The sequence below is a fragment of the Aythya marila genome, assembly GCF_965140915.1.
Source record: "Aythya marila genome assembly, chromosome: 2".
Lineage (NCBI taxonomy): Eukaryota > Metazoa > Chordata > Aves > Anseriformes > Anatidae > Aythya > Aythya marila.
In genome coordinates, this window is record NC_139043.1 from 92,475,762 (window position 1) to 92,547,251 (window position 71,490).

Consider the following 71,490-nt stretch of genomic DNA (forward strand, 5'->3'; position numbering starts at 1 on the left):
TTGAGTAGCATTATGGAGTGAAAGATAAGCCTAAATAAAGAACAGGAAATACAAATATACTGAGCAAATTACTCATCTATTATCTAATCAATAACTCTGACTCCTCTTGGTTTTGTAGTTATAAATTCATAACTGCATTAAAATATCAGCAAGCTCTCAAAATAGATTACATATTATACGTAACCAGATTAGATGTAGAAATTTTGGAATGTACTTGTGCTCTCCAAAGCCTAAAATCTCTAATCTGTACATCTTGCTAGGCACTGCCATAAAATGCACTTGCCCTGTGCCAATAAGTGTCTTTCAGGACACAGAACAACTGGGATGAGGAACAAGGTGGGATATGTTGAAGATTACTACAAAATAAAGGTACTGGAGACAAGCATGAATTTTGCAACTATCCAGACAGTTTATTATAAAATAGTCTGCAACACAGCAGCAAAGAACAGTTCTTCAGGAACAATACTCAATAAACAAAGTCAATCTGTTTTTACAGACAACTTAAAGATATCTTCATCAAAAAGATGGAAATTACTGAAGGAAACCAAGACGCATTCACAGGCTGTACTTCAACCAGCCTATGAGCTTACAGGAAAACCCAAACACGAAGAAATTAGCAAAATAATCTACTCTTTTAAAGCTGTTGTCTGGTATCTGAGAAAAACACAAAGTTTCCCAGTAAACTTGCTTTCGGTCCACTCTACCAAAATAAACTACAGCAAAGTCATCTAAAAACACAGCATTTACTTTTAAACCTGGAAGGATTATGAAATAAACCTTTATCAGTCCAGGATAGATTTGAAATCTTGACAAATAGATGGTTCTGCCACTGTCTTCAGTAGTGCCTTAGTATCCTTTGGGATCTTCCGCAATAGCTGCGTCATACCTACGAGAAGGGCAGAAATAATACATTACTAATGCAGGTAACTAACAGTTTTTTTCTTAGGCAAAATGTTAGTAAGTCATGAAATGAATATTAACTCAATCCAATAGAAAAGTTGGAATACAAGGATAAAAAGGCCATAGTAAAATGTGCTCTTCTTCTTCTGCCCTTAAACAAGGCAGATAACTGCTAGTAAATAAAAAGGTTAAAAATCATTCATTAAAACATTAACAAACTATGGAAAACCAAGGAGTAAATTCCTCCTAGTATGTCCTTAGAAAACTTGCTTGTATCTAATAATTTTATTTTATTTATTTATTTATTTATTTTGAAAAGTACAAGACCAATTACTCAACAACTATATCCACAAAAAATATCTTTCATCAAAGAAGTGTTAGTCTGAAAGACCCTATTTTAAACAATGCTCATGTCAAAGGACAGGTCATTATCTAGCTGTTAATGTGTATCTACAGGAGGAAGATATTCCCAAACTGTTTGCTGTTTTTTTTTTTCCCTGTACTTTCAGATACAGCATGAAAGTAGCCTATGTTTTGAACTAACATATATAAAAAGAGGAAAAAAACAAATAAAATCATGGAGAAAGCACCTGTTCCTCTAACAGTGACCACAGAGATTCTCCCCCTACGTTCCCTTGTAAGACCAGATATGTTAACTGGGAAGCCGCACTTAAGGTGGAAGATTTTGGAGACTAAACAAGGCTTTTAAATCAGGAACAAATTTTTTACAACAGTACATAGCAGTTTTGAAATAGAGAAGATCATTGAAGTCTACAGTCAATAGAAGTAAAGACAATAAAAAAAGACTTTTTAAAGATTAGAAAGAACATACAAAATCCTAGCAACCTAGCAATCCTGGTTTAGGTCCGTTACCTAAACGGTTGGTGAAATTGTCAATGGTGCAGAAAGGCAGAAGTGCTCAATAAACATTTGCTCTGTATTTAGAAAGGAGATAGATTACGTATTCCTATCTTATCATGAAAAGAAAAGACTCTTGCTCCTTTCCCAACTGGTAATAATAGGAGGGATGTTAAACAGTAACTATGTTTTAAGTGCTTAACTCTGAAGAATGACGACAACTTGTACTGATAAGTCACTGATGTTGATATTTAACAGGTTTTGGAACCCGGGGAAGAACCTCCTCCCAAAAACCCGTAAGCTCAATATTGATTGCCAAGGAGAATAATGGAAATGCATGTGCAGGGACACAAGTAAAAAATTAAGTGTATATCAATTTCCATCAATTGACACGGTCTCACAGGTGCTGTATGTTTTATAAGGCTGATACAACTCCAAAAATGTCATCAAAATGTGTAGTTGTTCAGTCAACACAGGTGCTATTACCAGCCTTAGTTATCTCCGTGCTGAGATCTGTGCCAAACAGAGATACTGAGCTAGCTTCACCTTAGAGGAAGGCACCTGAGAACCAGTGATTGTGCTGTCACGGCTCCTCTGAAATCCACACATGCTGCCTGCTTTCCAGAAGTAAGACAAAACTTTAAAACATGGTGTTTAAAATTAGCTCTAGTATTTCTATACTATGCTCGGCTCCAAATGTCATTACAGCCTGGTGTTCTGATCACAATTACAATGTTATGCAGAAATAAGTCTGATGTAGGCAAAACAAAACTAACCTGTGAGACTGGAGCAGAAAGCTACCTATCAATGTCTTTTCAAGTGTTTTTTTAGTGGGTTCCAGGACATTCAGTATCTTAATAAACTCATTTGGAAGAGTATAGAAATATAAACAACATGTACACTCAGGTGAGTGAAAAATAAGCCTTTAACCTATGATCAGAGTTCTCAGAGACAAAGAGATAAAGATGTACATTCACATCAAGATTAAGCTATGCCTTATCACCACAGATCACAAGGCATCTTTGTACACCTTTGCAGTACCAACACGCTGATGCCTCACCTACTGCTCATCATCAGGTGCCTTCTCAATTATTTAAAAAAAAAAAAAAAAAAAAAAGTTTGAAACCTCAACCAGCTCTTCAAGAACGGGAGAAGGAAGGTGGGAAGCAAATAAATACCTGGTCAAAGCACCACTCAATTTGCAGTCACTGGTACGGAAGTATTCAAGCTGCACGACAAGCTGACCCCCAAACAGTAGCCCTCCTGCCCAGTTACCTGGTAGCTCTTCTGGGGGCTTTTCAAATAAACAGCAACTACAGAAGTGTTTCACCAAGCAGTGTACGAACCCTTGCTGCTTAGAAGGTGGAACAGGGCTACTGGAAGAACAGGCAAGACCCCAGGGGGCTATAAGCAAAGGGAGACTTCTCAGAGTTGGCAGACAAGTTACCTGGGCCCCAGTGATCTGCTGACTGATCACAGCAAGTTTCCATCTTACAAGTTTCATAGTAAAACCAGCTCACAACCCACTATCTGTTTAGGTAGCTATTTGGAAAAAATCTCTGAACCCTTTCAGCACAGTCTTTCAGCAGCATACTTAAAGTCTGATATTTCCAAAATTCACAGAATTTTTCTAGGTTGGAAGAGACCTCAAGGTCATCGAGTCCAACCTCCAACCTAACGCTAACAGCCCTCCACTAAACCATATCCCTAAGCTCTACATCTAAACGTCTTTTGAAGACTTCCAGGGATGGTGACTCCACCACTTCCCTGGGCAGCCTGTTCCAATGCCTCACAACCCTTTCAGTGAAGAAGTTCTTCCTAACATCTAACCTAAAACTCCCCTGGCTCAACTTAAGCCCATTCCCCCTCATCCTGTCACCAGGCACGTGGGAGAACAGGCCAACCCCCACCTCGCTACAGCCTCCTTTAAGGTATCTGTAGAGAGCAATAAGGTCACCCCTGAGCCTCCTCTTCTCCAGGCTGAACAAGCCCAGCTCCCTCAGCCGCTCCTCGTAGGACTTGTTCTCCAGGCCCCTCACCAGCTTTGTCGCCCTTCTCTGCACCCGCTCAAGCACCTCCATGTCCTTCTTGTAGCGAGGGGCCCAAGACTGAACACAGTACTCGAGGTGCGGCCTCACCAGAGCTGAGTACAGGGGGACGATCACCTCCCTAGCCCTGATGGTCACACTGTTCCTGATACAAGCCAGGATGCCGTTGGCCTTCTTGGCCACCTGAGCACACTGCTGGCTCATATTCAGCCGACTATCCACCATCACTCCCAGGTCCTTCTCTGCCTGGCAGAGAAGAAACTGTGCCTTGTAGCTACAGAGTTGTTTTGACATTAAGGATGTGAAAAACAGGTTCAGCCTTGGAGAACGTCAGGTTTATGGAAGAACAGGTGGAAATTACTCTTAAGAATGCCACCCCTAGCTTTCCACTTGCCTTTGAACCTTTCCTGCTCCGCCTCCACAACACTCAGCAAGTGCATTAAACAGCTCTCTCCAGGAATTTAAGAAACAAGGTCATTCAATTTCTGCAAGGGCAATTCTCACTGCCAGAGGACTGATGGTGATAGATGGTGAGCTTTCCCTTCTTAGGTTAGAACTGCTCCAAACAGAGTGCAGAGGACACATCGATAGCTGCCAGGAACATGCCAGGTACAGTCCCAGCCATCAGCTCGTTTCCTGTGAATGATCCAGTTTCTTTGTCACACTGTTCCACCAAAACCAAGCCTGTGTGCATTCAGGCTTTCCCACAGGCCTTTGGTATAGGAAGGAAATGCCTAAGCAATGTCTCAGAGTGAGAATTATAGTCAGTGCTGAGATGGTCTGTAGCAGTGGCTATACCTGCAGTACTGACCGCTTCACAAAAAGCTTCTGATGTTCACTTTTAATATCTTAGAATTGAAAGTCGCATTATTTCTGTGGCTCACCTGGGTACAGGCTACAGAACTAGTCAAGGAGATGGAGTTGCTCAGAGGCCAGGCACACAGACAACTTCTTTCACCATGTAAAAGGGTCAGAGATTTGCCAGTGCTATGACCATGTGACAGCAAGTGCTTCTGTTTTAAAGCATCCCCAGTGACCTTTTTAGGGGTAAGAGTTTACATCATGAGAGTAAATTTTGTTGGAGTTAATCTACATTTAAAAAAAAATAAATCTGAACCTTTTTATTTCATTTAATTAAGCCTGCTGAGAATAAGATCTACCCAGTAGTATTAAGGTTTTTGAACTGTACAAACTCGATGGACACCAAGTAACAGCAGCTGCCCCTTAAGGCTCTAGAACATCATAACAAAAACATACCAAAATAACTTGCCTATTTAAATGTAACAGATTTCATTAAGATCAGCAAGCTTGTTACTTGTGCATTTTAGAACAACATTTCGCTATAAGAAAACTTAGAAATCCATTAGATCACAAGTTTTAGTACAATTAACCAACCACATTTAAACTGTAAAAGCAACTGAATACTTACAGAACTTCAGGGGCTTAAGCAAGCATTTGTAAACAACTTTGTGGTTTGACAGTTTGACAGTGAAGGCATGATAGCAGAGCCACTCTGCTGCCTCAGAAGGGAACATGCCAGATGCACCTCTGTTACCTAAAGTAAACCCTAGAGACAGAACAGGAAGATACTGAAAATTATGTGTATTCAGAAATATGTCTGACCCTCCCCTTCTTTCTATAAAAAGAAAGTTTTGTTGTTGTTGTTGTTTGTTTATTTACTAAAAGCCTATGCAGTCAATGAAGTGTGCTAGGTCAGCAGAGGACTAAAAACTGAAAGAATTTAGTATCTTTAGAAAATGGAGTTAAAAAAAAAAAATGTTTTGTGATCCCTATTATGCACTATATATTTTTCACTATTGATCTTTATCTCAGAATGAAATGATCAGGATACACATTCAAGGCTATCTATTTATCTTTAAAAAAAAAAAAAAAAGCTACTTCACTGCAATTAACATACTGTACCTGGATTTTTAGCTTTTAGCATAGAATAGCAGCACGATGCATTCTCAGCGATGACTCTGAGGAAGAAATCAGGATTGTTCCTAACTTTCTGGTTGAATGGAAGTTGAATAACACAGGCATGGAACCTGTTTGCAAAAACAGCCTGTTTAATCACAAGTCATTTCCAATTTCAAATGAAATTATGACCATGTACCTTAGGCACTATACAACATTTAAAAGCACCAAATGGCCTTTAGCCAAATCAACATTGTAAGCATATGGAACATCTCCTATATACAAATCCCTGGAGTGTCACATACTTAAGATGTTTGTTTGTAAATTCTGTGCTGAAACAAGAGGTTAAGTCACCTCTTTCAGTAACAGAATTATCTTCTCAACACAACAATTGTCTTATGTGGAGGAAAAGTTAAACGCACATCCTCACCAGTTCCATTACCACAAACCACTCTGCCAGAGAACACACATACAATTTGAGAGAGGAAGGGGAGGAAGGAAAAACAAAACCACCACCACCAAATCCTGTTCTTCAGGAAAACAGACTTCCAAATGATTTAGTGTACCACAGATCAGGATACTCATGCTTGTCTATTTTGAAACTAATTCTAGGGAAATTAATTGTATTGTATGCTCCCTCACACCTTAGTTTGGACATATTTTAAAAACTGTTGGCTTTACATGGATTATTTTGAATAAATACAACACCTTTTTTTTGTAATTACTCAATGTATATACTCAGGTAATTTATTAAATTAACACAGCAAAAGCATAACTACTTCAAGAAATCTTAAAATGCTTAGGATTTGAAGTGTTTACTTATAAATATTTAAAGGATGAACTGCACTGTGCCACACTGTTAGAATGGCAGATGGTTTTGTAAACATATACTAAGGTAAAGACCTTTGTTAGTGTGTCACTGTAACAGCAAACAGAATTAACTTTAATTAATCATGTGCAACAACTTAGAAAATCTTAAATCAGTCAAAACAGAAGTGTTAAGAAGATTTTAAGGTGTCGCTGCTGCGCTAGATAAGCCCACTTCTTGGACATAGGAATGATACAGATGGGGTGATGCAGACCAAGCTGACTTTAAGAACAAAACTAAAGTGTCACTTCCTAACAAGTACAAGCCTAGCAAAAGAGCAACATGATGTTTGTGAAGAGGGAAACAGCTCTTCTTTTTTTTTGGTGTGCTAAAACAATGAACAATAATTCTTAATGGACTAACTCTTCAGTCACAAATCAGAGGAAACAAGAAACTGACTTTTTCATTGTTTGTCATTCAGAAGCTGATAACAGGCTTAAACTCAATCAGAAAACAGTACAAACACAAGCCTATTACCTCCTGTTGTCACCAACATGGTTGTGTTTAAGCAGAAAAAAAAAAAAAAAAAAAAAAAGACTTAGAGCATAACAATCCCATGGCAACAACATAAGCATCCACCAGAAAGAGTCTAAATAAAGGGATTTAAGACCTGTGAAGCAGGGCACTACTTGATCTTTATGCTACTTTTTAGTCCAGGGATTCTCCTATCTCAGTTGAAGCAGCCACTGAAAAGTTCTTGACACACAGAGATGTCTGTTTTCTCCCAACCTGCTTATGAATTGTGATTTCTTTCCCTTCATCCTAGTTCAAAGCATTCATTTCCTCTGCCAGTCAAGAAAAGCTCACAAAAACCAACAACATTTTTATCAGCTAAGAAGTAATTAAGGCATTATCAACATCTAAGAAACTGCAATTAACTTGTAAGGACGAAACTTCACTTAAGGCAGAGCTATATAGGTCGAAGTTCAGCATGATTTTCACAGATAAGAAGTTCTAAATATAAATTGATTTATAAGTAATATGGCTTCTTATCATCTTCCTGGGGCAAAACAAACTGTTCTTCTTGAGATCAGCTGTAAATATCCTGGGACACTGAAAACTCATTTAGTGAAATGTCACTTAAACACGCATACAAATATAATCCTCTACCTGAATCTTATATTATGTAAGAACAGTCCTGAGACAAGAATAATGTGACTTACTACTAAATTTACCACAGCACATTTTGATGGCATACATTTTGCTAGTCCATAGCTCCTCTATGTGTCAGGAGGGTGTCAAGAAACATTCACAAAACACAGCCACCTACCTGTAAGCCTGAAGTAAAAATATCTTGTAGACGTTAATGAAAACTGTTTTAAGGCTATTGATCTAGAACAGAACAGAAATAGAGCCATGGAAATATTTTTGTGTTACTGTATTATTTGTTCAATAGCAAAAGATGACAGAAATCTAGAGGAAAACATTTTATGCAATACACTTCCATAACGTTTATGATATACCTAAGCAACAACAGCCTCAGAACAGAGGCCTCAGTTCTGGAAAGTGTTGAGACCCCATATGTTAGTTGATTCCAAGACTTCAAAATTACGTGTATAATGTTTTAAAATCAACTCTTGGGTCAGAACTCAAAGCACTTTAATGGTCTTTATCACTGATGAAAATATTTCCAAACATTCACTTCCATAGTCCCACCTGTAAATCGAGAAACAAGCCATGGCATTTCAGTTTAAGGACTGCAAGCAATTTGTGTTTCATGTTTTTCCCAGCTGTTCTGTTTGAATTGAAGGAAAGACTTGATCTGATAGAAGTACAGGAATAGCTAGAAACAAAAGAAAATAATTAGACTCCATAGGCTAACAGACTAAATTAAATTCTGTAAAATGAGGCTCATTTAACTTTTCATCTTACAGAAATTGTCGGGTAATCAATGAGCCAACTGCAAAAGGATGACTATAACAAAATCCAAACTAGAAACAGACTGGACATTGTGGCATTAAGTCTATTATCTAGGGAATTACTTCAGTGAAGAAAAAATCGCCTTGTTATTTAAAATAAAAATCAATTAAGGTTCATGGGTTGTTTGTTAAACTGGTTTTATTTCCAAAAGATGTGGTCTAGCCAGACCATTATTACTGACTACAGCAATAACCAGGTAATACTCGGTGATCCATGAAATACCAGAGTTTAGGCTGGAAGCTGGCTCAGTTTACCTTTGCCCAACAACCTGTGTTCCGTTTACTTATGTTGAGCTTATCAAAACCAAGGAGACCTTTCTAAGAAACAGCTTCAGTATCCTGTTAAACTTTTTGGAAGACTACTGAAGAACTTCACGACTTGGGCAATGAAAAACGTCCTCTTAATTCCTCACTTAAGCATATTCATGAGCTCTTTATATTAAAAATGGTCAACATCATAACAATATTATCGTTCAGTTTAAACAGCTCTTTACTACTGTCCATCTTTAAGAAATGTCTAACACCAGCAGTCTGTGAAAATGGTCTACAGAGCTCTTCAGCAGAAAACATTCTCCCATCCTGAGTTTTAGGCTGGTTCAGTCAGACTTCTTCGTGTAGATACTCAAGGTTGCCAGTTTAAAGAAGGTTACTTCTCCCTTACACTAACATCCGAAATACATCAGAGGAAAAAACCTTCTGGTGCTGAAAGGATTACTCATCCCTCTGGTGTATAAAAAATTAGTCACAACCATGCAGTTCATGTAATACTTACTACTATTTTTAGTAAGGTACATAAAATAACACAAGTTCAGAACACTAAGTGTGCTTGTGCATAGTGGTGAAAGAAGCTGAACTGAGGTGATCAAACAATTTCTCAGAAACCATGTAGTCACCATACGGTATATGACTACTGTCCACTAGAGACCTGCATCACATTTGATAAGGTTACTTTTTATGTGCATTCCACCAGGATGGAATGAAGAAAATGACAGGCTGTACAGCAAAATAAAACACTTAAGCTGTTGTATAAGAAACAGAATTGTAAAATTTATTTTGCAGTGAATTCAACTACACTACTCACAAGACACTCCCGTATTTCTTGCACTGTGTGTAAGACACCGATACTGGAATATACAACTATTTACCTGGAGTAATCGCAGTAAACCTCAAGTGTCTGCGTATCCAATAATAAGCCACACCATGGGATCAAACGACAGTTTGGCAGCTGTTTAAATTCGGAACATTCTGGGATATCGTCAACAGAAAAATTCACCACTGTCTTTTTGGGGTTTATCAAAAATCCATACTCAGGAACGCCCATTGCTAGAGTCCTAAAACAAACACAAACAGTTAGCCTAAGCCCCGACAAAGAAAAAAACAACAAACAAAACCAAAAAAATCCAAACAACCCCCCCAGCATGACGCAAACAATCTTGCATGAAAGGACAGAAAGCCAGGAATAAAGAGAAACATGACCAGCTCTTTAGGTTACTGAACATGGCTAGAAATATTTACCTCCAGTAACTTCAGTTTTGTATAAGTAAACAAAGAGCTTAAGAATATGGGTATAATGGAGAATAAAAGCTTGTATAGGTTAATGCAGATGAAAAACTTAAGCTGTTACATATTTGGGACAACCACACTCACAGAAACCATTGACGTTAAAACTATTAGAATACATGTAAAGACAGATAAAGAGTTAATTGCTTCTGAAAGTACACAAAACCAAGGAGAATCCAGATAACTGGAACCTCATCTGATGAAAAAATCTTGATATTTCTCCACAAGGTTTTGCCCAAGTATCTCTATTGCCAGGAGGCCTGCTGATCACCTATCATATCTTGGGTCAGCAGTATCATCTCATGGACAAGCAGCAGTTTGTCTTACTTGGTGATTTATTCATGTGCAGGCTTTATGCTTTTAAAAGGGGAGAGGAAGAGGTGGGCTCTTATGGTTGCGGAGTAATGGATTTCCCCAGTTCTAACACTACATTAGAAAAACTGCTATTATTTCCTTTGTGGCAGAGAGCTCATAGGACCTGTGAGCAGCTCCAGGAAGAGGTTCTCTCACAGAAGAGGCTGCTTGTCCACAGAAAACCAACAAAGTTGCTGCAGGAGCTGACACAGAACAAAGACACTGATAACTTCAAAGGGCAAGGCAGAGAACATCTGCAATGCTAATGTGAGTTGCATTATGTTGAAAAGCCGTTCTAGAGATTAATAGCGTGAGGCATTCCCCGTGTATTAGTTCTATTATTTCCAGGACTGTAGATCCACACATACCTAGAAATTTCCGTTTGTTCTGAAGAGGAACAAAGGACAAATGAAGTCTTCAAAGCACACTGTTTCACTGTTTAATGCTATTAGTGCTTCAAATCATACTTGATTGATTTCCCCATCGCCTTACAGGTGATCACAAAGCTGCATCCTTCCGACTATGAAAAGCAGGAAGCAACTGACTGCACTGCAGATGCTAAGATTTTCTGAAGTGTCTTCAGTCAGCAGCTAGGTCCAGAATTAAAATCCCAGTAGAAATCTCCAACCATTTGAACTGCAATAGGTTTTTAGTTAAATCAAAAAAAAAAAAGACCAAAAATATACCTATATGTACAGGCATGTATAAAGGAGATCAAAGTGAACGACCCATAAGATGTTAGTGCTTATTACTTTAAAGAATGTCATTAATAGCAAACCTTAGAAAAGTTCTTGCATGCGTTAAATGTGGTGTAACCAGCAAAAAGTCATCAATGAGACGGATCAGGACTCTGTAATCAAGAAGAAAATGACATTAAAGTTTTGGATATGTAATCCTTCCAAATCTGTCATACTCTTCAGAGAAATTATTTGCCCATTTTAATTCATACGAACATAGAGGCTAATATGATTTCCAAAAGCAGACCTTATAAAGAAATTCTCAGTTTTGCTCCTTCCCTAAAAAAATAATATATATATATATATAAAAAAAAAAGAAAGCAAAGGGGCAAGCTACATGAAACATGACAGGAATTTCCAGCACACAGACTGGATTGGATGTACTAAGAGCCACACAGGGGCTTCTAACAAGGTGCCTTTACACCATTCCTAAATGCTGTGCTCTTTTTAAGTCTCCCACCCACAGATCTAGGAAAACTTTTTTCACTTCTTTCCTTTCCAATCGTATGAATAAACACAGAAATCCCCCCACAAAACAGCGGCAGTTACACTGAAGCAGCACAGATCTTTATGTGCACCACACTCCTGATGGAGCTGGAAATCCTTGAAATTCAAAATTAAACTTGAGAGAAAATGTCTAGCATATATACACACACTGTACATTATGCACTACTATAAAAGAGCATACAGAGAGCATCCAAATCTTCCTACCCATCCTTCTGTACCCCACTGAATAATTTGTTTTCCATGTCTCCATAGCACAAGCTGCAAAGCAAGGTTGACAAAAGGGAGCCTTGTGGAATTCCAGAGCACTGTAAGTAGTAACTACAAAAGAATAAAAGAAAAAAAAAAAAAAAAAAAAGCAATAAGAACATGCAACAAGAAGATTTCAATAGCCATTAAACATTATTTTTTTTTCAAGTATAACGTATATTTCAATAATAAATATGCTGAAAGCTTGCTAGTTAACCTGACCTAAATTTTTTTTTCTTTCCCCTAAGAATCTAGATATGGCTCTAAAAGTTAAGTTTAGCAGTAGGAAAACAAACAAAAAAAACAACTAAAACACATTTTTCTTTCTTATTAACAAAGTCCAGTAGACAACTGTCATTAAATAAAAGGAATTTACAACTGATCTCAAACCACAAAGCCTTTTCTCCTTTATAAAAAGAAGCTGTGGTGGCACACCTCATCTAAGCTTTTTAACTCTTTTTGTCATTTCTTGCATAGCTTCAAAACAAGCATTCTTGTACAAGAAAAGTAAAGTACACAACAGATCTTTCAAACTATATTTTTAATTATTATCCAAACAGCTCCTAGTACGTACTCACTAAAAATCCATAGACTGAATCTCAATGTACACCTACAACAGGAATTAAATTCTGGTAGATTTTGATATGGAGAAGTTCTAGCTTTTCTTACAAGCAATAGACATCTCCATTGAATTTAAAAATAAATGTTTATCACTATCAAAGCCTGCTAAGTTTTCTTTAAAAAGTTTTTTCAGCCACAGAAGTCAGAATAAGAATGTTTAAACTATATGATGTAATTAAAGTCAGGCTGTTTGAGGTGCTTATTCTTGGCTTATACCAGCATAGCATGATCTGGCCATGGAAAAGATTCTTTGCGTGCGTGTGTGTATACATGTATATATGTATTGTATTTTATAAATAAATCTCTTTACTTTTAGGAAAATTCCTGATGGCTTAGCCCAATAAAGCATTTGAATTGGTTACCTGCATCCCAGCTAGTTTTTTGACCTTTACTGTACAAAACATTTATCTCCTCATTTAACTTGTCAGGCAGTTAATGCTAGAAAAATTAACACTAGAAAAATTTACAAATGCTCTTCTATTTGCATCCTTGAAACCTTTTTTCCCCCTTCCCTCTATCCTGAGAGTTTAACTATTCTAAAGTTCGTCTTTCAAAAGGAAGAAGCTATTCATCCTAATATATCTTACTCTGAGTTTAGAAATAAAAATATTAGTACTTGGTTTCAAGACTTGGTACACATTTGCCACCTAGAGGCAAAATGTAAATAGCAGATCAGCATTTCTAGGAACACCAGAAACCTGTATTACATCCCCCCTCTGTAATAACACCCAACTCCTAATTTGGATTGATGTTTTAGTTCTTGTTGTTCTTACCTTGTATTTTTATTGGAACTTGCCAAATAGCAAGGCCATGCAGAAAAGGTTTTATTTTGCACTACAGGGAAAGGACTAACAATGCTTTTGCATGATTGCTTGGATGTTCCCTTCCTTCTGGTCACCTCTGTGGATCTCAACTTTTTTTTAAGAAGTATTTTTCTTTTGAACTATATCTGCAGTTTTAAATGAAGGTTATGGATCAACAGAATGACGCATTCTTTGTACAATAACATCATCCACGTGGGAAAGACAAATTTTATTCAAATATAAGTGAGTCCAAACCCTTCCTGCTTTTATAAAGCTTAAATTAAATTGATAAATAGATATCAAATTAACACGAAATAAAAATCTTTAAAAGACAGCTATTAAAAATTCCCTGACTCAGTTAAAGGTATCCCATTTAGCAGAAAAACAACAACTACAACACCACTTACTCTTTAAACTATTTTTTTCTTACCTGCGCTCAATTTCCAGAATGTTATTATTTAGCATTTGAAGAAAAAAATTAAATAGACTGGCACTTGTCTCATTGAAAGTTAAGCTCTAGAAATGGGACAAAACAAAACAAGATTTGTACTTTAGAAATGTGCTGAAACTAAAAACATAGTATAAACTGAAAAGATGCATATTAACCTTCCTGAAAAGTTAGGCTGTAATAGTCCAGTTAAAATCTCTAGGGTAAGAAACAAAGCAAACACCTAAAATAAAAATCTGAATATACACTCTAAAAAGCCACTCACATCCAACAGATGAACAATGGAGGTTTTAGTTGTTTTTTTTTTTTTTTTTTTTTTTAGGAGAAAAGCAGTTTTGATTGGTGTTACTTGGGAAGTAGTCAAATATAACATCTAAAACACTTTTTAAAGTGTTTATTATTGTACTGTATTACAGCAATATATACCTCCCTCTTTTAGTCACTTCCTATCCAGAGGATCATTCTTTTAACTGCCCTGTTCTTTTTGATTCCACAACTACTGATAAACTCACTTGCCAGTTCTGCTGCAAAATAAATCCTTTGCCCAACATTAGCAATGATCCATGCATGACAGCCAACTCAGTATTTATGAAGCCTTCTGTGTTAAAAACATGTAATAAAAGCTTCATTTAGAGCACTTTAACAATGATTTAGATCCCTTTAACAATGATTGCACAAGAGCTAAAGCAAAACAACTCCCTGTGTGCGTAGATTAATCATCTGACAAATGCACCGTTTTTGAAAGTTATGTGAGAACACTGTATTGAAATGCTATCACAATGTATTCAGGGCATGGAGATCCATGCTGGCATGGCATTTTTCTCTTAACACTTTTTTATTTTTTAAATCTCACACACACAAATGAAAAAGACAGCTGCTGTTCATTTAATACCTAACATCTAATTTAGATGTCCACTGGAAGGAGAACGAAACATAATACACATCACGCATACAGCAGTTTTCATTTTCATCCACGTACTCATTAGGCTCTCTCTGTATGTTGCAGGATCTTGGAACTGCGCACCACTCACACTGTACACTCTAGCCCTACATAGATTGTACACTACCATTTTACTTGTATGTTAGAAGCATTAATTACTCTACTTCATAATTCTCCACTGGCAAGTGAGGACAAATTTGACAGAGTAGCCTGTGAGGAAGAAAACGGTCTGCTCATCTGGGGCTCAGGATGAGCCCCTTATTTTAAAGGGTCTCTTTAAAATAAGCTGATTTTTTAAAGTCATTTTTCTGTTAAGTGAAGTTTGCTATTCAGGGTGCCACATCAGGGTGCCCTTAGTTGCTTAGCTTAGAATACACTTTTCAGTTTCTTATTTCTGTACATTTTGGACAATGCATGCACTGAAGCCTTTCTTTATTTCATTTGAAAACTCTTGCAACAAGAAATGAAATTCAATAGGAAAGAAAAAAAAGAAAACGATGGTTTAAATAGAACAGAATAGGACAGAAATGAGAAAATCCGGGAGAAATCCAGAATGACATTTTGTCAGGGTTCTTGCCTCAGGCATCACTTACACTGAAAGCCTGTTGGAAACATCGCATTTTTCTATGGAAAGTGCTTGGTAACCACAAGACAGGTCATGTCACCACATAATATGTACATTCATTTAAACAAGCAAACAAAAAGAAACCCTAAATCCTCCTCTGCTACTTCTGTAGCTTTCCCTTTCAGATGAACAGAAGCCTCCTAATATTTACCTGTTCAACTACTATTGCATCTCGCAATGAGGTACTCTCATGAAGCCGGGACACAAACTGCTTCATGTCTGGCATAAAATCCTTGAAAGTAGAAACCTGTATATTAAATAAATAAATGACAAAAGCAAAATAGAAGATTCATTAGCAGACAGAATGTATTCAGTGAAGATCAAAGACCCACTCTTACTGCATGGTTTTAATCTAACAGATCTGTTACTGTTAAAACGAAATTTCTCCCTCGTGTCTCTCTGTTCCCACAACACATTTTTCTTTATTTATTCTTAGTAACACTGAAGCATAAAAAGCAGGTTTGTTCCCTCCAGAAAATTTCCAACAGTATTAAAATGTTTTATGAAGTAATTACCTATTTCAAGTTTAGACACACACACAAAAAAAAAAAAAAAAGCTATAAACAAACATATTCTTTGAACAGAAACATATTAATAGCAGCATGTAGAAGAAAGTAGCAAGTCATACATGTCTCCTATATAACTTCCTGGTTTTTCCACTTCCAGTGATCATAACCACTGCATAGCGCCGTATGCAGTAGACAGTTTTTTTCTCAGGTTTTAAGACCTGTGAAATCACTTCCACAAGTTTATCGTGAGGAATGCTATCAAAAGCCCTGGACACATCGGCCTGAAACAGAAGAAATAGCTTCCATTATGCTCTGTACCTTATGTTCCATATTCACCAATATCACCATAAATGCTGTGGTAGTACAGAAAAAAAAAGTTACTGTTGCAGTATACAAACATGGCTGAAGCAACACGTAGGAGTGAAAATACATCATTATTTCCAAATGTGTGACAAAGCAAACACATTCCTTAACTGAAGATACTTTCCTCAGCCATCAGTGAGTTTTCCCTTGCAATGGATAACCATCAGTTTCAGAATAATCCTCGTTATTAGCAGAAGGTAGAGCAGGTCCTATGCTCATCTGTACTGCGCAGCACTTTTTTTGTGATTAAATACCAGTGGAGATGAAAGGTAACATACTGAAAGTTGCACACACAACCCTAAAACTTACACTTAGCTTTCAATCATTTAACTGAAGTTTACTGCTAACATTTTTATATGTTTAGATATTTTAAGAAACCTTCCTCTCCATACAGTCGTGAAGATGACATCTTACAGGCTCCTGGAAAGCTGAAAACCTAGATGTTTTGCCTCTTCTAAATCTCATATTGCAATCTTAACTTTGCCTTTTCTTGTCATTGTCACAATTCAACACCTTCTGAAGAAGCAAAAAAAATAAAAGAACTATGTCAATAAGATTATTTTTTCGTTTGAAAGTTAATGAGACAATTTCTGAAAATAGTTTTAGGACATGACACCCGGAAGAGAAACCTCACTATATTATCATAGGTCTGTATAGTTTTATGTAAGTCACGCCAACTCAAAGCTATGCAACTTTTTGTGCTTCAGCTAGTCATTATTTAACACAAGTGTTAATTAAAAAAATAATCTTCAAATAACGAGATGTGACAAGCACTCATTTTTTTCAAGCAGGAGAGTAAATTTGCTGGAGAGACACTAGAGTTAGGGTGTTTATTTTTAAGAGACACTGATTGTATGGAGAGAAAAGACACAAGACACTGAATTTATTCAAATACGTACATCTAATCTTTCCCGTTTTTCATTTGAGAAAATGTCCCTAAAATCCTATTCAACTTTACATTTTTGTCCCATTTTTGTACTTAAATGTAACTGCAGAAACAGTGTGTGTCCAGAAGTGAGAACTGTTACGTGACAGAAAGATGAGTAGAAAAATATCAAAGTAAAGGAAGCACTGCTGCAGAAGAAACAAAGCAAGCAATATATGTTAATTATGCACAAAAACTGACATAAAAATAATAATAATTATGCACTTACATCACAGCTATTCTCCATTGTTAAAGGTCTGCACTAGTTGACTTATAAAATTAGGTTGAATACTGGATTAGAAGAGGCATACCTTTACATAGTAGAAATGAGGAATTTCACCATCTGATTTAAGAACCTTTTTAACAAACGTCTTCCACGTCTTGTAGATATCATCTCTCCCAAACACTGAAGAGCCGATGTAACTGGTGTTTATAGTTCGTTCATAATTTAACACACTAAATAGATTTTTAAGTTGCATGTTGTAGTGATTCATCTAAAGAGATGAAAAAGAATCACCCTGAAGCGGGTTGAAAAATTCTAAATTCCGTGCAATACAGACATTTCTCGTTTAGATGAAATGAGAGGGAATTTGTGTATTTACTGAACTTTTTTGGTCAAATACAGTCTTCAGAAAGCCTGAATATAGTGGTAGTAACTACTTGGAAGTGACAAAACAGACTTAGGGATGTTTTGGGGGATACATTTAAATTCTTTTTTTTTTTTCTGTACTTAACTCCTGGCAAACAAGGTCTAACAGTCATGTACATAAATGGATGGATTTCAGCAATAAAACCAACACCAATTATAAGGTAACTTTTCTTAATTATCATCCATTCTCTCTCCTGGAGATTACCAGCACCACAACAAGAACATGTGCCTAAGACTTTAAGCTAAATCCATCTGCATCATCTGTTGAGCCTTTGGAGACAATTTATGTGGGTACTTTAGCAAAAAATTTAACTCTCTCAGATATGGGAATAGTGAAATACTAATTTAAGATGAAAAAAGTAAGTAAAACTGCGCACTTGCATACTAATGAATGTTTATAACTTAGGAGAAGTCCTCCAAATTGCATACACAGAATATAAAAGGTTTCTTAATCTCAATGGTAGTATCGTGATCATGACACAAATGCACTGAAATTACTACACATGGAAGCTTAACAATTCATCTGAAGAAATTTACTTTTGCACTGAAAAAAATCAATTAGAGGTGTCAGTGAAAAGCTGGAAAAGCTAAAGCACACCAAAAATATTTAGTGTGCTCCTGTGTCGTGGTTTAACCCGGCTGGCAGCTAAACACCACGCAGCCGTTCGCTCACCCTCCTCACTCCCTCTCTGGGACAGGGGAGAGAAATGGAAAGTGAAGCCCGTGAATTGAGATAAAGACAGTTTAATAAGACAGGAAAATAACAATAACAATAATAATAATAATAATGTGTACAAACAAGTGATGCACAATGCAATTGCTCACCACCCGCTGACCGATGCCCAGCCTAACCCCGAGCAGTCCGGCCCCCTCCCCCAGCTAGCCACCCCTATATATTGTTTAGCATGACCCCATACGGTATGGAATACCCCTTTGGGCAGTTTGGGTCACCTGTCCTGGGTCTGTCCCCTCCCAGCTCTTACTGCACCCCCAGCCTGCCTGTTGGCAGGACAGAGCAAGAAGCTGAGACGTCCTTGGCTTAGTATAAGCACTGCTCTGCAGCAATTAAAACATCGGGGTGTTATCAGCACTCTTCTCATCCTAAGCCAAAACACAGCATTCCACCAGCCACTAGGAAGAAAATTAATTCTGTTCTAACTGAAACCAGGACATCCTGTCACTGACTGCAGAACAACATGATCCAACTTTACTGTTTTGCATAAGGTACGTAGTTATGTTAATTCATTGGCTGATCTTGCAAAATATTTTTGACTAGTCCATAAAAAAAAAAGACAGCTGAAATTTAAGACATCTTCCTGAATCCAGTGATTCCTGAAATTTTGTCATCTCTTTTCTGGCACAGGGCGTGTTCCTAAGAAAAAACAGCCAGAAGGGTAGAGATATAGCTCAAAGATAGATAGAAGCAGCAAGAACAAATTATCAGGAGAGAAGTTCCTCTTTTCTTTCTTAATGAGTGGGTCCCAAATGGTTGCTTTAACACCTTTTCACTAAACTGATGGCCATATGGGTGCGTGTGGGTAAATCAGTAAAGGACAAATGAGGCTTTAGAGTTCAAAACCTAGCCTGAACGAGGCCTGAGAGACTTGGAGTCACAGTATTCACAGTGGCTTCTTGCTTTAATGCTGGCAGGAATTGCATCCAGTCTCTCAACTTCCCAGAACAAATCTAATCCACAGAGCTATCAACATCTTTGCAAAGCCTGAGGGTCTGCTAGAATATCTGCAGAATTAAGTAAAAATATTACATACTCTCAAATTGAACAGATCACTAAGAATCCTCCCCACATCCAGTGCTTCAGGCTTCCCATTAAATATTTATGTGTATATATAGAAATACATATATACACATACACACACACAAAGATTCAAACAGAAAGGGAAGAAGGATGAAAAGAAATTACATAAAACCCTTAAATCAAAACAAAATATACACTGATCTGAGGACAAACTCACAGAACTGGACTTATTTCACCATGTTTTTTTGCAGCCAAGTTCGAGAGCTGCTAAGAGCCAGAAGTTGATTTGCTGGATATTTGAAAGGTTATCACTTGACAATTCATCTTGACGCATTCCAGTGCTGAGCTATGGAAGCTGGCAAAGTCTACCCCTACAATTCCAGACTGGTTTGCAAATTCCAAAGCCGGGAACACTGTCAGATAAAAAGAACCTGAAGCTGGTCTTCCTCCTACACTTTAAACGCCTGGAGAAAACCGGAGAGCAGAGAATAGCTGGATATGGGACAGGATGAAAAACTGGAACAGACTGCAAGATAAGAGGCCATGAGAGAAACAAACTGTGCAGCCATGAAAGTTTTGGAAAAAAAAGAAACAAAAAAACCCCACACTACTTCCAGTAGGTTGTAAACCCCAAATTGCTGAATATGTTTTGCACAACACACTTTATTTTTGTGTCTGTCTCTGTCTCAGAAGTGACATAACACTATTACAGCCTTTCTTGGATTTATGAAAATCAGAAAATCATTAGCCATGCTTCATGATGTTCTCCTATGAAGCCACTTGACCAGCTACCATGGTTGACTTTGAACTTTTTTTTTTAGTGCACTCAGCTCTCAGGTCTTCATTTATGCCAGTCTGTTACGGGAGCAACAGAACCTTTTCCAGCACTACAGCCATTCCCAAATTAACCGTGTGCATGCTCTGAAATCTGACAGTGCAATAGCCACAGAAAGACGATGATGAAAGTAACTATTTCAGAGCAGCTTTTAGTTGCTCTCCTGAAAGTACAGTCTGGGATCACACACTGAACTACGAGTACTAAGTAGCCCCTGAACTCTCACCCATCTGAGCAGTGTTTCATCTTGTGCTCTACGTGGGACACAGCCTTAAGGAAAAACAACTAATTAAGTCATGGGAGAGAGTGGAATTGGGCTCCCACTGCATCTTGCAGTTAACTGGCTTGTTGAATGGGTTATTTTGTGAACAGCCATCGACATGCACAATCCGCATTCAGGGAAACCCCAACAGGCCAGACTCATCTGTCCTCATCCTTACATGATATCTTTGAGTTTTCTGTCGTTCTACCCCCACGGATGGCCAACATCCACCACAATCAGACACAGTTAGCAAGCTGAGAGAAACAGATGGAAAGAGAAGAGAAAGAAAACATGCTCACTGGGCAGGCCATGCCACTCTGTTAGCCTCGTCTCCTTACGGCAGGCTTACAAGCAGAAATATGCAGTTCTGGAGTTGGAGACTAATGAAAATTAAGCAGTAGGAAAGGAGAAGCTATGCTCAGTTGCAATGGGTAGGCACATTCTGTCCTTCTGATTTCAGTGTCTCAGTTCACCACTAGTTTTATATTAACGACAACACAAAAACCAACTCACGTCTAACAAACCCACATAAAACAATCAGAAAAATAAACACCTTCTTTGCTCTGCTTTCCTTGCTCAACGTTTGTGCTTCAACAACACCGCTCATTCTGACGATGGGTCTTAGTCCACTGACTTTGGGAATGAAACGGAGCTTTGATGCCATCGGAAGGTATTTTTTTTGATGGATCGCTTCCATCTCCTCTGCAGTTAAAGGACGTAGCTGTACTTTGGAAAAATGCTTTCTAAAATACAAATACGCATTGAGTGTAAGCAATAGGGAATGCAATAAAAGCTAAAACGTTTCATCTCTTAATGGTAATTGAACCCAGACATTTTACTAAGAAGATAATCACAAATTTCTAATGAAACTGCCATGGAAATCTGAATTTCTGAACAGTTCCATGGTTACCTTAATGACAATGTAATATAATAATAAAAGAGCATATATTTCTTCGTGAAGAAGATTAAGGTAACAAAAAAATAAACACACCTAAATTAACACAAAGATTTATCCACAAATCAGGCAAGTATATTTGAACGTTATGATTTTTTTGTAATATAAAACTACAGACAGACATTTTACATGGTTTCAAAAGCTTGAAAGATATAAACCAAGTTGAATAGGACTTTTTGAATACTGTGTAAAGAGAGACCCATGGCAGGACTTACAGAGTGTAATGAGCTGTTCTACTCCTGACATTTAGGAGACCTACTACCTATTAAAAGATATTGAGAACTGAGATACTAGATAAAAAAATGAGGGCAAAAATGAGGGTAACAGGATTCAAAAGAATTGACCTGATGAGCAGGCATCAGCTAAAAGTAACCAGCAGAAAACAATAAAGAAGTGAAGACTCCCAAGTCACAAATTTATCTTACTGGGAAATGTGCTTGCCCCTCACAGCCACCCCCTCAGGATTTACAGCTCAGCGTAGCTTAGTCCAAACCAATACTCTCCTCCCATGCAGTAAGGCAGGAAAAGGAGGTGACACAACAACCTTGCTTTTACTTAAGATGGTTAAAGTGCCCTATCTGCCACAAAAAAAAAAGACTTGGATCAGTGTCCTACACTGCTTGTATTATTCAGAAGGAAAGGATGTGCCATTTCACAAAGCCCTACAGCCCAGTTGTTAGGATACTCCCCTGGGAAGTGGAATGAGAATTCAAATCCCTGAAGGGCAGAGGATGCAACTCTAAATTTGCATTCATATTTTCCACATCCCACATAAGCCCACAGGCTGCTTTAGCAAAAGGAGGCCATGCTATCACAAAAGATGGTGGATGGATGGTGAAAAACTGGTAAGCATGCTCTAGGAGGCATCTGAGAAGCCAAGCATGCAGGTGAAGCACACAAATATTTTTCTCTTGTGCATGCCAACACAAGCCACATATAAGCCAAAGATCCAGGTGCTCGAGACTGTCAGGGTCCAAGTGACGCAGTGCATGCCAAAGGGGACATAGAGGCATCCTGGTCCAGCAAGCTGAGCAAGTGTTTTGGATTTGTATTCAAACTTGGAATAAAATTCCCAAAGTACAGAGGCACTTTGAGAGAGTACATACAATAGTATTAGCTAGATCACCAAGATAAAATAAACAACACCAGTTCAACAGAAACGATCAAATCATCAAACCTTCATCCCTTTGCATTTAAGACACCAGAATGAAGAAGAAAGAAAGAAAAAAAAACACACCACAAAATCCACCTCTTAAAAATATGACTTCCTCTGAAAGTGAAGACCATGGCCAGTTATTCACAGATCTTCAACATTACTGCCTCTGGCCAGTTGTGGAGCTTGATGTCATTTTGCCTGCATCAACCCCCATTGCTTATTTCATGGCATTTATGACAGGGCTGGTGATTTTGAACATGCACTGATGTAGTGGCCACTGAACCATCCCTAGTTCGTCCTCACAGCACTGCTAGGGATTTATCCTCTGAAGAAAACACAATGCAAAGGCAAACCCATGAGTGAAGTCCTGGTCTGTTTCATCCTTCCTCTCTCCTCCAAAGGAGGACAAAAAGAAGTGGGAAGGCATCAGTGGCTATGCCTGGCTTCCTGACAGCAATCTGACCATGAGCAGCTCCAGCTGGAGAGGAGGAAGAACCAAGACAGCTGCAGAGCAGTCATCAGGGAAACAACTGAAGCCAGATACTCTTTCCTCCAGGGAAAATGGAAGCAGCTCAACAGCCTGTGGCACTCAATCATCAGAAGCTCCTGAAAATGCTGCTTGGGAATGAGGGGATGGTGCCCAGAGAGTCTAGAAATGGTCAAGGCAACACAGGCAGCCCTAAACAGCTGTTTCCCAGCATCTCTAAATCCCAAATTTTCTCCTCCCACGTGAAACAGGCAGCTTGCCACCTGTCTGAACGCACTCAGCTGGATCAGTAACCTCATGTTACACAGCACGCTCTGAGAACAGAGTGCTGAAGTGCTGGTTCCTGCTTGGTGGAAATACTCAGGGCAGAAATAGGAAGATGCAGGATCAGCCCAGATTAGGGTCCCTTGTGGTCAGAGCACCTTGTCCTTATGCACTGGGTTTCTTTGCAGGGAGGGGGAGGAAATTGGTGATAGGAAAGAAAGGGCCAAAACCAAAACTACTCGTTTTCTTTTAACCATACACCCCATTAAAAAGAGCATTATACCTAACCCGTAAGATTTATTGCTAGGTGGCACTTTACACAAAAAAAAATTAGCTTGTAAAGTACATTAAAACTACATAAACCACTCATTACAACACTAATGCTGTTAGTTTGAAGACAAGACAAACAAAGTATTCCAGGTTGAAAACTGTGTTCTGCTGCTGTTGTTTAACTCGCTTATATGGGCTGTAACTGCAAACAGCTCCAGGGCCCCATGAAGTGCAAACACACAGGCAAGGCAGTTGCACGGGAGAGATACCAGCGTCAACCTCAAGCAGCACAGAGATTGTAAAAAGAATTACAAATTACCAAAAACCACAGACAAAACTGGAGATCAGCAGACCCCGTCAAATGTAAAAGCTGCACCATTTAAAATGGCAGAACACAAGGCATCGGGCGTGCTCATGTCCAGCAGTTCCAGAGCTCTCCTGGACACCAGCAATTTACCATGAAATCCCAAGGGATGTAAACTCTGGAGATGTACACGTAATACTGTTCATTAAAGGTATCTTTTGATTTTCAGTATTTTTAATTCAACTGCTTAAGATTTGGTCTTAAATAAGGTGCTAACTTAAGCACACACACATTTAAGACCAAAAAAAAGCAGCATGGAATTCTACAGCTGCACTAAAAAAAAGAAGCTGCAGCTTTTAAACCCTTCAATCTTATAGTAATTTAAAAAAAAAATCCCCATAAGGCTACTGTCTGAAATAATGGACAGAGTATTGCAGCAGATTTCGTTTTTGTAGCAGTTAAAGAAAATTCAGTGTTTTTTAAATTAGCTTTCCCAAGGTTACTTTGGGATGCTGCCACTATGCTTTACTGATGGTTAAAAGGCGTAAAAATTTGATGTATCAAAACAAAATCCTCCTCATAATCGATTTTGTTATTGCAAAGGTCTCTGTTCTCCTACCAAAGACATTCCAATTTGCCTAAGTTTTCTCACACAACACATTTATGGATCTACAAGCCATGCATATTACCAATACAGGTTGACTCTTCCTTTGGAAAATTAAACAAATGGGAGGAGGATAAAGGGGCAGTAAGTAAAAGCAGAGTTGTAACTTTACAGTGCAAAACATGAGACTTCCATACATTTCATTAAAGTTTGATTAGTTTTCTAATTTTACCTAATTCCAATGTCCTGTAACTTGCTCCAAATACACTTTCGGTAGTAGAAGAGCATGTTTTTCTGGAACATGGTCTCAGTGATATAGAAAAATGATCTGAGCAACTCAACAACATACGTATCCATCAGCCAGTATAGGAATTTAGCCAAAATTTCTTCACGGTAACGGTGTTCAGAGGCAGGAACAAAGTGATTACCTTCAACAAACAATTGAAAGGTAGTTATAGCAAATAACTACTTATATTTGTAAATAAATAAATAAATAAAATAAACAGAACACACACACACTCATTTCTTACCATGAGGTTAATGGAAAGGAAAAAAAAAAAGCAAGAACAATTCCACAGATGCAGCTCTGATTTTTCACTAGTATTAAATAACATGACCCAAGCTTAACGAATAAAGATGGAAACTAATTAGCAGTGATAAATGGATGCACATAAAACAAATACATGCCACCAGCAGCCCGAAGACTTACTTTCATTGCTTGTGCAAGATCTTTAATGCACAATGACAGGATCATTTTGAAGGGAAGGATAAAATGGAAATAAAGTCTATTAGAATATATATATATGTATTTAATAAATATGCAAAAGAATGAGAATTCTTAGGTATATTGTAAGAATAATTGAGAGAATAATTGAAAGAATAATTTCCCCTGGGCTGAGCTGGGGAAAGAGGTATTTCAGACAACCTATATAAAACATTGCTGCAGTCAAAAAAAATCAGAGTAAGTCTGTCAGCTCTCATAATATTTAGATGGCATGAAAATTACGAGGCTAGAACATTTCTAGCTGCTATCAAATTTAAGCCCACAGGCTTTTTTTGTGATGTCTAAATGCAGGCAGGCCAAGTGTAGAGTAAAATTCTACCCTACAAATTCTGAATTTTTGCAACTTCTCACTAATACTTTTCTAATTAAAAGTAGAATTTGGCATAATGCAACAGGGTAGTTTAAAGAGACTCTGCAGAAACATCAATTAGCTGCACAGCACAAATCATGATTACTGCACAAATGTGTTAAAAACAGCCAAATTTGGACACGAGAGAGCTGAGGATTAAGACTGAAACTTAACAAAGGGAAATAAATTTCCAGTCCTCTACCCTGCTTGATTTTTGTGCTCTTCGGGGCGGAGACACTTTCATGTATATACGGCACCTACAAAAAGACTGCCACAAAGAGATGAAAGTGTTCACTTCAGCAGAAGCCAGAAAACATCAATGAAGAACTCTATGGCTCTTAGAAGATTCAACTGAAAAGTCATAACGTGCAGGCCACAAAATACACAAATTAAATCAGCATGTTAAATAGCTGTACTGGAACTACATCACCAGCTTTCTGATGTTTTGACAGCAGCTGTCAATTCCCTGAACTGTAGTCATGATTTACAAGAAACCACCACCACTTCTTTTGGAAAAAAAAAAATGCCTGCAACGCAGCAAAGCAATTAAATGTGCTTTTAAACTTCAGGCACATGGGAGTAGTTTAAAAAAATAATAATAATAAAGTTAAGCTTATGTGTTGCTTTTCCTGGAACCAGACCACTGAGTAAGATGGTATTAATTTTTTTTTCAAAGGTAAGGCATTCCAAGTAACTCCAAACCCAATGCATTTTTACTGTAAAAACCCTTTTGAAGTATGAAACTCCTCAGCATTTTGAAAAGCACATATCTGAGCCAAAATTTCCGTGTCTGTGTATTTGGAGAATTAGCAGTTTCTTATAGACGTGTACCTCCCCGACTTTTGACATCAGGTCTCAAATACCAGGCTTTATTTTCCTCCTTCATTACGGAGGACCTGGAGTAATTTCAGAACCCAACTGCACCTTTCTAAAAAGGAATACCGTTTTCATCCCTCGTTGCTGCAGGATCCAAGTATATTGCTAGGTAGGAATAAATTCTGTAAACGTAGCAGTTAAGGAAGTGCACTCCACATTTCACAGATGAACAGAATGTGATAGATGTAAAAAGAAATAAACTACAATATCCATGAGATCCCGCAGCAATCAATCACAAAATCACAGCTTCAGCCCAGAATTATGTCCTAGGACAGTGGCTTCAGAAAGGCTTCTTCAGGGAAGCAAAATTTACCTCTCACCACCTGCAATGACTGGACAGGAGGGATTCATACAGAACTCAGGGCAATCAGCTGGCACTTCCACCCTCCTGGGAAGGTGGCCAGCCCTGATGACAGCTGCACCACCACCTGAAAGCTGTGATTAATAAGGGTCTCCTGTTCCCAGAGGAGGACTCTAAAAAGGTAACTGATGGTGGGCAACCACGGGCATTGCCTAGGTCCCATACCCACGTCTTTTTCACAAGGTAGATGTGAGGGAGAAAAAAAAATGCTGTGGGATGATGGTTTACTCCCAGAGATACACGTGACTCTACAGGCATCTGGATTTGCTTTTAGCACCTTTTTATCACTTATAGTAATGAAAAGGTAGACTCCATTTGCTCCTTACATGCTTAGGTGACAGTTATTGGTAATGTGGGGAGCAGAAGGGAAGGAGTTTTGCTGTAGGTCCTGGTTCTAAATTCTAGTTTCTGTCTGAAACTGTCATCCGATTAAACACAAACAAAAATAATGAAAACTTACATTTTCAGCATACAGAAGACAGGTTTAAGTATTCCTCCACCATCAGTTAATGGCAAACACTATGAGGTTTGCTCTTGCAGCTCCATCAACAGATGCTAATAAGCAGTGAACCCAATGACTCCGCACCCAGATTCAATGCCCTCCCCTCTGCACCTTAGACCTGACCAGCCACCCGACCCCCCAACCCTTAATTTTGCAAGGTTAAGTACCTTTGGCCAGACGAAGCCACATGCAGTCATTTACTCTCATCTTCCACATCAACACCTGCAAGGAAAGCTTAGCGTACTTCCCCATGGAAATGAACGCTTTCACGTTCTTGAAGAACTGGCGCTTGTTATGGTTTGAACCCCAGAGCTCGGCGGGGATCACCCGCTCCACACACTCCCTCACAAAGAGGTACACCTGGAAGTGGCTGCAGTGCTCCTTGAGAAGCTCCCTGAGGACTGAATCAGACGCCTCTGCAGGGATCTGCTCCTCACCCCCTGGCTCCCCGCACGCAGATGCTGCGAGAGGAGCGCGTACGCTGCTGGGCACGTTGGTGTGACCAGATTCGCATCTGCTGCTTGCCACACGCTCAGCAGGCTCCTTCCCAAGCTGTTCTGCTTGCTTGCGAGCCTCTGCTTGCCCAGGCAAAGGTGCCCGACTGAGCAGCTTGGCTTTTCCCAAAATGGCATCAGATATCCGAAGAGGGCAATTTTGTCTCAAGAAAGCTACGTAAGGAAACTTTCCATGATTCTTTAAGAGTTTTTGAAACATACTTCTCATTCTCCAGAAGCGTTTGGGAAGCTTCTTCTTTCTCCATTTTTTCTGTGGCAGGCCTTGGTTGCGCTTTTGCCCAAACGGATTTGGGCTTAAGAATATTGTTTCTATTAGCCGCTTTACACCTGCCTCACTACCCTTCAGGCGATTCAATAGGAAGGATTTTGAGAAACGTTCCCCCCAGTACCTGCGAGAATACAGAAGAAACTTCCTGTCAATGTATATTGTAGATGGCAAAACCCTATTTGGTACCTCCTCTGCCAGATGAGCTAGGGGACTTTCCTGCTTTTTGTGTCCTGAAGAACTACTTTCTGTCGGTTCGATTGGTATCCAATCCAACCGAGGTATAGGCCTGCGTGTCTCTACTCCCTTCCTGCTGGATCCTGCTTGCATTTCAGTGCTGGGCTTTGAATGTCTGTTACTCTCAGCTCCTTGCAGGAAAGAGCTTTTGTCTGCCACAGACTTCTTCCCGTGATGAGAATTGTGAACTAAAGAAGGACGAGACATATCACTGTTACTTCTTTGAGAAATGTTTTTTTCTTTAATAAGACTTACAGAACGTGATGCTACACAGCTGGTTCCGTACCTCTTGGGAATACTCTGGTTTACATTAGGAGCGGTATTACAAGCCTGTTCCTCCCTCTCTTTCTCTTCTAATCTTGCTCTCTTAGCCGTGACTTCCAGTTGTTCCCTAGCAAGCTTCCTTTTTAAGGATGGTGCTGTAGCTGACAAACCTACATTGGAGCTACTCTGTTTTTCCAGAGCAGCGGACCCTAGGCTTTGTATAGTATTGCTGGTTTTATTTCTCATGCTGGAGACATTAGCTTCAAGTCTTTGCCTGCGTTTCGACTGACGTGACTTTGAAAGATACTGTCTGTGAAACATTAGCCTTTTCTGTGTATACTTAAACAAGCTACTACATTTGTGCTTTGAAAGCCGTTGTTTAACAAACGCTGAGGCTGATTCTACATTTTGCGAAATAAGTTCATAAATTGGTTGCCCACAGACTTGGTAACAGTTACTAGGGGGAACCAGCATAAAGATCGCACAGTGTTCCAATAAATACATCATCACGTCATCCCCGATCCTGCTCAGCAGCGTTTCCCAGAGGCCACTGATCCGCATGGTTTCTGTTGCGGTGTTGGGCAGGTAGCTGTACACGTTTGAGAGCGGCATGATTTGGAAGTGAGAACTGTTTTCATCCAGCAGGGAGTATCCATACGTGAGGATGTTCTTCTTCTTTTTCCCACACAGCCTCTGCATGACTCTTGAGATGACTTCGCTCTGACTAGATAACTGAAGAAAGAAAGAAAAAAAAAAAGGAAGATTAGTTTTTAATCAACGACTCTTCTACAAATGACGGCGCGTGCTTTAAATAGCCAGGCACGCCAAACGCACGCAGCCCCCAGCCTTCAGATTCAGGTTAAACCTTTTCAAAGGAGTGTTTCCGATTCGCAAGTACAAGACTGAAGTCTACGGCAAGGTGTTTACGTACAGTCACCTGAGGCAACTGCTTTCAGGAAGTCTTTTTAATGCCTGCCCTTTTGATCCTGGCTTTCGTGCCCAGGAAGCACCCGACACTTTGCCTCTTTGCGCTCTCAGCAGCCCAGGCTCAGGGCTTTCGGCTCTCTCTGCCCCTAACCCTGCGCTGGCGCAGGCTCTACCACCAGGGCTGAGGCCTGCGCTTCCTTTTACGCAAAAATAAAGGAGTTTTAGCAAAACAACCCAGCTCACAGCTTCACAAAAACACCCCACAGCCGGGCACGAACCGCACCGCGCCGCCCCGCTCGGCAGCGCGGCTCTGCTCACCCCCGCGGTGCCTCCCAGCACTTTGCTCCTCTCCCAACCACTTCTCCTGCCCCAAGCACCGATTTATGAAACACTCAAGGGCAGAAAAGCGGCCTTTCTCCTTCCTAGCTGCCCCGCGGAGCCACGCTTTGCTCTTCCACACCCGACCCCACAGCAGGGGCAGGAGGCGCCCCATTCCCCGGGGCAGCCCCGCACCTCACCCCCTGCCTCCCCCCCATACCTGCTCCAAGCTGAAGGGCCGGGGGATGTCGCGGGCGCCGTGGGGGACACACACCACGCACTGGGACACGAAGGTGCGGTAGCAGGCGGCGTCGTCGTCCCGCACCACCTCGGCTTCCTCGGCGCCGCTCTCCCCCAGCCCCCGGACGAAGGTCTCCAGCGGGGCCGCCTGCGCGTAGCAGTCCCGCAGGGCGCCCAGCACGGCGCCGAAGGGCTCCGCGCCCGCCATGTTGCGGTGGGGACGCCCGCCACCAGTGCCACCAGTACCACCAGTGCCACCAGCACCGCCATCACCAGCACCACCACCACCAGCAGCAGCAGCAGCACCTGGGGCGGCCGCCGCCGCTCCCCTCCCTTCGCCCTCCCGCCTGCCCTCCATCGCCGCCCCCCTTCGCGCTCCCCCGGACGGAGGGCTACGGCCGGACGCCAGCTTTTTAAAGAAGGCGTAGCGTGGAAAAAAAAAATAATAATAAAAATAAATAAATTAAGAACGCCCTCTCTTCACAAAGGAGCCCCCCGGGCGGCGTGCTGCGCTACCCCAGCGTGGTCGAGGAGAGGCGGAGGCCGGGGCGGGGCGGGTCGGGTCGGGTCCCGGAGGGATGGAGGCTGCTGTCCAGCTCCCCAGTGCCTCCCTCCACCCTGCCTTCCCCCACAGGCACCAGCACTGGCTTTCCTGCCTACCTTCCTTCCTCCAGCACCGGCCTCCCGACCCCCGGTCTGAGGGGAGATATTGTGGGGAGACACTGTGGCGAGATGCTCAGGGAGGATGCTGAGGGAACTGCTGAGGGAAATGCGCTCCCTCAGTGATTTCTCTCCTTCTGTGCCCAACAGGCACATCATCACAGCCATTCTCTCCCTCAGGAGGCTGAGGGACCCCTGGAAGAGATGTGTGCTTTCCAAAGCATCCAAGGGTGCCGTGGAAATGTGCTGCGAGCACCGCGCGTGGCAGGGTGGGTGCAGCAGACCATGGTCGACACGGGAGGTTGCGAGGCAGGAAACCAGCCCTGGTTTCGGTACAAACGTGTGTCTGGCACAACGTCTGGCCAGGCACTTCGGCTTTGATTTCTCAAGCGGCTAAGTGGCGTCTTCTTGGTGAATAATTCATGCTGCGTGTCTTGGGGATTGCCTGAGCTACAGTCGACATGGGTGTTGAAGACCAAGTTTTTGATTGAGTCTTGCTAGTGTATTAAGGTAGATTTCCTGTGGATGAAATCAGGAGGATTCACATCCAAGGAACCCCTCTTAGGATCTGCACTTGGTAGAGGGTCTGTCTGAAATTAGAGTAATTGTAGAAGAGGTTATGATGGAGATGAGCAGAGTAAACCCGAAAAGCAACCAAATGGCTGGTCCCGGGGTCTTGTCAAACTCTGGAATGAAAGATCTGAATTGCTCATGGTAACGTAACCTACTCAAAACTTTTCTTGGTATCTAAAGGCTTCACGGTGACAATATTCACACAAAACCTTAAAGGAGGGTTGCGGTGAAGTTCTGGAGAACTGCAGGTCTCTAAGCCTGATGCTTATTTCATGTAAAGTAGTAGAAATAACAGAATATATGACTAGTAGACGCTGGGAGAAATGCCAGTTGATTAGTCAATGTTGGTGCTATTAAAAGGAAGTCCTGCCTTAGAAAACTCTTGGTGCTCTATGAAGGGTTGAGAAGACATGGAAATTACAGTGATCTGGTTGGTATATTTTACCTGAATTTCCAAAAGCCTTTGTAAGGAAATGTTGTAAAAGAAGAGAAAATAAAAAAATAATAAAATAAAATAAAATAAAATAAAATAAAATAAAATAAAATAAAATAAAATAAAATAAAATAAAATAAAATAAACCAAAACACTAAAAAGGAAGGTGCTGATATGGATATATTACTGTTTAAAAGGTAAGATACAGAGGTAAGGATAAATGGTCAGTTCTTTCAACCGAAGCAGGTCACTGCTAAAGTTTCATGTCAGTCAGCACTGCATAACTTTCATAAATGATAACCCAGAAATACTGTATGTAAGTGGTAAGCAGTAAGATTTGCTGATGGGATGAAGTTATTTAAAGTAGCAGGGACACAAGCAGACTAGAAAAGTGTAGAAGAACATCACAAGACTAAGTGATTGAGAAATTACATGGCAGATGAAATTAAATGCTGTTAAATCTAGTGTGGTGTAGAGGTGAAATGCACTTCACCTCTTCACACTAGGTTTGTATGTAAACTGGTGGGATCCAAGCTGGTCGGTACCACTCAGGAGTGAGATCCTGAGGTTCCATAAAAGAAGTCAACATTGCACTCAGCAGCAGACAAAAAAACAAACAAACAACAAAAACAAACAAACAAACACAAAAACTAAGGAATGATAGGACACCATTATGCCATTGCATTGGAAGGGCAACAAGCCGCTGGTATGTAAGGAATTTGGGCGGCTATTGCTTGTCATTAGTATTGTTGACAGCAGCAGAGTGCAGAGTAAATTTAGTCAAGTCTTGGGCTGCAGTGTGAACTCCCAGTAACCTGAATGTGGTATGTAGTGGTGATTGAGCAGCTCTGAGAGGCATTGTGCTAGGGTTGGATGGAGACAGGGGGACTGCTGACAGGGAACTGCGCTGGATGAGAGCCATAACCAGCAAGTAAAAGAAACCATTCCACCCCACAACAAAGAACTGCCGATCTGATAGAGCATGGTGTACATGTGCCAGCAACTGATGGGACTATAGCTGATGAAGCAAAGTTTGTACGGGTATGAGAACCCAGAGGAAGCCTCGAGCAGGTCCATACTTGGAGGTACCCAACATGAGCTGATCTACAGATACCCTTAAATTCTCACTGCTTTAAACAAGAGACGGAATTCACGAGTGAATTCCAGATGCCTGGGGATAACCACACTGCTAGGGGAAACAACAGGATCCCCTAACAGCATAAATTCATGGTTCACCTACACCTTGAATGCAGTTGTGCTCTTCTGGCCTCTGTGTCTCACGAGGGATGTACCAGAATTAAAAGAAGTTCAAAGAGGGACAGTCAAATGTGTGGGACAGTGGGCATGAAGATGAGAAGGACCACCTGTGAGGTCTTGGTAATTAGCGTGTCCTTGAAGAGGTGAGTATTGGCCCACACCTTTCACTTTGGGGGTCTTCCTTGGGAGGTGCAGCCCAGGACCAATGTACAAGGGAGCAGTGGGACTGTGGTGGTACCACAGCTGAGAACATGCTGGTTGCAGGGAAGGTTACAACTCTTTGTCCCTATGCTCCGGCAGCAGCAGAACCATGTTGTCAAAGCTGGTTGACATGCACGTGGGAGATGGTTGTGGGTATTGCTGAGTTTCTGAGGAGGTCTTTGGGCCATCATTTACCTTGACCCTTTCTACCAACTGTTGGTAAGTGCCTAAGTAGGTGATGCCTCCTGCTGATGCCTTCTTGGTGACAATGACTACAGCAGGGTTGTTTTTTTTTTTTTTTGCGGGGAGAAAGGGAGAAGAGGAATACTAATGTGGCCAAACTAACAAGGTCTCTTTTCTCCTATTTCTTTCCATAGGTACCATCCTGCTTTTCTGTGTGTCTACGATTGCTCGAGAGAGAGAATTCAGGAAAGAGATGGGGAAAGTAACATGGAATAGAAGTTATTTTTAGGAGGATGAATTAGGAAAAGAGTAGAATCATAGAGTCATGAACAGAGTGAAGAACAGAATCATTAGTCTCTTCCAGCTAAAGCTAAAGCTGGAAGAGATCTATGGAGGTGTCTTAGTGCCATGTCTTACCAGGTTTTAAATATCTCAAAGGATTGAGACACCACTACCTTTCTGCTCGAACTTGTCCAGTGTTTTACCACCCAAAGAGTAAAAGGATTATTTTTGTATGTTTAAGTATAATTTCCTGGGCTCACTACCTCTTTTTCCTGTCCCTGGATACCACTGAGAAGAGTTTGGGCCCGTCGTGTTTACATTAGCTATTTATATACTTTGATAAGATCTCCCCTGAGCCTTTCCTTCTTGAAGCTAGACAATCCCAGCTACCTCAGCACCTGTATCAGATACTCCACTTGCTTAATCATCTTAGTGGCCTGTAGTGACATGTTCTAGGCTCACTCCAGTATAACTATCACCCTTGTACTGGGGAACCCAGATCTGAATGAATAATGAAGTCATAGTTCTCCTCAACAATCTTCATCCTTCAGGGCACACTTAATCTTATCCACATCCTGCTTTTTGACAAGCCTCTCAGAAAGGAAGTTACCCTGGGAACAGCAGATTGTAGTGCAGAGATAAAAACAAAATGCCATTTCTACAGCCCAACATTGAAGTGAAAGGAAATAAAAAGTAATGTTTAGGTCTAGCTTCAGTAATGACTATCTAAAGACACAAGAGATGTTTACTGCAAATGTGTATTTATCTCTTTTAAAGCCCCCTTTGAAAAGGCTTTAACAAAACTGTTGTGAGAAGTGCCATTAGGAAAAGAGAGTAAAATGGCTTTCAAAAACATGAAGCTGTAGCAAAAAAAGAAAAAAAAAAAAAAGAAAGAAAAAAAAAGAAAAGTAAAAAATAAAATCAGAATAGTTGCTGATATTATTCCCAGTCTCACCCTCAGGCTACTGCTTTAGCTAGACCCATACAACCCCATACTGTTAGCCAAGGATGTCCTTCCAGGTAAACCAGCTAATGAGTATCAATAACCATTTTTAGGGCACCCATCATCTTTTATGGCTTTAATTTTACGTGAATGAAGCCTGCTGTGACAGTAACTTGTTCTGTTCTTTGCTGGGCTGCAGCTGCAGCCTTGGTTTTCTTTACGGTGGTCTGGGTAACTGGGGGTGACGTTTGCTTCTGTAGCTGGCTTCCTGTACTACAGAGCTCGTCTTGCACTGGGACAGAAGTGCTGTTCCTAGCACCATTATTGTTCCTTGTTATCACCAGCCAGACTTGCGTAGGTCTGTCTCTTCCCATGTGTTTCCATCCCAATCCTCTGGAGCAGGCCTCTCCATGAGAGTTCCAGTCGTCGCTTCTCTACCTTTTAATTATTGTTTTTATTTTATTATTTTTTTTTCAGGCCACCATGTGTCTCCTACCATATCTGATGCTTCCTCAATGGCATGTCTCTGTTCTCATGTGAGACACGACCTTTCTATCTGATTCAGCTTCTCACTACTTGCTCACTGCTCCTTAAAACAGATGTTTAGCCCTTCCTTCTCCTCCTACATCTGGCTCTTCAATGTCACGGACTTTACTGCATGAGCTACAGCCAGCTCTGGCCAAACTTTGAACATTTCAGTTCTGTTTAATAAATGTTCAGTGCTGCTTTTCACCCTCCAGTCCCAATATTTTCTCCACAAGCTCTTTGATCCCTTTAAAAGACGCTTGGCTGACAAACAGCCATGTCCAACTGCCTCACATCTTGCTCTTTCTCAGGCACATTCTTCACCACTTTTCCACACTGCCTTTCAGTATTAGAGAGTGTATTGGGCTCATGTAGCAAGGGTTCAGTACCAGGGAAGTTGCAGGGGTGGTCTCTGTGAGCAGAGCCAAGCAGCTGCCCCATGTCAGAGCGGAGCAAGCTGCAGCCTGCTTCAAAAGGGACCTGCTGCAGGCCAGAGCTGAGCCAGGAGGCAACACTGCATGGGCTCTGGGAGAGCAGGTTTAAGGAAGGGGTGGAAAAACCCTGCTGGGGAAGAGCAGGTGGGAAAGAGGAGTGACAAAATAAGACAGAACCAGCCTGCAGACCCCAGGGGAGTGCAGCAGGAGGGCAAGAGGTGCCCGAGGCAGGCAGCAGCAGTTCCCCTGTGGGCTATGCAGGGAGAGGCCCCTGGTGGAGCAGGCTGTCCCCCTGCAGCCCATGGGTGCCCCATGGAGCAGATGTCCACGCTGCAGCCCCCCCGTGGGTGGAGGAGCCCCCGGTGGAGCAGGTGGATGTGGCCTGGAGGAGGCTGCGGCCCGTGGAGAGGAGCTCCCGCAGGAGCAGAGGCTCTGGGGGGAGCTGCCGCCCAGCCACGGGGGACCCGTGCTGGAGCAGTTTGCTCTTGGGGGATGGATGGATGGATGGATGGACCCTGTGGGACGGAGCCGTGTGGGAGCAGTGCTTGAGGAGCTGCTGCCTGTGGGCAGCCCGTGTGGGATCAGCTGGGGAAGGACGGCATCCCGTGGGAGGGACCCCACGGGGAGCAGGGGCAGGGAGGGACCGTGAAGGAGCGGCAGAGAGCAAGCATCAGTCAGGGACTGACCGCAGCCCCCATTCCCCCATTTCCCTGTGCTGCTAAGGGGGAGGAGGTGGAAGAGGGCAGATGGGGAGAAGGCGTTTTTGCTTTCTTTCCTTTGTTTCTCACTTGTCTAGTTTGTTGGTGGTAGGCAATAACTCTTCCTATCTCCCTACGCTGAGTCTGCTTTGCCCGTCACGATAATTGTTGAGCGATCTCCCCGTCCTTATCTCAGCCCTTGAGCCCTTTGCACCGTATTTTCTCCCCCTTTCCCTTTGAGGAGGGGGAGTGAGAGAGCGGCCGTGGTGGAACTCGGCTGCCCACGCGATTCAGACCACCGCAGTTGCAAAGGACTGGAAAAGTTTTCCGAAGAAACAAGATGTTTAACAAGGAAATGCATAGTTTCCTTCTTCAGGCTTCCTGGAGAATTGGGGTTCTTTCATATTGCCAGCTCGGAGGAAGAGAATTGTTGATGTCCCCTTCTTTTTTCTTACATGGAAATCAAAGGTGAACTGCTCTCCAAGTACGGGCAACGTATCGGAATCAAGCTCTTGTTGTCTGTAATCCTTTCTCAAGGAACAGATTTATCCCACACCTTCCACAGACGTAGGGGAGCAGAGAATAATTTGGGAACTACTCTAATTAAAGTCAGTGTGGGCATAGTGGTACTTCTCTAGCTGTTGCTGAGACATACGCATTAGCTACAGGGAGTGTTGTGCCGTCATTGCGAGGCGCCTGCGGTGACGACTTCAGAAACAGACCTGAATTATGTCACCACAGCACTTTGGGAACAGCTGCCTCTGTGCACGTTTAGCTGGGAGGGACAGAGAAGGGTGCTGGATGTGACGAAAGCACGTGAGGATTTGTGGATCTCCCCTTGAGGTGCACAGAGAGGGCCCATGCCCTTCTGTAAGTGTTTTGATGCTTGGCTGAGGAAAAAAGTGTGTTTTTTGTTTTGTTAAGCATAAACAAGAGGCTTAGGAGTACCCCTGTCACGTTCAAATTCAGGACAGCAATGGACTTCATCACATGGGCTGGCCTGTCGAGTAGTGTCTCAGGATGTGGTGTATGAAGATGCACTCCATCTGCTTTCAGGCTAGCACTTGCAGTAGGCAAGCTGCCTGACCTTAACATTTTTCATTTCATTTTTCACATGAGTTTTGCTTGTTCCCCACAATTCATCCCTTCTCGGTCTAGGAAAAAAAGAAAAAAAAAAATAAAAAAAAAATAAAAGGATTTCCTTTCCATTAATTCCATGTTCTTAACTTGACAGCTTTGGTTCTTGACTTGGAAGGCAAATATCTGGGCAGACTGCAAGACGTATGCTCGCAGCGTGGGACAGCTCTTGTAAAGGTGATTCAGGGTAGTTTCTGGAAAACAAGACATCAGATCTCCAAAGCAGCTTTCTTTGTGCTAATGTAGGAAGGGCGAGTAAGAGTAAAGGTGAGAGCCCAGGTACCGTAAGAAGCAGCAAGTGTGAAGGAAACTTCCTTCTGGCTGATACAGCTCCATATCTAGTTGTCAAGTATGAAGAGAGCAAGCAGTTCTAAGTTTCTTGGGGAGAGGTAGAAAAGAAGAGACTGTGAGACTGGAAAAAGAAAAAGTGGGATTAGCTATTTCAGGAAATCATAGGAAGTGGAACTAGAGATTGGAAGAGTGCTTTAAGCCAAGACAGAAACGTATCAAACCTAAAACCTAGGAGTTGGATGAACCAAGAAACGAACACATTTTGATGATGGAGTTGTGTCCAGTGTTATCTTGGGAAACATGGTTTCCACCTAAAATGTATCTGGTGCTTGAAGTTTTCCTAAGGCCCTTCTCTGTGTATTCCCTACTGTTTGGTAAGCGCTGAGGTCACACTGCAGACAGCAGCACGTCCTCTCCCCACCACTTAGCTGTCTGTCTTCACAACATGTCTAGCAACAGAATGGCTTGGACACAACTGCGCCTATGACCGAGTTCATTCAAGCTGGTGGACAGCATAAGCTCAAAGTCCTGTTTCTGTTCGTAACAGGCTGGTACAGTAAAATGTCACATTCGATGGCTTTGCAGCATAGATGTCAGGAGTGCAGCTTGGGATCACCTCCTTCTACTTGGAGTTCAGTTTGAAGGGATGAGCAAGTAATTTGTCCTGGGTTGACGGAAATCTGTTTCAAGGCTGTTTTCTAACACTCTTACAGACACTTCTGTGTCCATCGGCCTGTCCTGCCAGCTCTGGTGTGAGTGTGAAGCTGTGGCAAGAGGGGTTTCCCATTCCTGTTTGACCTGGTGGACACCAGCTTTCCTAGGAAATTGCTGATGTTGCTGAGGAGGCAGCAGTACCAAAGGCCTTGTTGGTGAAGGTACAACAAGCTGGGGAGGCTTTGGCATTTCTGCACAACGCTGCTCCCTGACTGTCACTCCAGACTCAGATTCGGAAAGAAGCAAAGCAAGCTAGAGGAAAACTGGATGTCCAGGTAATTCTCGTTTATTTATTGTTTCGTTCTTCACTTGGAAGAAAATCTAAGTCTTTAAACCGTTTGTTTGAAAACACAGCTTTATGGAAATGCTTCTGGGTGTGCTCCTTCACCTTGTTTGGAACCTGCTTCACCTCGCTTCAGCTAGAGGACACCTACGCTCAAATGTATGCTTCCCGTGAGAAAGCGGTGTGCTTTCGGTATCCTTTTCGGTGATGGTTGCAGGTGAGGTTGACAAGAGTTGTCAGTACGATTCTTCGTTTCCTTTGCAGTATCCAAAAGTCCGTATCGCAGCGGATCTTCTCCTCTGATCCGAAAAGCTTCACAGGCCAAAAGAGAATTGAGATGAAGAAGGCAATAGAGAATGCAGACCAATACTTCCAATTGCCACCCGTAAGTTTTGTGAAGGAATCGGGTGCAGTTCTGTAGTGGTAGAAAGTTAATACAATCATGATCGTGCACTTGAAGGCAAGCAATGCTCTAAAAACGAAGAATGCAAGGCCCTGGTTAAGGACAATCTTCAGGCTGCTTCTCGATCAGCAAGAATCTTATTTGCTTCTTCCACACCCTCATCTCCACTTGCTTAGAAGTTGTGAAGGTCGGAAGCGCACTCCGTGTTTTTCATCCCCTCTGTGTATCTTTTCCCTGACAGCAACTTCTGTCTTGGCTCTTCACATCCAGCCAGAGCAGTTTCTTTGCCTGCGGAACCTGCAGGCTGTCCTCGCGTGTGTACCCGTGCTGGACTGAGGGTAATGCTTGTAACGCACACAGATGCTGTATTCACTGTGACTTTGAGAAAAGAGAGCAAGAAGCTAACCTGCGCAGCAGTTTCTTAGGTTTCTGTATATCTATCTATCTATCTCTCTGCGTATATATTTCATTACTTATTTACTTCTTTAAAGATCCTTTAAATAGAATAGATACTTTAAGAAAGCTTACTTGTTCTTCTCCTTTACTTGTTTGTAACGTTTACTTTTCTAACCAATCCTTAATGTTACAGCCTTGGATTTATTTAGTTCTCAGTTCTTAGAAGTTCTCCAAGCACATCAGTGATTTCTATATTTCTCAATCTTTCCATCTGCATTGAGACCTCTTATCTTACTTTAGGTATGAGGTGAAGAAGAACACTGCAACCAGCTGAAGCCGTATCGGACACATGCTTCTGTTCTGCTAGGAAGTAATCCAGAGTGATTCCACGGTGTACTTTAGACAGATTTCCTCTGGTCCTCTGGACTCAGCATCCCTAAGGGGTATTTCAAAGCTCTCTGAAGGCCCTGTCAGTATCTCTGACACCGCAGTCTCCATTAGGAAGGGGTAAATATTCCTTGCCCTTGTGGAAAGGAACTACTCAGTTAGCTGTTTCTAACCCCAATCTCTTTGTTGTCTTCTATTGACAGACAGCAGCCGGCTAGCCAAGCTAACCCGTTGAAAATGGAAGTAGTGGGACTACTTCCAAACCCTGCTGCCGCTTCTAAGCAGGACTGCGCTGTAGGTGGGGACCCAGCAAGAGGACACGTCCAGGCCAGGCTGGAACTGAAAGGCACCTGTCTGAGCCACAGAACCAAGTCAGCGATTCCCACTTGGAGACTGTTGCTCGACCAGTGACACAGCAGCTGGAGCGCTTCTGGTTGCTGCTGCTGGGTTCCCGTGAATCAGCCAGGGATAGGAGCTATGAGAACGACTGAAGCGATCTGAAGTTACCTGAAAGAAAGAAAGAAGAGAGGAGAAAAGAAGACAAGAGGGGAGGGGAGGGGAGGGGAGGGGAGGGAATAAAAGGAAAAGAGGGAAGGGGAGGGGAGGGGACGGGATGGGATTGGAGGGGTTTGGAGGGGATTGGAGGGGATGGGATTGGAGGGGATTGGAGGGGATTGGAGTGGGGGGGAGGGACAGGGAGGGACAGGGAGGGACAGGGGAGGGCAGGGGAAGATAGTGTAGGGGAGCGTAGGATAGGGTAGTGTAGCGTAGTGTAGCATAGTAGAGGGGAGTGTAGGAGAGTATAGGGTAGTGTAGGGGAGCAGAGTTTAGGGGAGCGTAGGGTAGGATAGGGGAGGGGAGTGTAGGTGATCGTAGGGGAGGGGAGCATAGGATAATGTAGGGTAGTGTAGCGAAGGGAATGTAGCGAAGGGGAGTGTAGGGGAGGGGAGTATAGGGGTGTGTAGGGTAGTATAGTGGAGGGGAGTGTAGCAGAGTGTAGGGACAGGGAGCATAGGGGAGGGGAGGGGAGGGGAGGGGAGGGGAGGGGAGGGGAGGGAAAAGAGGGGAGGGAAAAGAGGGGAGGGAAAAGAGGGGAGGGGAGGGGAAAGAGGGGAGGGGAGGGGAGGAAAAAGAGGGGATGGGAGGGGTGGGGAGTGCTACCATAAATAAAATTGCCAAATACATGACATTTTGGATCTGGAGCCAAATATTTGCGTTGCTGAAGGGATGCAAGACACGGACTCCTGATGGCTCTTGAACAGGAGGCGTTTATTGCCCTTTTTCACTCCTACATGTCCTCTCCCCGTAGCCCCACGTGCTGTCCACGCGCCCGAATCTATCCCACAGTTGGTCAGAGACCCTCAGGCACGCGCCTGGAGCCAGCCAGCAATTGCCCACTGCCCAAAGGTCCTCTTTAACACTGTAGCCAATTCTTGATCTCAGCCTTGCTCAAGTTTGTGTTTCTCCCGCTTGTTTCCTCATTCTCTCTAACTCAGGCACCTGCGAAACAGCGCCAAGCCACCTGCAAATTCCTTCCCCACACGTTGCCATTCATTCCACAACCTGACTTATCGCTGCCATCCGTGCCTTGCACAGTGCCATGAAAGGTTTGGCGTGCACAGAGGTGGCTGAGGATTTTCAGAAATAACTTTCCTTAAGAACTGCATCAAGACTTTTGCTGGAAGGCAAAAGATCGGCTGATTGATTAACATCGGGATGGCAGCTGAGCAAGGGAAGCATCTTCCAAACTTCCAAATATTGCCTGTATACAGAACTACAACTCCTCTGCTCTCCGGTTAGGAGTTTCTGTCACCTGCTTAGGAAGCAGAAGCAGTAAAATGGGATTTAGAGGATCCAGCTGAAGCGTCAGTGCCAGTCAGAGGAAACCATCAATTTACGGGCTTTGAAGAGAGTTTGACCGGTTTTCCAAGGAACACGTCCTAGTGCTGCATATGTATGTATCTAAATATCTCTACAGCTGGCTTGTATCAGAACTAGAGTGGCCATCAGGACTAGGGAAGCGGTTGTCCCTCTGTGCTCGGCTCTGGTGAGGCCGCACCTCGAGCACTGTGTTCAGCGAAGACCTCGAGGTGCTGGAGCGTGTGCGGAGAAGGGCTCTGAAGCTTGTTAAGGGTTTAGAGAACAAGTCTGGTGAGGAGCGGCTGAGGGAGCTGGGGTTGTTCAGCCTGGAGAAAAGGAGGCTCAGGGGAGACCTTCCTGTGCTCTACAGTAAGCTTAAAGGAGGCTCCAGAGAGGTGGGGATCGTTCTCTTCTCCCAAGCCCCAAGTGACAAGACAAGAGCAAAAAACCCTTAAGTTACACCAGGGGAGGTTTAGGTTGGTTATTACGAAAAATTTCTTCACCGAAAGAGTTGCTCTGGTGGCTTTACGTGGCAAGGTTTTGGTAGCAGGGGGCCATAGGGGTGGCCTCCGTGAGCAGAGCCCAGCAGCTGCCCCATGTTAGGTAAGGGCTCCACTGCTGGCCAGAGCCGAGCCAAGCAACTCTGTCGTTTGTTCCTCTGTGAGAGCGTAATTAAGAAAGGAGAAAAAAAGAACCAAAAAAAGCTGCTTCACAGGGAGAAAGAGAGGAGAAGCAGCCCTGCAGCCGCCCAAGGTGAGTGCAGCAGGAGGGCAGGAGGTGCTCCAGGCAGGCAGCAGCAGTTCCCCTGCGGCCTGTTGTTATGTATGGAGTGGTAATTTGTGTCGAGAAAATGGTTGATATTAATAAAGAAGGGGGAGATTTGGGAATGTGGCCATGGGGGTGGGTCGGAAAGCCCCGTGGTTGAGATAACATTCGACTCTTAACGCTGAGGCCATCAGGAATATAAAAGAGTTTAGAGGGAAGAAAGAAGGGTGATTCAGGAGACTCCATGCAGTCTCCGGTTGGTTTCTTGTTCTCCAGCCCTTAAGGCATGGACGTTTCTGGGTGTTTACTGTTGTTGTTATATTCAAAGTTGTTTGACCAATGAAAAGTTGTTTTGAAAAGAACTGCTGTGGAGAGAAGGGTATAAGAGGGGAGCCTGCCCTCAAGACAAGAAAACAAAAGAAAGGCAAGACGATGTGTTGAAGTTATGTCATCAACAAAGAAGCAGAAAGAAGGAATGAAAAGGAACAGGCTAGCAGAACGGAGACCAGGACGAGAACAGGCACATTGATCGCCTCGTGACGATAGCTTCGGGCAGACTCAGCAAACCGCTCAGAGAAGCTCGTCCAGAAAGTCACTGGAAATGGGCGCACGGGAGCTGGAGAGAAGCTCGAGCTGAGAGAAGTGTAGCCGTGCACACAACTGCCCTTCGCTGCTAAGCAGCTGCGCATTATGGGGAATCATATAGAAGTCTAAATATTACAAAATTCAGATTGAGTTGAGACTTCATTTATAACCCTGTGGAGAGGCCCCTGGTGGAGCAGGCTGTCCCCCTGCAGCCCATGGGTGCCCCATGGAGCAGATGTCCACGCTGCAGCCCCCCCGTGGGTGGACGAGCCCCCGGTGGAGCAGGTGGATGTGGCCTGGAGGAGGCTGCGGCCCGTGGAGAGGAGCTCCCGCAGGAGCAGAGGCTCTGGGGGGAGCTGCCGCCCAGCCACGGGGGACCCGTGCTGGAGCAGTTTGCTCTTGGGGGATGGATGGATGGATGGATGGACCCTGTGGGACGGAGCCGTGTGGGAGCAGTGCTTGAGGAGCTGCTGCCTGTGGGCAGCCCGTGTGGGATCAGCTGGGGAAGGACGGCATCCCGTGGGAGGGACCCCACGGGGAGCAGGGGCAGGGAGGGACCGTGAAGGAGCGGCAGAGAGCAAGCATCAGTCAGGGACTGACCGCAGCCCCCATTCCCCCATTTCCCTGTGCTGCTAAGGGGGAGGAGGTGGAAGAGGGCAGATGGGGAGAAGGCGTTTTTGCTTTCTTTCCTTTGTTTCTCACTTGTCTAGTTTGTTGGTGGTAGGCAATAACTCTTCCTATCTCCCTACGCTGAGTCTGCTTTGCCCGTCACGATAATTGTTGAGCGATCTCCCCGTCCTTATCTCAGCCCTTGAGCCCTTTGCACCGTATTTTCTCCCCCTTTCCCTTTGAGGAGGGGGAGTGAGAGAGCGGCCGTGGTGGAACTCGGCTGCCCACGCGATTCAGACCACCGCAGTTGCAAAGGACTGGAAAAGTTTTCCGAAGAAACAAGATGTTTAACAAGGAAATGCATAGTTTCCTTCTTCAGGCTTCCTGGAGAATTGGGGTTCTTTCATATTGCCAGCTCGGAGGAAGAGAATTGTTGATGTCCCCTTCTTTTTTCTTACATGGAAATCAAAGGTGAACTGCTCTCCAAGTACGGGCAACGTATCGGAATCAAGCTCTTGTTGTCTGTAATCCTTTCTCAAGGAACAGATTTATCCCACACCTTCCACAGACGTAGGGGAGCAGAGAATAATTTGGGAACTACTCTAATTAAAGTCAGTGTGGGCATAGTGGTACTTCTCTAGCTGTTGCTGAGACATACGCATTAGCTACAGGGAGTGTTGTGCCGTCATTGCGAGGCGCCTGCGGTGACGACTTCAGAAACAGACCTGAATTATGTCACCACAGCACTTTGGGAACAGCTGCCTCTGTGCACGTTTAGCTGGGAGGGACAGAGAAGGGTGCTGGATGTGACGAAAGCACGTGAGGATTTGTGGATCTCCCCTTGAGGTGCACAGAGAGGGCCCATGCCCTTCTGTAAGTGTTTTGATGCTTGGCTGAGGAAAAAAGTGTGTTTTTTGTTTTGTTAAGCATAAACAAGAGGCTTAGGAGTACCCCTGTCACGTTCAAATTCAGGACAGCAATGGACTTCATCACATGGGCTGGCCTGTCGAGTAGTGTCTCAGGATGTGGTGTATGAAGATGCACTCCATCTGCTTTCAGGCTAGCACTTGCAGTAGGCAAGCTGCCTGACCTTAACATTTTTCATTTCATTTTTCACATGAGTTTTGCTTGTTCCCCACAATTCATCCCTTCTCGGTCTAGGAAAAAAAGAAAAAAAAAAATAAAAAAAAAATAAAAGGATTTCCTTTCCATTAATTCCATGTTCTTAACTTGACAGCTTTGGTTCTTGACTTGGAAGGCAAATATCTGGGCAGACTGCAAGACGTATGCTCGCAGCGTGGGACAGCTCTTGTAAAGGTGATTCAGGGTAGTTTCTGGAAAACAAGACATCAGATCTCCAAAGCAGCTTTCTTTGTGCTAATGTAGGAAGGGCGAGTAAGAGTAAAGGTGAGAGCCCAGGTACCGTAAGAAGCAGCAAGTGTGAAGGAAACTTCCTTCTGGCTGATACAGCTCCATATCTAGTTGTCAAGTATGAAGAGAGCAAGCAGTTCTAAGTTTCTTGGGGAGAGGTAGAAAAGAAGAGACTGTGAGACTGGAAAAAGAAAAAGTGGGATTAGCTATTTCAGGAAATCATAGGAAGTGGAACTAGAGATTGGAAGAGTGCTTTAAGCCAAGACAGAAACGTATCAAACCTAAAACCTAGGAGTTGGATGAACCAAGAAACGAACACATTTTGATGATGGAGTTGTGTCCAGTGTTATCTTGGGAAACATGGTTTCCACCTAAAATGTATCTGGTGCTTGAAGTTTTCCTAAGGCCCTTCTCTGTGTATTCCCTACTGTTTGGTAAGCGCTGAGGTCACACTGCAGACAGCAGCACGTCCTCTCCCCACCACTTAGCTGTCTGTCTTCACAACATGTCTAGCAACAGAATGGCTTGGACACAACTGCGCCTATGACCGAGTTCATTCAAGCTGGTGGACAGCATAAGCTCGAAGTCCTGTTTCTGTTCGTAACAGGCTGGTACAGTAACATGTCACATTCGATGGCTTTGCAGCATAGATGTCAGGAGTGCAGCTTGGGATCACCTCCTTCTACTTGGAGTTCAGTTTGAAGGGATGAGCAAGTAATTTGTCCTGGGTTGACGGAAATCTGTTTCAAGGCTGTTTTCTAACACTCTTACAGACACTTCTGTGTCCATCGGCCTGTCCTGCCAGCTCTGGTGTGAGTGTGAAGCTGTGGCAAGAGGGGTTTCCCATTCCTGTTTGACCTGGTGGACACCAGCTTTCCTAGGAAATTGCTGATGTTGCTGAGGAGGCAGCAGTACCAAAGGCCTTGTTGGTGAAGGTACAACAAGCTGGGGAGGCTTTGGCATTTCTGCACAACGCTGCTCCCTGACTGTCACTCCAGACTCAGATTCGGAAAGAAGCAAAGCAAGCTAGAGGAAAACTGGATGTCCAGGTAATTCTCGTTTATTTATTGTTTCGTTCTTCACTTGGAAGAAAATCTAAGTCTTTAAACCGTTTGTTTGAAAACACAGCTTTATGGAAATGCTTCTGGGTGTGCTCCTTCACCTTGTTTGGAACCTGCTTCACCTCGCTTCAGCTAGAGGACACCTACGCTCAAATGTATGCTTCCCGTGAGAAAGCGGTGTGCTTTCGGTATCCTTTTCGGTGATGGTTGCAGGTGAGGTTGACAAGAGTTGTCAGTACGATTCTTCGTTTCCTTTGCAGTATCCAAAAGTCCGTATCGCAGCGGATCTTCTCCTCTGATCCGAAAAGCTTCACAGGCCAAAAGAGAATTGAGATGAAGAAGGCAATAGAGAATGCAGACCAATACTTCCAATTGCCACCCGTAAGTTTTGTGAAGGAATCGGGTGCAGTTCTGTAGTGGTAGAAAGTTAATACAATCATGATCGTGCACTTGAAGGCAAGCAATGCTCTAAAAACGAAGAATGCAAGGCCCTGGTTAAGGACAATCTTCAGGCTGCTTCTCGATCAGCAAGAATCTTATTTGCTTCTTCCACACCCTCATCTCCACTTGCTTAGAAGTTGTGAAGGTCGGAAGCGCGCTCCGTGTTTTTCATCCCCTCTGTGTATCTTTTCCCTGACAGCAACTTCTGTCTTGGCTCTTCACATCCAGCCAGAGCAGTTTCTTTGCCTGCGGAACCTGCAGGCTGTCCTCGCGTGTGTACCCGTGCTGGACTGAGGGTAATGCTTGTAACGCACACAGATGCTGTATTCACTGTGACTTTGAGAAAAGAGAGCAAGAAGCTAACCTGCGCAGCAGTTTCTTAGGTTTCTGTATATCTATCTATCTATCTCTCTGCGTATATATTTCATTACTTATTTACTTCTTTAAAGATCCTTTAAATAGAATAGATACTTTAAGAAAGCTTACTTGTTCTTCTCCTTTACTTGTTTGTAACGTTTACTTTTCTAACCAATCCTTAATGTTACAGCCTTGGATTTATTTAGTTCTCAGTTCTTAGAAGTTCTCCAAGCACATCAGTGATTTCTATATTTCTCAATCTTTCCATCTGCATTGAGACCTCTTATCTTACTTTAGGTATGAGGTGAAGAAGAACACTGCAACCAGCTGAAGCCGTATCGGACACATGCTTCTGTTCTGCTAGGAAGTAATCCAGAGTGATTCCACGGTGTACTTTAGACAGATTTCCTCTGGTCCTCTGGACTCAGCATCCCTAAGGGATATTTCAAAGCTCTCTGAAGGCCCTGTCAGTATCTCTGACACCGCAGTCTCCATTAGGAAGGGGTAAATATTCCTTGCCCTTGTGGAAAGGAACTACTCAGTTAGCTGTTTCTAACCCCAATCTCTTTGTTGTCTTCTATTGACAGACAGCAGCCGGCTAGCCAAGCTAACCCATTGAAAATGGAAGTAGTGGGACTACTTCCAAACCCTGCTGCCGCTTCTAAGCAGGACTGCGCTGTAGGTGGGGACCCAGCAAGAGGACACGTCCAGGCCAGGCTGGAACTGAAAGGCACCTGTCTGAGCCACAGAACCAAGTCAGCGATTCCCACTTGGAGACTGTTGCTCGACCAGTGACACAGCAGCTGGAGCGCTTCTGGTTGCTGCTGCTGGGTTCCCGTGAATCAGCCAGGGATAGGAGCTATGAGAACGACTGAAGCGATCTGAAGTTACCTGAAAGAAAGAAAGAAGAGAGGAGAAAAGAAGACAAGAGGGGAGGGGAGGGGAGGGGAGGGGAGGGAATAAAAGGAAAAGAGGGAAGGGGAGGGAAGGGGAGGGGAGGGGAGGGGACGGGATGGGATTGGAAGGGGTTTGGAGGGGATTGGAGGGGATGGGATTGGAGGGGTTTGGAGGGGACTGGAGGGGATGGGATTGGAGGGGATTGGAGGGGATTGGAGTGGGGGGGAGGGACAGGGAGGGACAGGGAGGGCAGGGGAGGGCAGGGGAAGATAGTGTAGGGGAGCGTAGGATAGGGTAGTGTAGCGTAGTGTAGCATAGTAGAGGGGAGGGGAGTGTAGGAGAGTATAGGGTAGTGTAGGGGAGCAGAGTTTAGGGGAGTGTAGGGTAGGATGGGGGAGGGGAGTGTAGGTGATCGTAGGGGAGGGGAGCATAGGATAATGTAGGGTAGTGTAGCGAAGGGAATGTAGCGAAGGGGAGTGTAGGGGAGGGGAGTATAGGGGTGTGTAGGGTAGTATAGTGGAGGGGAGTGTAGCAGAGTGTAGGGACAGGGAGCATAGGGGAGGGGAGGGGAGGGGAGGGGAGGGAAAAGAGGGGAGGGAAAAGAGGGGAGGGAAAAGAGGGGAGGGGAGGGGAAAGAGGGGAGGGGAGGGGAGGAAAAAGAGGGGATGGGAGGGGTGGGGAGTGCTACCATAAATAAAATTGCCAAATACATGACATTTTGGATCTGGAGCCAAATATTTGCGTTGCTGAAGGGATGCAAGACACGGACTCCTGATGGCTCTTGAACAGGAGGCGTTTATTGCCCTTTTTCACTCCTACATGTCCTCTCCCCGTAGCCCCACGTGCTGTCCACGCGCCCGAATCTATCCCACAGTTGGTCAGAGACCCTCAGGCACGCGCCTGGAGCCAGCCAGCAATTGCCCACTGCCCAAAGGTCCTCTTTAACACTGTAGCCAATTCTTGATCTCAGCCTTGCTCAAGTTTGTGTTTCTCCCGCTTGTTTCCTCATTCTCTCTAACTCAGGCACCTGCGAAACAGCGCCAAGCCACCTGCAAATTCCTTCCCCACACGTTGCCATTCATTCCACAACCTGACTTATCGCTGCCATCCGTGCCTTGCACAGTGCCATGAAAGGTTTGGCGTGCACAGAGGTGGCTGAGGATTTTCAGAAATAACTTTCCTTAAGAACTGCATCAAGACTTTTGCTGGAAGGCAAAAGATCGGCTGATTGATTAACATCGGGATGGCAGCTGAGCAAGGGAAGCATCTTCCAAACTTCCAAATATTGCCTGTATACAGAACTACAACTCCTCTGCTCTCCGGTTAGGAGTTTCTGTCACCTGCTTAGGAAGCAGAAGCAGTAAAATGGGATTTAGAGGATCCAGCTGAAGCATCAGTGCCAGTCAGAGGAAACCATCAATTTACGGGCTTTGAAGAGAGTTTGACCGGTTTTCCAAGGAACACGTCCTAGTGCTGCATATGTATGTATCTAAATATCTCTACAGCTGGCTTGTATCAGAACTAGAGTGGCCATCAGGACTAGGGAAGCGGTTGTCCCTCTGTGCTCGGCTCTGGTGAGGCCGCACCTCGAGCACTGTGTTCAGCGAAGACCTCGAGGTGCTGGAGCGTGTGCGGAGAAGGGCTCTGAAGCTTGTTAAGGGTTTAGAGAACAAGTCTGGTGAGGAGCGGCTGAGGGAGCTGGGGTTGTTCAGCCTGGAGAAAAGGAGGCTCAGGGGAGACCTTCCTGTGCTCTACAGTAAGCTTAAAGGAGGCTCCAGAGAGGTGGGGATCGTTCTCTTCTCCCAAGCCCCAAGTGACAAGACAAGAGCAAAAAACCCTTAAGTTACACCAGGGGAGGTTTAGGTTGGTTATTACGAAAAATTTCTTCACCGAAAGAGTTGCTCTGGTGGCTTTACGTGGCAAGGTTTTGGTAGCAGGGGGCCATAGGGGTGGCCTCCGTGAGCAGAGCCCAGCAGCTGCCCCATGTTAGGTAAGGGCTCCACTGCTGGCCAGAGCCGAGCCAAGCAACTCTGTCGTTTGTTCCTCTGTGAGAGCGTAATTAAGAAAGGAGAAAAAAAGAACCAAAAAAAGCTGCTTCACAGGGAGAAAGAGAGGAGAAGCAGCCCTGCAGCCGCCCAAGGTGAGTGCAGCAGGAGGGCAGGAGGTGCTCCAGGCAGGCAGCAGCAGTTCCCCTGCGGCCTGTTGTTATGTATGGAGTGGTAATTTGTGTCGAGAAAATGGTTGATATTAATAAAGAAGGGGGAGATTTGGGAATGTGGCCATGGGGGTGGGTCGGAAAGCCCCGTGGTTGAGATAACATTCGACTCTTAACGCTGAGGCCATCAGGAATATAAAAGAGTTTAGAGGGAAGAAAGAAGGGTGATTCAGGAGACTCCATGCAGTCTCCGGTTGGTTTCTTGTTCTCCAGCCCTTAAGGCATGGACGTTTCTGGGTGTTTACTGTTGTTGTTATATTCAAAGTTGTTTGACCAATGAAAAGTTGTTTTGAAAAGAACTGCTGTGGAGAGAAGGGTATAAGAGGGGAGCCTGCCCTCAAGACAAGAAAACAAAAGAAAGGCAAGACGATGTGTTGAAGTTATGTCATCAACAAAGAAGCAGAAAGAAGGAATGAAAAGGAACAGGCTAGCAGAACGGAGACCAGGACGAGAACAGGCACATTGATCGCCTCGTGACGATAGCTTCGGGCAGACTCAGCAAACCGCTCAGAGAAGCTCGTCCAGAAAGTCACTGGAAATGGGCGCACGGGAGCTGGAGAGAAGCTCGAGCTGAGAGAAGTGTAGCCGTGCACACAACTGCCCTTCGCTGCTAAGCAGCTGCGCATTATGGGGAATCATATAGAAGTCTAAATATTACAAAATTCAGATTGAGTTGAGACTTCATTTATAACCCTGTGGAGAGGCCCCTGGTGGAGCAGGCTGTCCCCCTGCAGCCCATGGGTGCCCCATGGAGCAGATGTCCACGCTGCAGCCCCCCCGTGGGTGGAGGAGCCCCCGGTGGAGCAGGTGGATGTGGCCTGGAGGAGGCTGCGGCCCGTGGAGAGGAGCTCCCGCAGGAGCAGAGGCTCTGGGGGGAGCTGCCGCCCAGCCACGGGGGACCCGTGCTGGAGCAGTTTGCTCTTGGGGGATGGATGGATGGATGGATGGACCCCGTGGGACGGAGCCGTGTGGGAGCAGTGCTTGAGGAGCTGCTGCCTGTGGGCAGCCCGTGTGGGATCAGCTGGGGAAGGACGGCATCCCGTGGGAGGGACCCCACGGGGAGCAGGGGCAGGGAGGGACCGTGAAGGAGCGGCAGAGAGCAAGCATCAGTCAGGGACTGACCGCAGCCCCCATTCCCCCATTTCCCTGTGCTGCTAAGGGGGAGGAGGTGGAAGAGGGCAGATGGGGAGAAGGCGTTTTTGCTTTCTTTCCTTTGTTTCTCACTTGTCTAGTTTGTTGGTGGTAGGCAATAACTCTTCCTATCTCCCTACGCTGAGTCTGCTTTGCCCGTCACGATAATTGTTGAGCGATCTCCCCGTCCTTATCTCAGCCCTTGAGCCCTTTGCACCGTATTTTCTCCCCCTTTCCCTTTGAGGAGGGGGAGTGAGAGAGCGGCCGTGGTGGAACTCGGCTGCCCACGCGATTCAGACCACCGCAGTTGCAAAGGACTGGAAAAGTTTTCCGAAGAAACAAGATGTTTAACAAGGAAATGCATAGTTTCCTTCTTCAGGCTTCCTGGAGAATTGGGGTTCTTTCATATTGCCAGCTCGGAGGAAGAGAATTGTTGATGTCCCCTTCTTTTTTCTTACATGGAAATCAAAGGTGAACTGCTCTCCAAGTACGGGCAACGTATCGGAATCAAGCTCTTGTTGTCTGTAATCCTTTCTCAAGGAACAGATTTATCCCACACCTTCCACAGACGTAGGGGAGCAGAGAATAATTTGGGAACTACTCTAATTAAAGTCAGTGTGGGCATAGTGGTACTTCTCTAGCTGTTGCTGAGACATACGCATTAGCTACAGGGAGTGTTGTGCCGTCATTGCGAGGCGCCTGCGGTGACGACTTCAGAAACAGACCTGAATTATGTCACCACAGCACTTTGGGAACAGCTGCCTCTGTGCACGTTTAGCTGGGAGGGACAGAGAAGGGTGCTGGATGTGACGAAAGCACGTGAGGATTTGTGGATCTCCCCTTGAGGTGCACAGAGAGGGCCCATGCCCTTCTGTAAGTGTTTTGATGCTTGGCTGAGGAAAAAAGTGTGTTTTTTGTTTTGTTAAGCATAAACAAGAGGCTTAGGAGTACCCCTGTCACGTTCAAATTCAGGACAGCAATGGACTTCATCACATGGGCTGGCCTGTCGAGTAGTGTCTCAGGATGTGGTGTATGAAGATGCACTCCATCTGCTTTCAGGCTAGCACTTGCAGTAGGCAAGCTGCCTGACCTTAACATTTTTCATTTCATTTTTCACATGAGTTTTGCTTGTTCCCCACAATTCATCCCTTCTCGGTCTAGGAAAAAAAGAAAAAAAAAAATAAAAAAAAAATAAAAGGATTTCCTTTCCATTAATTCCATGTTCTTAACTTGACAGCTTTGGTTCTTGACTTGGAAGGCAAATATCTGGGCAGACTGCAAGACGTATGCTCGCAGCGTGGGACAGCTCTTGTAAAGGTGATTCAGGGTAGTTTCTGGAAAACAAGACATCAGATCTCCAAAGCAGCTTTCTTTGTGCTAATGTAGGAAGGGCGAGTAAGAGTAAAGGTGAGAGCCCAGGTACCGTAAGAAGCAGCAAGTGTGAAGGAAACTTCCTTCTGGCTGATACAGCTCCATATCTAGTTGTCAAGTATGAAGAGAGCAAGCAGTTCTAAGTTTCTTGGGGAGAGGTAGAAAAGAAGAGACTGTGAGACTGGAAAAAGAAAAAGTGGGATTAGCTATTTCAGGAAATCATAGGAAGTGGAACTAGAGATTGGAAGAGTGCTTTAAGCCAAGACAGAAACGTATCAAACCTAAAACCTAGGAGTTGGATGAACCAAGAAACGAACACATTTTGATGATGGAGTTGTGTCCAGTGTTATCTTGGGAAACATGGTTTCCACCTAAAATGTATCTGGTGCTTGAAGTTTTCCTAAGGCCCTTCTCTGTGTATTCCCTACTGTTTGGTAAGCGCTGAGGTCACACTGCAGACAGCAGCACGTCCTCTCCCCACCACTTAGCTGTCTGTCTTCACAACATGTCTAGCAACAGAATGGCTTGGACACAACTGCGCCTATGACCGAGTTCATTCAAGCTGGTGGACAGCATAAGCTCGAAGTCCTGTTTCTGTTCGTAACAGGCTGGTACAGTAACATGTCACATTCGATGGCTTTGCAGCATAGATGTCAGGAGTGCAGCTTGGGATCACCTCCTTCTACTTGGAGTTCAGTTTGAAGGGATGAGCAAGTAATTTGTCCTGGGTTGACGGAAATCTGTTTCAAGGCTGTTTTCTAACACTCTTACAGACACTTCTGTGTCCATCGGCCTGTCCTGCCAGCTCTGGTGTGAGTGTGAAGCTGTGGCAAGAGGGGTTTCCCATTCCTGTTTGACCTGGTGGACACCAGCTTTCCTAGGAAATTGCTGATGTTGCTGAGGAGGCAGCAGTACCAAAGGCCTTGTTGGTGAAGGTACAACAAGCTGGGGAGGCTTTGGCATTTCTGCACAACGCTGCTCCCTGACTGTCACTCCAGACTCAGATTCGGAAAGAAGCAAAGCAAGCTAGAGGAAAACTGGATGTCCAGGTAATTCTCGTTTATTTATTGTTTCGTTCTTCACTTGGAAGAAAATCTAAGTCTTTAAACCGTTTGTTTGAAAACACAGCTTTATGGAAATGCTTCTGGGTGTGCTCCTTCACCTTGTTTGGAACCTGCTTCACCTCGCTTCAGCTAGAGGACACCTACGCTCAAATGTATGCTTCCCGTGAGAAAGCGGTGTGCTTTCGGTATCCTTTTCGGTGATGGTTGCAGGTGAGGTTGACAAGAGTTGTCAGTACGATTCTTCGTTTCCTTTGCAGTATCCAAAAGTCCGTATCGCAGCGGATCTTCTCCTCTGATCCGAAAAGCTTCACAGGCCAAAAGAGAATTGAGATGAAGAAGGCAATAGAGAATGCAGACCAATACTTCCAATTGCCACCCGTAAGTTTTGTGAAGGAATCGGGTGCAGTTCTGTAGTGGTAGAAAGTTAATACAATCATGATCGTGCACTTGAAGGCAAGCAATGCTCTAAAAACGAAGAATGCAAGGCCCTGGTTAAGGACAATCTTCAGGCTGCTTCTCGATCAGCAAGAATCTTATTTGCTTCTTCCACACCCTCATCTCCACTTGCTTAGAAGTTGTGAAGGTCGGAAGCGCGCTCCGTGTTTTTCATCCCCTCTGTGTATCTTTTCCCTGACAGCAACTTCTGTCTTGGCTCTTCACATCCAGCCAGAGCAGTTTCTTTGCCTGCGGAACCTGCAGGCTGTCCTCGCGTGTGTACCCGTGCTGGACTGAGGGTAATGCTTGTAACGCACACAGATGCTGTATTCACTGTGACTTTGAGAAAAGAGAGCAAGAAGCTAACCTGCGCAGCAGTTTCTTAGGTTTCTGTATATCTATCTATCTATCTCTCTGCGTATATATTTCATTACTTATTTACTTCTTTAAAGATCCTTTAAATAGAATAGATACTTTAAGAAAGCTTACTTGTTCTTCTCCTTTACTTGTTTGTAACGTTTACTTTTCTAACCAATCCTTAATGTTACAGCCTTGGATTTATTTAGTTCTCAGTTCTTAGAAGTTCTCCAAGCACATCAGTGATTTCTATATTTCTCAATCTTTCCATCTGCATTGAGACCTCTTATCTTACTTTAGGTATGAGGTGAAGAAGAACACTGCAACCAGCTGAAGCCGTATCGGACACATGCTTCTGTTCTGCTAGGAAGTAATCCAGAGTGATTCCACGGTGTACTTTAGACAGATTTCCTCTGGTCCTCTGGACTCAGCATCCCTAAGGGGTATTTCAAAGCTCTCTGAAGGCCCTGTCAGTATCTGTGACACCGCAGTCTCCATTAGGAAGGGGTAAATATTCCTTGCCCTTGTGGAAAGGAACTACTCAGTTAGCTGTTTCTAACCCCAATCTCTTTGTTGTCTTCTATTGACAGACAGCAGCCGGCTAGCCAAGCTAACCCATTGAAAATGGAAGTAGTGGGACTACTTCCAAACCCTGCTGCCGCTTCTAAGCAGGACTGCGCTGTAGGTGGGGACCCAGCAAGAGGACACGTCCAGGCCAGGCTGGAACTGAAAGGCACCTGTCTGAGCCACAGAACCAAGTCAGCGATTCCCACTTGGAGACTGTTGCTCGACCAGTGACACAGCAGCTGGAGCGCTTCTGGTTGCTGCTGCTGGGTTCCCGTGAATCAGCCAGGGATAGGAGCTATGAGAACGACTGAAGCGATCTGAAGTTACCTGAAAGAAAGAAAGAAGAGAGGAGAAAAGAAGACAAGAGGGGAGGGGAGGGGAGGGGAGGGGAGGGAATAAAAGGAAAAGAGGGAAGGGGAGGGAAGGGGAGGGGAGGGGAGGGGACGGGATGGGATTGGAAGGGGTTTGGAGGGGATTGGAGGGGATGGGATTGGAGGGGTTTGGAGGGGACTGGAGGGGATGGGATTGGAGGGGATTGGAGGGGATTGGAGTGGGGGGGAGGGACAGGGAGGGACAGGGAGGGCAGGGGAGGGCAGGGGAAAATAGTGTAGGGGAGCGTAGGATAGGGTAGTGTAGCGTAGTGTAGCATAGTAGAGGGGAGGGGAGTGTAGGAGAGTATAGGGTAGTGTAGGGGAGCAGAGTTTAGGGGAGTGTAGGGTAGGATGGGGGAGGGGAGTGTAGGTGATCGTAGGGGAGGGGAGCATAGGATAATGTAGGGTAGTGTAGCGAAGGGAATGTAGCGAAGGGGAGTGTAGGGGAGGGGAGTATAGGGGTGTGTAGGGTAGTATAGTGGAGGGGAGTGTAGCAGAGTGTAGGGACAGGGAGCATAGGGGAGGGGAGGGGAGGGGAGGGGAGGGAAAAGAGGGGAGGGAAAAGAGGGGAGGGAAAAGAGGGGAGGGGAGGGGAAAGAGGGGAGGGGAGGGGAGGAAAAAGAGGGGATGGGAGGGGTGGGGAGTGCTACCATAAATAAAATTGCCAAATACATGACATTTTGGATCTGGAGCCAAATATTTGCGTTGCTGAAGGGATGCAAGACACGGACTCCTGATGGCTCTTGAACAGGAGGCGTTTATTGCCCTTTTTCACTCCTACATGTCCTCTCCCCGTAGCCCCACGTGCTGTCCACGCGCCCGAATCTATCCCACAGTTGGTCAGAGACCCTCAGGCACGCGCCTGGAGCCAGCCAGCAATTGCCCACTGCCCAAAGGTCCTCTTTAACACTGTAGCCAATTCTTGATCTCAGCCTTGCTCAAGTTTGTGTTTCTCCCGCTTGTTTCCTCATTCTCTCTAACTCAGGCACCTGCGAAACAGCGCCAAGCCACCTGCAAATTCCTTCCCCACACGTTGCCATTCATTCCACAACCTGACTTATCGCTGCCATCCGTGCCTTGCACAGTGCCATGAAAGGTTTGGCGTGCACAGAGGTGGCTGAGGATTTTCAGAAATAACTTTCCTTAAGAACTGCATCAAGACTTTTGCTGGAAGGCAAAAGATCGGCTGATTGATTAACATCGGGATGGCAGCTGAGCAAGGGAAGCATCTTCCAAACTTCCAAATATTGCCTGTATACAGAACTACAACTCCTCTGCTCTCCGGTTAGGAGTTTCTGTCACCTGCTTAGGAAGCAGAAGCAGTAAAATGGGATTTAGAGGATCCAGCTGAAGCATCAGTGCCAGTCAGAGGAAACCATCAATTTACGGGCTTTGAAGAGAGTTTGACCGGTTTTCCAAGGAACACGTCCTAGTGCTGCATATGTATGTATCTAAATATCTCTACAGCTGGCTTGTATCAGAACTAGAGTGGCCATCAGGACTAGGGAAGCGGTTGTCCCTCTGTGCTCGGCTCTGGTGAGGCCGCACCTCGAGCACTGTGTTCAGCGAAGACCTCGAGGTGCTGGAGCGTGTGCGGAGAAGGGCTCTGAAGCTTGTTAAGGGTTTAGAGAACAAGTCTGGTGAGGAGCGGCTGAGGGAGCTGGGGTTGTTCAGCCTGGAGAAAAGGAGGCTCAGGGGAGACCTTCCTGTGCTCTACAGTAAGCTTAAAGGAGGCTCCAGAGAGGTGGGGATCGTTCTCTTCTCCCAAGCCCCAAGTGACAAGACAAGAGCAAAAAACCCTTAAGTTACACCAGGGGAGGTTTAGGTTGGTTATTACGAAAAATTTCTTCACCGAAAGAGTTGCTCTGGTGGCTTTACGTGGCAAGGTTTTGGTAGCAGGGGGCCATAGGGGTGGCCTCCGTGAGCAGAGCCCAGCAGCTGCCCCATGTTAGGTAAGGGCTCCACTGCTGGCCAGAGCCGAGCCAAGCAACTCTGTCGTTTGTTCCTCTGTGAGAGCGTAATTAAGAAAGGAGAAAAAAAGAACCAAAAAAAGCTGCTTCACAGGGAGAAAGAGAGGAGAAGCAGCCCTGCAGCCGCCCAAGGTGAGTGCAGCAGGAGGGCAGGAGGTGCTCCAGGCAGGCAGCAGCAGTTCCCCTGCGGCCTGTTGTTATGTATGGAGTGGTAATTTGTGTCGAGAAAATGGTTGATATTAATAAAGAAGGGGGAGATTTGGGAATGTGGCCATGGGGGTGGGTCGGAAAGCCCCGTGGTTGAGATAACATTCGACTCTTAACGCTGAGGCCATCAGGAATATAAAAGAGTTTAGAGGGAAGAAAGAAGGGTGATTCAGGAGACTCCATGCAGTCTCCGGTTGGTTTCTTGTTCTCCAGCCCTTAAGGCATGGACGTTTCTGGGTGTTTGCTGTTGTTGTTATATTCAAAGTTGTTTGACCAATGAAAAGTTGTTTTGAAAAGAACTGCTGTGGAGAGAAGGGTATAAGAGGGGAGCCTGCCCTCAAGACAAGAAAACAAAAGAAAGGCAAGACGATGTGTTGAAGTTATGTCATCAACAAAGAAGCAGAAAGAAGGAATGAAAAGGAACAGGCTAGCAGAACGGAGACCAGGACGAGAACAGGCACATTGATCGCCTCGTGACGATAGCTTCGGGCAGACTCAGCAATCCGCTCAGAGAAGCTCGTCCAGAAAGTCACTGGAAATGGGCGCACGGGAGCTGGAGAGAAGCTCGAGCTGAGAGAAGTGTAGCCGTGCACACAACTGCCCTTCGCTGCTAAGCAGCTGCGCATTATGGGGAATCATATAGAAGTCTAAATATTACAAAATTCAGATTGAGTTGAGACTTCATTTATAACCCTGTGGAGAGGCCCCTGGTGGAGCAGGCTGTCCCCCTGCAGCCCATGGGTGCCCCATGGAGCAGATGTCCACGCTGCAGCCCCCCCGTGGGTGGAGGAGCCCCCGGTGGAGCAGGTGGATGTGGCCTGGAGGAGGCTGCGGCCCGTGGAGAGGAGCTCCCGCAGGAGCAGAGGCTCTGGGGGGAGCTGCCGCCCAGCCACGGGGGACCCGTGCTGGAGCAGTTTGCTCTTGGGGGATGGATGGATGGATGGATGGACCCTGTGGGACGGAGCCGTGTGGGAGCAGTGCTTGAGGAGCTGCTGCCTGTGGGCAGCCCGTGTGGGATCAGCTGGGGAAGGACGGCATCCCGTGGGAGGGACCCCACGGGGAGCAGGGGCAGGGAGGGACCGTGAAGGAGCGGCAGAGAGCAAGCATCAGTCAGGGACTGACCGCAGCCCCCATTCCCCCATTTCCCTGTGCTGCTAAGGGGGAGGAGGTGGAAGAGGGCAGATGGGGAGAAGGCGTTTTTGCTTTCTTTCCTTTGTTTCTCACTTGTCTAGTTTGTTGGTGGTAGGCAATAACTCTTCCTATCTCCCTACGCTGAGTCTGCTTTGCCCGTCACGATAATTGTTGAGCGATCTCCCCGTCCTTATCTCAGCCCTTGAGCCCTTTGCACCGTATTTTCTCCCCCTTTCCCTTTGAGGAGGGGGAGTGAGAGAGCGGCCGTGGTGGAACTCGGCTGCCCACGCGATTCAGACCACCGCACTTGCAAAGGACTGGAAAAGTTTTCCGAAGAAACAAGATGTTTAACAAGGAAATGCATAGTTTCCTTCTTCAGGCTTCCTGGAGAATTGGGGTTCTTTCATATTGCCAGCTCGGAGGAAGAGAATTGTTGATGTCCCCTTCTTTTTTCTTACATGGAAATCAAAGGTGAACTGCTCTCCAAGTACGGGCAACGTATCGGAATCAAGCTCTTGTTGTCTGTAATCCTTTCTCAAGGAACAGATTTATCCCACACCTTCCACAGACGTAGGGGAGCAGAGAATAATTTGGGAACTACTCTAATTAAAGTCAGTGTGGGCATAGTGGTACTTCTCTAGCTGTTGCTGAGACATACGCATTAGCTACAGGGAGTGTTGTGCCGTCATTGCGAGGCGCCTGCGGTGACGACTTCAGAAACAGACCTGAATTATGTCACCACAGCACTTTGGGAACAGCTGCCTCTGTGCACGTTTAGCTGGGAGGGACAGAGAAGGGTGCTGGATGTGACGAAAGCACGTGAGGATTTGTGGATCTCCCCTTGAGGTGCACAGAGAGGGCCCATGCCCTTCTGTAAGTGTTTTGATGCTTGGCTGAGGAAAAAAGTGTGTTTTTTGTTTTGTTAAGCATAAACAAGAGGCTTAGGAGTACCCCTGTCACGTTCAAATTCAGGACAGCAATGGACTTCATCACATGGGCTGGCCTGTCGAGTAGTGTCTCAGGATGTGGTGTATGAAGATGCACTCCATCTGCTTTCAGGCTAGCACTTGCAGTAGGCAAGCTGCCTGACCTTAACATTTTTCATTTCATTTTTCACATGAGTTTTGCTTGTTCCCCACAATTCATCCCTTCTCGGTCTAGGAAAAAAAGAAAAAAAAAAAGAAAAAAAAATAAAAGGATTTCCTTTCCATTAATTCCATGTTCTTAACTTGACAGCTTTGGTTCTTGACTTGGAAGGCAAATATCTGGGCAGACTGCAAGACGTATGCTCGCAGCGTGGGACAGCTCTTGTAAAGGTGATTCAGGGTAGTTTCTGGAAAACAAGACATCAGATCTCCAAAGCAGCTTTCTTTGTGCTAATGTAGGAAGGGCGAGTAAGAGTAAAGGTGAGAGCCCAGCTACCGTAAGAAGCAGCAAGTGTGAAGGAAACTTCCTTCTGGCTGATACAGCTCCATATCTAGTTGTCAAGTATGAAGAGAGCAGTTCTAAGTTTCTTGGGGAGAGGTAGAAAAGAAGAGACTGTGAGACTGGAAAAAGAAAAAGTGGGATTAGCTATTTCAGGAAATCATAGGAAGTGGAACTAGAGATTGGAAGAGTGCTTTAAGCCAAGACAGAAACGTATCAAACCTAAAACCTAGGAGTTGGATGAACCAAGAAACGAACACATTTTGATGATGGAGTTGTGTCCAGTGTTATCTTGGGAAACATGGTTTCCACCTAAAATGTATCTGGTGCTTGAAGTTTTCCTAAGGCCCTTCTCTGTGTATTCCCTACTGTTTGGTAAGCGCTGAGGTCACACTGCAGACAGCAGCACGTCCTCTCCCCACCACTTAGCTGTCTGTCTTCACAACATGTCTAGCAACAGAATGGCTTGGACACAACTGCGCCTATGACCGAGTTCATTCAAGCTGGTGGACAGCATAAGCTCGAAGTCCTGTTTCTGTTCGTAACAGGCTGGTACAGTAACATGTCACATTCGATGGCTTTGCAGCATAGATGTCAGGAGTGCAGCTTGGGATCACCTCCTTCTACTTGGAGTTCAGTTTGAAGGGATGAGCAAGTAATTTGTCCTGGGTTGACGGAAATCTGTTTCAAGGCTGTTTTCTAACACTCTTACAGACACTTCTGTGTCCATCGGCCTGTCCTGCCAGCTCTGGTGTGAGTGTGAAGCTGTGGCAAGAGGGGTTTCCCATTCCTGTTTGACCTGGTGGACACCAGCTTTCCTAGGAAATTGCTGATGTTGCTGAGGAGGCAGCAGTACCAAAGGCCTTGTTGGTGAAGGTACAACAAGCTGGGGAGGCTTTGGCATTTCTGCACAACGCTGCTCCCTGACTGTCACTCCAGACTCAGATTCGGAAAGAAGCAAAGCAAGCTAGAGGAAAACTGGATGTCCAGGTAATTCTCGTTTATTTATTGTTTCGTTCTTCACTTGGAAGAAAATCTAAGTCTTTAAACCGTTTGTTTGAAAACACAGCTTTATGGAAATGCTTCTGGGTGTGCTCCTTCACCTTGTTTGGAACCTGCTTCACCTCGCTTCAGCTAGAGGACACCTACGCTCAAATGTATGCTTCCCGTGAGAAAGCGGTGTGCTTTCGGTATCCTTTTCGGTGATGGTTGCAGGTGAGGTTGACAAGAGTTGTCAGTACGATTCTTCGTTTCCTTTGCAGTATCCAAAAGTCCGTATCGCAGCGGATCTTCTCCTCTGATCCGAAAAGCTTCACAGGCCAAAAGAGAATTGAGATGAAGAAGGCAATAGAGAATGCAGACCAATACTTCCAATTGCCACCCGTAAGTTTTGTGAAGGAATCGGGTGCAGTTCTGTAGTGGTAGAAAGTTAATACAATCATGATCGTGCACTTGAAGGCAAGCAATGCTCTAAAAACGAAGAATGCAAGGCCCTGGTTAAGGACAATCTTCAGGCTGCTTCTCGATCAGCAAGAATCTTATTTGCTTCTTCCACACCCTCATCTCCACTTGCTTAGAAGTTGTGAAGGTCGGAAGCGCACTCCGTGTTTTTCATCCCCTCTGTGTACCTTTTCCCTGACAGCAACTTCTGTCTTGGCTCTTCACATCCAGCCAGAGCAGTTTCTTTGCCTGCGGAACCTGCAGGCTGTCCTCGCGTGTGTACCCGTGCTGGACTGAGGGTAATGCTTGTAACGCACACAGATGCTGTATTCACTGTGACTTTGAGAAAAGAGAGCAAGAAGCTAACCTGCGCAGCAGTTTCTTAGGTTTCTGTATATCTATCTATCTATCTCTCTGCGTATATATTTCATTACTTATTTACTTCTTTAAAGATCCTTTAAATAGAATAGATACTTTAAGAAAGCTTACTTGTTCTTCTCCTTTACTTGTTTGTAACGTTTACTTTTCTAACCAATCCTTAATGTTACAGCCTTGGATTTATTTAGTTCTCAGTTCTTAGAAGTTCTCCAAGCACATCAGTGATTTCTATATTTCTCAATCTTTCCATCTGCATTGAGACCTCTTATCTTACTTTAGGTATGAGGTGAAGAAGAACACTGCAACCAGCTGAAGCCGTATCGGACACATGCTTCTGTTCTGCTAGGAAGTAATCCAGAGTGATTCCACGGTGTACTTTAGACAGATTTCCTCTGGTCCTCTGGACTCAGCATCCCTAAGGGATATTTCAAAGCTCTCTGAAGGCCCTGTCAGTATCTCTGACACCGCAGTCTCCATTAGGAAGGGGTAAATATTCCTTGCCCTTGTGGAAAGGAACTACTCAGTTAGCTGTTTCTAACCCCAATCTCTTTGTTGTCTTCTATTGACAGACAGCAGCCGGCTAGCCAAGCTAACCCATTGAAAATGGAAGTAGTGGGACTACTTCCAAACCCTGCTGCCGCTTCTAAGCAGGACTGCGCTGTAGGTGGGGACCCAGCAAGAGGACACGTCCAGGCCAGGCTGGAACTGAAAGGCACCTGTCTGAGCCACAGAACCAAGTCAGCGATTCCCACTTGGAGACTGTTGCTCGACCAGTGACACAGCAGCTGGAGCGCTTCTGGTTGCTGCTGATGGGTTCCCGTGAATCAGCCAGGGATAGGAGCTATGAGAACGACTGTAGCGATCTGAAGTTACCTGAAAGAAAGAAAGAAGAGAGGAGAAAAGAAGACAAGAGGGGAGGGGAGGGGAGGGGAGGGGAGGGAATAAAAGGAAAAGAGGGAAGGGGAGGGGAGGGGACGGGATGGGATTGGAGGGGTTTGGAGGGGATTGGAGGGGATGGGATTGGAGGGGATTGGAGGGGATTGGAGTGGGGGGGAGGGACAGGGAGGGACAGGGAGGGACAGGGGAGGGCAGGGGAAGATAGTGTAGGGGAGCGTAGGATAGGGTAGTGTAGCGTAGTGTAGCATAGTAGAGGGGAGTGTAGGAGAGTATAGGGTAGTGTAGGGGAGCAGAGTTTAGGGGAGCGTAGGGTAGGATAGGGGAGGGGAGTGTAGGTGATCGTAGGGGAGGGGAGCATAGGATAATGTAGGGTAGTGTAGCGAAGGGAATGTAGCGAAGGGGAGTGTAGGGGAGGGGAGTATAGGGGTGTGTAGGGTAGTATAGTGGAGGGGAGTGTAGCAGAGTGTAGGGACAGGGAGCATAGGGGAGGGGAGGGGAGGGGAGGGGAGGGGAGGGGAGGGGAGGGGAGGGGAGGGGAGGGGAGGGGAGGGGAGGGGAGGGGAGGGGAGGGGAGGGGAGGGGAGGGGAGGGGAGGGAAAGAGGGGAGGGAAAAGAGGGGAGGGAAAAGAGGGGAGGGGAGGGGAAAGAGGGGAGGGGAGGGGAGGAAAAAGAGGGGATGGGAGGGGTGGGGAGTGCTACCATAAATAAAATTGCCAAATACATGACATTTTGGATCTGGAGCCAAATATTTGCGTTGCTGAAGGGATGCAAGACACGGACTCCTGATGGCTCTTGAACAGGAGGCGTTTATTGCCCTTTTTCACTCCTACATGTCCTCTCCCCGTAGCCCCACGTGCTGTCCACGCGCCCGAATCTATCCCACAGTTGGTCAGAGACCCTCAGGCACGCGCCTGGAGCCAGCCAGCAATTGCCCACTGCCCAAAGGTCCTCTTTAACACTGTAGCCAATTCTTGATCTCAGCCTTGCTCAGTTTGTGTTTCTCCCGCTTGTTTCCTCATTCTCTCTAACTCAGGCACCTGCGAAACAGCGCCAAGCCACCTGCAAATTCCTTCCCCACACGTTGCCATTCATTCCACAACCTGACTTATCGCTGCCATCCGTGCCTTGCACAGTGCCATGAAAGGTTTGGCGTGCACAGAGGTGGCTGAGGATTTTCAGAAATAACTTTCCTTAAGAACTGCATCAAGACTTTTGCTGGAAGGCAAAAGATCGGCTGATTGATTAACATCGGGATGGCAGCTGAGCAAGGGAAGCATCTTCCAAACTTCCAAATATTGCCTGTATACAGAACTACAACTCCTCTGCTCTCCGGTTAGGAGTTTCTGTCACCTGCTTAGGAAGCAGAAGCAGTAAAATGGGATTTAGAGGATCCAGCTGAAGCATCAGTGCCAGTCAGAGGAAACCATCAATTTACGGGCTTTGAAGAGAGTTTGACCGGTTTTCCAAGGAACACGTCCTAGTGCTGCATATGTATGTATCTAAATATCTCTACAGCTGGCTTGTATCAGAACTAGAGTGGCCGTCAGGACTAGGGAAGCGGTTGTCCCTCTGTGCTCGGCTCTGGTGAGGCCGCACCTCGAGCACTGTGTTCAGCGAAGACCTCGAGGTGCTGGAGCGTGTGCGGAGAAGGGCTCTGAAGCTTGTTAAGGGTTTAGAGAACAAGTCTGGTGAGGAGCGGCTGAGGGAGCTGGGGTTGTTCAGCCTGGAGAAAAGGAGGCTCAGGGGAGACCTTCCTGTGCTCTACAGTAAGCTTAAAGGAGGCTCCAGAGAGGTGGGGATCGTTCTCTTCTCCCAAGCCCCAAGTGACAAGACAAGAGCAAAAAACCCTTAAGTTACACCAGGGGAGGTTTAGGTTGGTTATTACGAAAAATTTCTTCACCGAAAGAGTTGCTCTGGTGGCTTTACGTGGCAAGGTTTTGGTAGCAGGGGGCCATAGGGGTGGCCTCCGTGAGCAGAGCCCAGCAGCTGCCCCATGTTAGGTAAGGGCTCCACTGCTGGCCAGAGCCGAGCCAAGCAACTCTGTCGTTTGTTCCTCTGTGAGAGCGTAATTAAGAAAGGAGAAAAAAAGAACCAAAAAAAGCTGCTTCACAGGGAGAAAGAGAGGAGAAGCAGCCCTGCAGCCGCCCAAGGTGAGTGCAGCAGGAGGGCAGGAGGTGCTCCAGGCAGGCAGCAGCAGTTCCCCTGCGGCCTGTTGTTATGTATGGAGTGGTAATTTGTGTCGAGAAAATGGTTGATATTAATAAAGAAGGGGGAGATTTGGGAATGTGGCCATGGGGGTGGGTCGGAAAGCCCCGTGGTTGAGATAACATTCGACTCTTAACGCTGAGGCCATGAGGAATATAAAAGAGTTTAGAGGGAAGAAAGAAGGGTGATTCAGGAGACTCCATGCAGTCTCCGGTTGGTTTCTTGTTCTCCAGCCCTTAAGGCATGGACGTTTCTGGGTGTTTGCTGTTGTTGTTATATTCAAAGTTGTTTGACCAATGAAAAGTTGTTTTGAAAAGAACTGCTGTGGAGAGAAGGGTATAAGAGGGGAGCCTGCCCTCAAGACAAGAAAACAAAAGAAAGGCAAGACGATGTGTTGAAGTTATGTCATCAACAAAGAAGCAGAAAGAAGGAATGAAAAGGAACAGGCTAGCAGAACGGAGACCAGGACGAGAACAGGCACATTGATCGCCTCGTGACGATAGCTTCGGGCAGACTCAGCAAACCGCTCAGAGAAGCTCGTCCAGAAAGTCACTGGAAATGGGCGCACGGGAGCTGGAGAGAAGCTCGAGCTGAGAGAAGTGTAGCCGTGCACACAACTGCCCTTCGCTGCTAAGCAGCTGCGCATTATGGGGAATCATATAGAAGTCTAAATATTACAAAATTCAGATTGAGTTGAGACTTCATTTATAACCCTGTGGAGAGGCCCCTGGTGGAGCAGGCTGTCCCCCTGCAGCCCATGGGTGCCCCATGGAGCAGATGTCCACGCTGCAGCCCCCCCGTGGGTGGACGAGCCCCCGGTGGAGCAGGTGGATGTGGCCTGGAGGAGGCTGCGGCCCGTGGAGAGGAGCTCCCGCAGGAGCAGAGGCTCTGGGGGGAGCTGCCGCCCAGCCACGGGGGACCCGTGCTGGAGCAGTTTGCTCTTGGGGGATGGATGGATGGATGGATGGACCCTGTGGGACGGAGCCGTGTGGGAGCAGTGCTTGAGGAGCTGCTGCCTGTGGGCAGCCCGTGTGGGATCAGCTGGGGAAGGACGGCATCCCGTGGGAAGGACCCCACGGGGAGCAGGGGCAGGGAGGGACCGTGAAGGAGCGGCAGAGAGCAAGCATCAGTCAGGGACTGACCGCAGCCCCCATTCCCCCATTTCCCTGTGCTGCTAAGGGGGAGGAGGTGGAAGAGGGCAGATGGGGAGAAGGCGTTTTTGCTTTCTTTCCTTTGTTTCTCACTTGTCTAGTTTGTTGGTGGTAGGCAATAACTCTTACTATCTCCCTATGCTGAGTCTGCTTTGCCCGTCACGATAATTGTTGAGCGATCTCCCCGTCCTTATCTCAGCCCTTGAGCCCTTTGCACCGTATTTTCTCCCCCTTTCCCTTTGAGGAGGGGGAGTGAGAGAGCGGCCGTGGTGGAACTCGGCTGCCCACGCGATTCAGACCACCGCAGTTGCAAAGGACTGGAAAAGTTTTCCGAAGAAACAAGATGTTTAACAAGGAAATGCATAGTTTCCTTCTTCAGGCTTCCTGGAGAATTGGGGTTCTTTCATATTGCCAGCTCGGAGGAAGAGAATTGTTGATGTCCCCTTCTTTTTTCTTACATGGAAATCAAAGGTGAACTGCTCTCCAAGTACGGGCAACGTATCGGAATCAAGCTCTTGTTGTCTGTAATCCTTTCTCAAGGAACAGATTTATCCCACACCTTCCACAGACGTAGGGGAGCAGAGAATAATTTGGGAACTACTCTAATTAAAGTCAGTGTGGGCATAGTGGTACTTCTCTAGCTGTTGCTGAGACATACGCATTAGCTACAGGGAGTGTTGTGCCGTCATTGCGAGGCGCCTGCGGTGACGACTTCAGAAACAGACCTGAATTATGTCACCACAGCACTTTGGGAACAGCTGCCTCTGTGCACGTTTAGCTGGGAGGGACAGAGAAGGGTGCTGGATGTGACGAAAGCACGTGAGGATTTGTGGATCTCCCCTTGAGGTGCACAGAGAGGGCCCATGCCCTTCTGTAAGTGTTTTGATGCTTGGCTGAGGAAAAAAGTGTGTTTTTTGTTTTGTTAAGCATAAACAAGAGGCTTAGGAGTACCCCTGTCACGTTCAAATTCAGGACAGCAATGGACTTCATCACATGGGCTGGCCTGTCGAGTAGTGTCTCAGGATGTGGTGTATGAAGATGCACTCCATCTGCTTTCAGGCTAGCACTTGCAGTAGGCAAGCTGCCTGACCTTAACATTTTTCATTTCATTTTTCACATGAGTTTTGCTTGTTCCCCACAATTCATCCCTTCTCGGTCTAGGAAAAAAAGAAAAAAAAAAATAAAAAAAAAATAAAAGGATTTCCTTTCCATTAATTCCATGTTCTTAACTTGACAGCTTTGGTTCTTGACTTGGAAGGCAAATATCTGGGCAGACTGCAAGACGTATGCTCGCAGCGTGGGACAGCTCTTGTAAAGGTGATTCAGGGTAGTTTCTGGAAAACAAGACATCAGATCTCCAAAGCAGCTTTCTTTGTGCTAATGTAGGAAGGGCGAGTAAGAGTAAAGGTGAGAGCCCAGGTACCGTAAGAAGCAGCAAGTGTGAAGGAAACTTCCTTCTGGCTGATACAGCTCCATATCTAGTTGTCAAGTATGAAGAGAGCAGTTCTAAGTTTCTTGGGGAGAGGTAGAAAAGAAGAGACTGTGAGACTGGAAAAAGAAAAAGTGGGATTAGCTATTTCAGGAAATCATAGGAAGTGGAACTAGAGATTGGAAGAGTGCTTTAAGCCAAGGCAGAAACGTATCAAACCTAAAACCTAGGAGTTGGATGAACCAAGAAACGAACACATTTTGATGATGGAGTTGTGTCCAGTGTTATCTTGGGAAACATGGTTTCCACCTAAAATGTATCTGGTGCTTGAAGTTTTCCTAAGGCCCTTCTCTGTGTATTCCCTACTGTTTGGTAAGCGCTGAGGTCACACTGCAGACAGCAGCACGTCCTCTCCCCACCACTTAGCTGTCTGTCTTCACAACATGTCTAGCAACAGAATGGCTTGGACACAACTGCGCCTATGACCGAGTTCATTCAAGCTGGTGGACAGCATAAGCTCGAAGTCCTGTTTCTGTTCGTAACAGGCTGGTACAGTAAAATGTCACATTCGATGGCTTTGCAGCATAGATGTCAGGAGTGCAGCTTGGGATCACCTCCTTCTACTTGGAGTTCAGTTTGAAGGGATGAGCAAGTAATTTGTCCTGGGTTGACGGAAATCTGTTTCAAGGCTGTTTTCTAACACTCTTACAGACACTTCTGTGTCCATCGGCCTGTCCTGCCAGCTCTGGTGTGAGTGTGAAGCTGTGGCAAGAGGGGTTTCCCATTCCTGTTTGACCTGGTGGACACCAGCTTTCCTAGGAAATTGCTGATGTTGCTGAGGAGGCAGCAGTACCAAAGGCCTTGTTGGTGAAGGTACAACAAGCTGGGGAGGCTTTGGCATTTCTGCACAACGCTGCTCCCTGACTGTCACTCCAGACTCAGATTCGGAAAGAAGCAAAGCAAGCTAGAGGAAAACTGGATGTTCAGGTAATTCTCGTTTATTTATTGTTTCGTTCTTCACTTGGAAGAAAATCTAAGTCTTTAAACCGTTTGTTTGAAAACACAGCTTTATGGAAATGCTTCTGGGTGTGCTCCTTCACCTTGTTTGGAACCTGCTTCACCTCGCTTCAGCTAGAGGACACCTACGCTCAAATGTATGCTTCCCGTGAGAAAGCGGTGTGCTTTCGGTATCCTTTTCGGTGATGGTTGCAGGTGAGGTTGACAAGAGTTGTCAGTACGATTCTTCGTTTCCTTTGCAGTATCCAAAAGTCCGTATCGCAGCGGATCTTCTCCTCTGATCCGAAAAGCTTCACAGGCCAAAAGAGAATTGAGATGAAGAAGGCAATAGAGAATGCAGACCAATACTTCCAATTGCCACCCGTAAGTTTTGTGAAGGAATCGGGTGCAGTTCTGTAGTGGTAGAAAGTTAATACAATCATGATCGTGCACTTGAAGGCAAGCAATGCTCTAAAAACGAAGAATGCAAGGCCCTGGTTAAGGACAATCTTCAGGCTGCTTCTCGATCAGCAAGAATCTTATTTGCTTCTTCCACACCCTCATCTCCACTTGCTTAGAAGTTGTGAAGGTCGGAAGCGCACTCCGTGTTTTTCATCCCCTCTGTGTATCTTTTCCCTGACAGCAACTTCTGTCTTGGCTCTTCACATCCAGCCAGAGCAGTTTCTTTGCCTGCGGAACCTGCAGGCTGTCCTCGCGTGTGTACCCGTGCTGGACTGAGGGTAATGCTTGTAACGCACACAGATGCTGTATTCACTGTGACTTTGAGAAAAGAGAGCAAGAAGCTAACCTGCGCAGCAGTTTCTTAGGTTTCTGTATATCTATCTATCTATCTCTCTGCGTATATATTTCATTACTTATTTACTTCTTTAAAGATCCTTTAAATAGAATAGATACTTTAAGAAAGCTTACTTGTTCTTCTCCTTTACTTGTTTGTAACGTTTACTTTTCTAACCAATCCTTAATGTTACAGCCTTGGATTTATTTAGTTCTCAGTTCTTAGAAGTTCTCCAAGCACATCAGTGATTTCTATATTTCTCAATCTTTCCATCTGCATTGAGACCTCTTATCTTACTTTAGGTATGAGGTGAAGAAGAACACTGCAACCAGCTGAAGCCGTATCGGACACATGCTTCTGTTCTGCTAGGAAGTAATCCAGAGTGATTCCACGGTGTACTTTAGACAGATTTCCTCTGGTCCTCTGGACTCAGCATCCCTAAGGGGTATTTCAAAGCTCTCTGAAGGCCCTGTCAGTATCTCTGACACCGCAGTCTCCATTAGGAAGGGGTAAATATTCCTTGCCCTTGTGGAAAGGAACTACTCAGTTAGCTGTTTCTAACCCCAATCTCTTTGTTGTCTTCTATTGACAGACAGCAGCCGGCTAGCCAAGCTAACCCATTGAAAATGGAAGTAGTGGGACTACTTCCAAACCCTGCTGCCGCTTCTAAGCAGGACTGCGCTGTAGGTGGGGACCCAGCAAGAGGACACGTCCAGGCCAGGCTGGAACTGAAAGGCACCTGTCTGAGCCACAGAACCAAGTCAGCGATTCCCACTTGGAGACTGTTGCTCGACCAGTGACACAGCAGCTGGAGCGCTTCTGGTTGCTGCTGCTGGGTTCCCGTGAATCAGCCAGGGATAGGAGCTATGAGAACGACTGAAGCGATCTGAAGTTACCTGAAAGAAAGAAAGAAGAGAGGAGAAAAGAAGACAAGAGGGGAGGGGAGGGGAGGGGAGGGGAGGGAATAAAAGGAAAAGAGGGAAGGGGAGGGAAGGGGAGGGGAGGGGAGGGGACGGGATGGGATTGGAAGGGGTTTGGAGGGGATTGGAGGGGATGGGATTGGAGGGGTTTGGAGGGGACTGGAGGGGATGGGATTGGAGGGGATTGGAGGGGATTGGAGTGGGGGGGAGGGACAGGGAGGGACAGGGAGGGCAGGGGAGGGCAGGGGAAGATAGTGTAGGGGAGCGTAGGATAGGGTAGTGTAGCGTAGTGTAGCATAGTAGAGGGGAGGGGAGTGTAGGAGAGTATAGGGTAGTGTAGGGGAGCAGAGTTTAGGGGAGTGTAGGGTAGGATGGGGGAGGGGAGTGTAGGTGATCGTAGGGGAGGGGAGCATAGGATAATGTAGGGTAGTGTAGCGAAGGGAATGTAGCGAAGGGGAGTGTAGGGGAGGGGAGTATAGGGGTGTGTAGGGTAGTATAGTGGAGGGGAGTGTAGCAGAGTGTAGGGACAGGGAGCATAGGGGAGGGGAGGGGAGGGGAGGGGAGGGAAAAGAGGGGAGGGAAAAGAGGGGAGGGAAAAGAGGGGAGGGGAGGGGAAAGAGGGGAGGGGAGGGGAGGAAAAAGAGGGGATGGGAGGGGTGGGGAGTGCTACCATAAATAAAATTGCCAAATACATGACATTTTGGATCTGGAGCCAAATATTTGCGTTGCTGAAGGGATGCAAGACACGGACTCCTGATGGCTCTTGAACAGGAGGCGTTTATTGCCCTTTTTCACTCCTACATGTCCTCTCCCCGTAGCCCCACGTGCTGTCCACGCGCCCGAATCTATCCCACAGTTGGTCAGAGACCCTCAGGCACGCGCCTGGAGCCAGCCAGCAATTGCCCACTGCCCAAAGGTCCTCTTTAACACTGTAGCCAATTCTTGATCTCAGCCTTGCTC

The 71,490-nt window shown here is 45.1% G+C and overlaps 1 protein-coding gene across 1 annotated transcript; it reads right to left on the bottom strand.

Moving 5' to 3' along the window:
* Positions 1-648: 648 nt before the first annotated feature.
* TERT (telomerase reverse transcriptase) lies at positions 649-30,561 on the bottom strand. The gene is made up of 16 exons (XM_082753386.1): positions 30,309-30,561; positions 27,730-29,575; positions 24,923-25,118; positions 21,204-21,393; positions 17,460-17,642; positions 15,980-16,141; positions 15,503-15,598; positions 13,769-13,854; positions 11,873-11,986; positions 11,203-11,274; positions 9,656-9,841; positions 8,248-8,374; positions 7,862-7,923; positions 5,730-5,854; positions 5,236-5,373; positions 649-886 (listed from the first exon to the last, which is right to left on the bottom strand). Exons 1-16 carry the CDS (start codon positions 30,534-30,536, stop codon positions 783-785), a joined length of 3,915 nt encoding a protein of 1,304 aa, XP_082609512.1. The 5' UTR covers positions 30,537-30,561; the 3' UTR covers positions 649-782.
* Positions 30,562-71,490: the final 40,929 nt, after the last annotated feature.

What these genes read in the sequence shown, in the direction of transcription:
- TERT (XM_082753386.1), bottom strand. Translation starts at nt 30,536, where the DNA reads ATGGCGGGCGCGGAGCCCTTCGGCGCCGTGCTGGGCGCCCTGCGGGAC. An exon ending in GGCCCTTCAGCTTGGAGCAG is followed by an intron (nt 29,576 to 30,308) that starts GTATGGGGGGGA and finishes TTCTTTCTTCAG; the next exon opens with TTATCTAGTCAGAGCGAAGT. An exon ending in GTGGCTTCGTCTGGCCAAAG is followed by an intron (nt 25,119 to 27,729) that starts GTACTTAACCTT and finishes TGTTTGTTGAAG; the next exon opens with GTAATCACTTTGTTCCTGCC.